The sequence below is a fragment of the Oryctolagus cuniculus genome, chromosome 8 (genome assembly GCF_964237555.1).
Source record: "Oryctolagus cuniculus chromosome 8, mOryCun1.1, whole genome shotgun sequence".
NCBI classification, from domain to species: Eukaryota; Metazoa; Chordata; class Mammalia; order Lagomorpha; family Leporidae; genus Oryctolagus; species Oryctolagus cuniculus.
The window spans coordinates 104,042,401-104,114,489 of NC_091439.1; positions in this window are offsets into that span (position 1 = coordinate 104,042,401).

The window sequence follows — 72,089 nt, forward strand, 5'->3', positions numbered from 1 at the left end:
AGTAAGGATTTCAACAGTTTGCTCCCACACAGAAACATAAAGTGAAAAATAATAGATGATTTTTTTTAAATGATGATGAAATCAGATCAGACCTATTGTCATGTTTAATCCCAGTGAGAGTCAAGTTGGGAATTGATAATTTTTTTTTTTACAGATCAGTTTAGTGTACATTAAGTAAAGATTTCAATCGTTTGCACCCCCATAGAAACACAAAGTGAAATATACTGTTTGAGTACTCGTTATAGCATTAAGCCTCAATGTACAGCACATTAAGGACAGAGATCCTACATGAGGAGTAAGTGCACAGTGACTCCTGTTGTTGACTTTACAAATTGACACTCCTGTTTATGGCATCAGTAATCTCTCTATGCACCAGTCATGAGTTTCCAAGGCTATGGAAGCCCCTTGAGTTCTCCGACTCTTATCTTGTTTAGACAAGGTCATAGTCAAAGTGGAGGTTCTCTCCTCCCTTCAGAGAAAGGCACCTCCCTCTTTGAAGACCTGTTCTTTCCACTGGGATCTCACTCACAGAGATCTTTTTGCCAGAGTGTCTTGGCTTTCCATGCCTGAAATACTCTCATGGGCTTTTCAGCCAGATCCGAGTGCCTTTAGGGCTGATTCTGAGGCCGGAGTGCTATTTAGGACATCCGCCATTCTATGAGTCTGCTGAGTATCTCACTTCCCATGTTGGATCACTCTCCCCTTTATTTATTCTATCGGTTAGTGTTAGCAGGTACTAGACTTGTTTATGTGCTCCCTTTGACTCTTAGTCCTTTCATTATGATCAATTGTGAACTGAAATTGATCACTTGGAATAGTGAGATGGCATTGGCACATGCCACCTTGATGGGATTGAACTGGAATCCCCTGGTATGTTTCCAACTCTACCAATTGGGTCAGTGCATTACATTTGAGGGCAAAAACCTTTGAGTTACAGAAAAGTTTGTAATTTTGTAAGTATCCAAGAAGTTTAACAAAGGGTCATGAAATATTAATGCAATGAGAAAGAAGACCTGTGGACTCAGGATTACACACCCAGTGAAATCTCTTTCAGGAATGAAACAGAAATAGACATTCTCAGATATAAGCAAGCTAAGAAAATTTGTCACCAGTGGACCTACCTGCAAAGAGTGGCTTAAAGATTTCACCTAAATAGGAAAGAAATGATAAAACCAGGATTTTGGAAAATCAGCAAAGAAGAAAGAACAAGAGAGTGCATATATGAGTGAATATGATATTCATTCATTTTCTCTTTGAGAACTCTAAATTATATTTGATACATTAATATGTAGGTAAATGAAATAGTTAAGGCAATTTAAATGAGGAGAGTGGTGGCACATAAAGGAAAATAAGGTTTCTATATTTGCTTTGAGAATATTTTGAAACTAGTAGAGTGCACTATATGTATTTAGTCACAGCCTACACAGTTTTATACAACGAACAACTGTGTATGTGGAGGTAATCCAGTAAGATTACAATAGAGCTAAAAAATTCCTGTCTTCTAGTGGCATCATAGCCATTATTACATTGTAGAGCAACTATTCAGGCTGGGTTTGTGGTGATGCTGTTTAAAATATACCTATGAAATAGCCAGTCATGCAGGAGTACGGCACTTACAGTTATTCACTGTGGGGAGCAACTCGGACTAGACTAAGTTACTCGAAGTAAGACTTATTCTATGCATCTGCTCTCCCACAATATGGCGCTGAGAAGGGAGTAAACAGCTTCTACACAGCTGCCTCTCGCCAATTTGATTGACTGAGCTGCAGGAGCTGATCTTGCTCCTGATTGGAGGAGAGCAGCGTACTTGGCGTGTGGGTAGTAGAGTTGGGATTGGTGGAAGAGGACTATAAAGGAGGAGAGAGACAACATGCACCAGGAACATCTATCTGAAGGTGGAAGGGTCGGTAGCCAACCCGGGAAGAACCAGCAGCAAACCCGGGGAGGACCGAGCAGACAAAAGAACAGTGCAGGGTCTTGTGTCGTTCCTCCGTGAAGAGGGGGAGCGACAATTCACATTACATACTACTTGATGATAACTATAAACAACTATGCTACTGGTTTATGAATTTACCATACAAAACTTTTTATCACTGTTTAGAGTATCCTGCTTATAAAAACAAAAATTAGTGTAAAATAGTATGCTGTATTACATCAGTGGAAGCCTCATATGTCTCATTTACTGTATCTGGAGATAGAAGCATTTTGTCTTGTGATTGATTTAACCTCATGTTGTTTTCTTTATATCATTCTCTAAGCATAGAAAATCTAATTCTAGTCTTTCTAGTAAGATGTCAGATCTAATGATTGAGCTGGAATTGAAATTAAAAGTGATTAACAACTATTAATGTAATAAATAAGGGATGGCTGTTGCTTACCAGTCAGATATGTACATTCCACCACAACTGTGGTCTTGAAGAAAAAAAACAAAGTGAGAGAAACTGTAAAAGATCTACTTCCTTGAAGGGATTCAGAATTACAACAATTCAGAAAAGACACATATTGGATATGGAGGAGATGTTCATGATTGACTTGCAGACCAGACCTAAAACACATCCTCTCAGCGCCATGTCAATAATAACCAAAGAAATTTGTGGTGTTGAAATAAAAGGCTGAAGTACTAGAATTTAATGCTAGGTCTGGATGGTTTCAATGATTCAAAATTTGCTATAGTTTACAAATTGAAAGTTAGCAGTGAGTATGTGAGTGATAATGAGAAGGCAGATGGAGGGCATTAAGAAAGTCTATGTAAACTGTGTAGGTAGCAAAATTACTTGTTAGAGCAAATGTAGGAAGAGCAACCTGGCAGAGCAAACCCTTTCAGTTGATAGATTGGTTATACCATATGGCCGAGATGTGTAGCAGGTCATACCTGTGTTTTCAAAAACACAAGCTATAATGTTCAGACAACAGTAAACTCACCTACTGTCACATTTCTCAGAATATATACTTTTTTTTTTTTTTTGGACAGACAGAGAGGACAGTGAGAGAGAGAGACAGAGAGAAAGGTCTTCCTTTGCTGTTGGATCACCCTCCAATGGCCGCCACGGCCGGCGCGCTGCGGCCTGCACACCGTGCTGATCCAATGGCAGGAGCCAGGTGTTTATCCTGGTTTCCCATGGGGTGCAGGGCCCAAGCACTTGGACCATCCTCCACTGCACTCCCTGGCCACAGCAGAGAGTTGGCCTGGAAGAAGGGCAACCTGGACAGAATCTGGCGCCCCGACCGGGACTAGAACCCTGTGTGCTGGCGCTGCAAGGCAGAGGATTAGCCTAGTGAGCCACGGCACTGGCCCCAGAATATATACTTATTATTGAGTCATGCGTAGCTCTAAAATATTATACCAAAGACATGAAAAAGAGATACATTCAAAAACATAGAATGTATATTAAAATAGAATTCTAAATATGTTGAATTAATCCACAGGAAAGCAGAGAATATATACATACAAATGCAAAAGAATAAAAGCAAATGGAAAACAAAAAAAAAATATGATGGCAAGCTGAAAATTGAACATATTGATGATTATGTACAAGATTAAACAGACATTGTTTAGGAGAGTGAATGAAATCATAATCCAACCTGTGCTACCTAGATAAAACTCACTTCAAATATAATGGTGCAGAAAGATTGAAAAAGAAAGTATTATAAGAGGTATAATGTACAATCTCAAAACAAATCATATTTACACATATATAACAGATAAAATAATATCTGATCAAAGAAAATTATGCAGACAGTAAGGGGCCACACATAAATGATAAAAATATCAAGAAATATGTACCAATCCTAAAAGTATATGCATAAAACAAAATAATTACAAAACACATGAAACAAACTTAAAAAATTTAAAGGACATCCCAGTAAAGATACAATCATATTTGGAGATGACAACACTTTCTTTTCATTAATAAATAGAACAACTTGACAGAATATTATCTAGTAAATAGAATAGTTCTACCTCATCATCACCCAGTGGGATTTACATAGTGTTTATGGAACACTCCTCCCAACAAGAGTGAATGCATATTGAACCACTTGCAGACAAAATATCAATTTGACCATATTTTAACAGTAATGAAGAAATTAAACATTTAAAATAATTAAAATCATTCAGAATATGTTCTTTGACCAAAAACTACTGAATCTGTAAGTGACAGGAAGATAACAGGAAAGTCATAAATAATTCATAGATCATTATAACTCTTATGGGAAATGTAATAGTAAATTATATAAAAGTGAAATTATAATGTAGCAAATAATGTAGGACACAGATAAACTATGCCAAGGAGGAAATTTACAACACTAAATGTTTTCTTCATCAAAGAGGAAAACTCTCAAATCAATCTAATTTCTCACCTTTAAAAACCAGAAAAATAATATGTAAGGAGATAACAAAACAGAAAATGAAATTGCCAGCAGAAAAATAATAAAGTACGCCAAAAATTTGTCCTTTGAAAAGATCAGTCATATCAATAAGCCTTTAGCACAACTGACAAGGGAAAAAGATAAACACATGCAATTACTAATCTCAAGAATAAAACAAGGGATGTGTCTGAAGATCGGAAATACCAAACAATAATGAAATAAGAATAAATATGAATACACTTTCTGTACACAAATTTGTCAAGAAAAGATGGACAATTTGAAAAACAAACTTGCCATAGCTGAAATAGTGAACATTAAATAGAAATTTGAATAGTACTATAACTATGAAAAGTTAAAATTAAAAAATTTGCCAGTAAAGATCTCAAGGCCAAGATAAAAAAATTCATCACAATCTCTTCCAGACTATGAAAGAGGAGACTGACCCTCCAATTAATTCCTTGAAGCTGCATCTACCACATATCAAAAACTAGACAATGATAAGTAGTAACTTTCTCTGCCATTTCCCAAAGATATTTTCTAATATATGCTTTGAACTTCCTGTGATCTTTTGCTGTGAGGTTTCCTTCCTTTACCTTCTTTCATATTGATGACCGTGTTTCTGTGTTTCTGTGTGTAACAGGTCTTTAAGCATCTTTTGCAGGGCTGCACGAGTGGCAACAAATTATTTCAATTTCTGTTTGCTATGAAAGGTCTTTATTTCGCCTTCATTCACAAATGAGAGCTTTGCAGGATATAATATTCTGGGCTGGCATTTTTTTCTCTCTTAGTACCTGGGCTATGTCTCGCCATTCCCTTCTAGCTTGTTGGTTTCTGATGAGAAGTCTGCTGTGAGTCTAATTGGAGATCCTCTAAGAGTAATCTGACGTTTCTCTCTTGCACATTTTAGAATCTTTATGTTTCACTGTGGTGAGTTTGATTACAACGTGCTCTGGTGAGGATCTGTTTTGGTCATGTTTACTGGGGGTTCTATGAGCTTTCTGTATTAAGATGTCTCTGTCCTTCTCCAAACCTGGGAAGTTCTCTGCAAGTATCTCACTAAAAAGGCCTTCTAATCCTTTCTCTCTCTCCATGCCTTCAGGAACTCCTAGAACCCGAATGTTGGTTTTTTAAATAGTATCCTGTAGATTCCCAACAACATTTTTTAGATTTCTAATTTCCTCTTCTTTTCTTTGGTTTGACTGTATACTTTCCTGTGCTCTGTCTTCTAAGTCTGATATTCTCTCTTCTGTTTCACTGACTCTGTTTTTAAGGCTCTCTAATGTGTTTGTCATTTGATCTATTGAGTTCTTCATTTCATTTTGATTTCTCTTCACTATCACACTTTCCTGTTCTACTTGTTTCTTTATTTCATTTTGATCCCTCCTTAAGATTTCATTTTCTCGAAGGAGATTTTCTATCCAGTTCAGTAAGGACTTCCGCAGCTCAACCATTTGTTTTTGAAAACTTCTAATTGTTCTTATCATAAATTTTTTGTAATTGGTATCTTGCATTTCTTCCATCTCATCATCTTCATAATCTTGGCTTGGGGTGTCTTGTTCATTTGGGGGTGTCACAATGTCTTCCTTGTTCTTGTTTCCTTGGTTTCTGCGTTTGTTGCTTGGCATTGTGGAGATATTCTTTGGATTCTTCTTCCCTCACTGTGGTGTTTTTTCTTGTTATACTATGACTGTATTAAGTGGACTGTCTGATTTTGATGGAGCCTTAGAGGCTTGAGATGGGTGTGGCCAGAGAGCTCTGTTTGTTTCCTCAGGGTTAAGGGTGTGCCAAAGGTGACACTCCCAGGTTAGGCATGGTAAATCTCTCTCTCTTTCTTTCTTTTTTTGATTCTAAAGGGAAGTAATTCCGCACAGTTGAGCAGAATAGGAGGTAGTTAGCAGGCGAATGATATACCCACAGGAGCCAGAGATCAGAAGCTCTTTCCCAGGGACCCCACAGGTAATCTGTACTGCCCTCAGTGTGGGCTCAAATTCTCCTGCAGTCTCCCACTGGGTTGCCAAGGTTACCGAATTGTAGCGTCTCTGGAGAGTACTCTTCTGTGAGTTCTCTCCCCCACCTTCTCTTTTTTCAGAGTCTCAGTTCATTAGCACCACACATTCACTAGGTCCTAATCTCCTGTTATTTCACCCCCCACCCAGAGCCAGGTTTTTCTGCTTGGCTGTGGGCAGGCGGCAAACCTGAGGTTGCCCCGCTTATGATGTATGTCCAAAATGGTGCCTGCTCTTTGTCTTGCTCGCCTTTGAGAGGTGAGCGGAGAGAGAGAAACTTGTGTCCATATCGGTCACTTTTTTTTTTCCTCTCTCTTCTATTTAGCCTGGTGATCTTTTCCCCATGGGGTTTCAAGCCTCGTTCCCTCTGGTCTCCTCTTTCTGCTTTCCTGCTGGTGTCTTCGGCTATTGAGGTTCGGCTCACCTCGCATTTCAGTGCTAGTGAGTTGATTCTGCCGCTGGTGTCTGGAACCGTGGGCTCCCATGCTCTCCACGCAGGTCCACAGTGAATCACTAGTTCCAGACGAGTTTCCTCTGCTGTTTCTTCCCCGACTCTTCCTTGAACCTGCAGTATCTCCACTTTTATTAAACTGTCTCTTCCTGGACTATCACTGTGCTCCCTTCAATTCTGCCATCTTGCTGCTCCAGCACTCTGGCCTCAGAATCAGCCCTTAAGGCTTTCGTATCTAGCTGAAGAGCCAATGAGAGTATTTTAGGCATGGAAAGCCAAGACACTCTGAGAAAAAAAAAGAAGAAGAACCTAAATGAAAGATCTCTGTGAGTGAGATCCCAGTGGAAAGAACAGGGCCATCAAAGAAGGAGGTACCTTTCTCTGAAGGGAGGACAGAACTTCCACTTTGACTATGACCCTGTTGGAATAAGATCGAAGTTGGCGAACTCAAAAGGCTTCCATAACCTTGCCAACTCAAGACTAGAGCCTAGGGAGATTACTGACACCATAAACAAGAATGTCAAATTGTTAAGTCAACAACAGGAGTCACTGTGTACTTACTCCTCATGTGGGATCTGTCCTTAATGTGTTGTCTAATGTGAAGTAATGCTATATCTATAACTGAAACAGTATTTTACACTTTGTGTTTCTGTGTGGGTGCAAACTGATGAAATCTTTACTTAATATATACTAAATTGATCTTCTGTATATAAAGATAATTGAAAATGAATCTTGATGTGAATGGAATGGGAGAGGGAGCGGGAGATGGAAGGGGTGCGAGTGGGAGGGAAGTTATGGAGGGGCAAGCCATTGTAATCCATAAACTGTACTTTGGAAATTTGTATTTACTAAATAAAAGTAAAAAAAAAAAAAAACTAGACAATGGCATTTCCAAAAATGATTACATATCTCTCATAAATATAGTTGGAAAAATTCTCCACAAACTATTAACAACAATAATTTAGTAATATTTAAAATAATTACATATGATATCTGACAATGTGTAGTTTATTCAATGGATACAACACTAAGTATTTGAAAAATGCACATTAGTTGATGAATAAAAGAATAAAAATATGATCCAACTAATTAATTAAGAAAAAGTGTCTGAAAAAATCAGTATTCATTCTTGATGAAAACTCTCCAAAATGAGGAATGGCAGGGGAAGGTGGAAGAGATTCCTCAACATAGTGAAGAATATTTATAAAAAAATAGAGTTAGCACACATTTAATTGTGTGCACGTCCACACAAAATGCTATACATGATTCTTCATAGAAAATTCATTTGTAATGTCTCAAAGCTAGAAAACAAGGAAAAAATGTTCTCTAATAGATCAATGCTTAAATGGCTTTTGGGAAATCCATTAACATGGAATACTACTCAGTAACATGAAAACATTTCATACAAATGACATCTTTGATGGATGTTCTAGGCATTATGGTCAATTAAAAACCCAATCTCAAAACATCAGATCCTGTATAATTCTAAGTATATACCACGCTTGAAAAAACAGAATTACCGAGATGGGAGGCAGGTTAGTTTGCCAAATACCAGGGCAGTGCAGTGGTGTATGTTGGTGTAAGAGTGGTATGCGTTGCGTTTTTGTGGTGATAGAATAACATACAACTTAAACGTCTTCTTTTGGGGTATCCTCATGATTGGAAGGGACCCAACTAGTTTGCCCATAACCTACTGCCAACCAGGGTGTACATTAGCAGGCAGCTGTAATCAGGAGTGAGCTGAGACTCAAATCCAGGCACTCCAGTATGAGATGCAGGCGTCCAAGTTATACCCTAACTGCTACACTAAATCCCTGTCCCTAACTGTTGTACATTTTGAATTCTGAACCAGGGTTCATTTTTTCTGGCTTTCTCTTATCAAATTTTCTTACAATTATTACCTGTGAAAACACTGAATAGCAACAAAACATAACAAGAAAATCTGGCAGGCTCCTTTAGTGAACTTACACCAAAAACAACTATTGAAATAGTTACAGAAATGAATGAGTGAGTAGAGGCTGAAGGAAGCAACTGTTTATGCTCTCACAAAAGACTTTTGACACCAGATAGGTGATTTTTTTTTTTCACACCAAGCAATTGCCCAACTCTGAAAATACCAACTGGGTGTTTAATCCAATACTAACCAGTCTATCTGGAGTCAACACCAGATCCCTCAAGATAAGGGCTCAGAAACATTAAATCTTTTTACTGTAATGTAAATGTAAAATACATTATCTATAAAACTAAAAACAAACAAAAAACACAGAAAGGTAGAAGGAAGAAGGGTGGAAGGGAAGAAGGGAATATCATTATGTTCTTAGGCTTGTAGCTACACAATATATTGAATCGGCTAAAATGTAATTAAAATTTAAATAAAAATGAAAAAATAAAAAGAGCTCAGTCACACAGGACTGCCCCATTTCAGACGCCAAGTGCAAGTCCTCTGGAAATGCTCCCTGAGGAGCTAAGTATCAGGATTTCCAAGACCGCCTTTTGGGTCCAGTGTGCAGAGCTCAGACCCTCGACTCAGATTTTAAGGACTAACAGAGGATAGCACATAGGAAGAGCATTGTGGAAGGCACGGTTTTGAGTGTTGGAGCACACAGCTTCCGTGTCTTCTGAAACACCACTCTCCACGCACCTCCATCTGTTCAGCAGCCCAGACAGCCGTCGAATGTCATTATTCAAGAGTTTTTCTAGGATCTCCACCCTGCCCCTCCTCCTGCCTCTTTATTGTATGGGGTTTACAGTTCTTCCTCTCAAAACTCTTCGATCACTTGGTCTTTTTTGATGAATATGCCATTCGGAGTCAACCCAAGAGGATTCACCTAAAGTCCAAATGGTTTCAATTAGCCAATGTACATCTATATACCTCAAACATTTTAAATTATATCATCCTTTCCAAGGTATTTAAATATAGTCATCCACAACATAATTCATATATAATTTATCTGAATTAATAGCACGCAAACTGTAGGTGCAAAGCTAGAGCAAATTTCAATTGACAAAATATAACTCAGAAGAATAAGAAACAATACTAGCTATGAAAAAATTAACCAATTAACCATGATTTAAATGACTAACCAAAGCTAAAATGGTTTCCTATTACCAGACTATAAAAGTAAATTCTTATGTGTTAAATCCTGTGTAACAATTTTTTTTCTTTTTTCTTTTATATTTATCTATTTCTTTGAAAGACAGAATTACAGAAATTACAGAGAGAGAAGGAGAGATGGGGGGAAGAGAAAGAGGAGAAAAGAGAGAGAGAGAAGGGGGAAGAGAGAGAGAGAGAGAAAGAGAGAGAGAGAGAGATTTCATCCACTAATTCACTCCCCACATGGCTGCAATTGCTAGGGCTGGGTCAGGCTGAGACTGGGAGCCGGGAACTTCATCCTGTGTCTCCCACATGGGTCAAGGGGCTCAATCATTTGGGCCATCTTCTGTAGTTTTCCCCGGTGCATTGACATGGAGCTGGATTGAATGTGCAGCAGTTGGGACTTGAATATGGGATGTTGGCTTAGACCACTGCATCAGAACCTTGACACCACAGCAGAATTTCTGAGATAGCCAGGTCCTTTGTTTATTGTGGATATTATTTAAAATTAACACAATTCCATATGGCAATTTGCTTTCTAATGTCCTAGAAATAGATACAGGTATTAGGGTCAGATTCAGCAGTGGATCAATGAAAACAACGGTAGTTAAAACATACACATCTCAACTTCCTTTCCCAGTTTCTGAAGTTTTTGCATCTCTGGGTTTATCAGGTGACTCGGAAATTTAGATCATATTTTAAATGGCTGAAATAAGAAAGACATGGAGAAGAAAAGGGAATAAAAAGATAATTACTTCTTGGTTGCAAAAAGCAAGGTAGAAGCTGCTGAGCTGCATTTGCACCATTGGCTTTGTACTTGTCCATAACGCATTCAGCAATCTTATCTATCTTGTTATCTATACTGTCTCTGATAATATAACAAATCAGTCGAAAACAGAGCAACCACCATTTTGTTTGTTCATAGTTCTTGAGTGAGCTGCTTTGGAATTCTTCTGGTCTAGAGTAACAAGTTTCATCATTGTGTCAGGCTAGTGATCTGACTGAAGCTGAATGGTTCAGGTCAAATTGTCGTAGTTGGTGGGCCTAGGGTGACATAGTTGGCATGCTTATTTTTCCTTTGTGTTAGTCCTCATACTTCATTGGGCTAGCTCAGGTTCCCCACGTGCTAATGGAAAGTTTCCCAACTGAGAGGGAATCAGCTGTGTTGTTCAAGTGAATTCCAAGCCTCTGTGAATATCCTGTTTGGTAATGTTCAACTCCTTGAAGCAAGTCTTAGGAGTGAATAAAGATGCAAAGTTGGAGAGATCGATTTCACATATTAATAACAAAGTCATATGAGTGAGGAATGTAAGAAACATATGGCCACTTTTTCCTTAAATGACCTATTGATACCTTGTCACATACAATAGAATGTTTTCCTTCTCTACAACTACTTATAAAATTATTGTATAAAGCAGCGATATTTTGTTTCTGTATTAATCAACTAGGGAAAGTATATAGCCTTATTGTACAGGGATTTGTTTGTATTTGTAGGCATTCTACTAGAATTTCCCTGTGTTTTGTTTGTAATTTGCTAGAGAAAGCATGAGATAAAAAAAAATAAAAAAAAAAGATGATACCAAAAGAAAAAAAAAAAGATAGAGAAATCTAGCCTTTGGGTCAATTGAAAATAAGATTCTTAATAGTATATATTGGCCGGCGCCACGGCTCAGTAGGCTAATCCTCCGCCTGCGGCGCCCACACACCGGGTTCTAGTCCCAGTCCAGGCGATGGATTCTGTCCTGGTCACTCCTCTTCTGTTCTAGCTCTCTACTGTGGCCAGGGAGTGCAGTGGAGGATGGCCCAAGTCCTTGGGTCCTGCACCCGCATGAGAGACCAGGAGAAGTACCTGGCCCCTGGCTTCGGATCATCGTGGTGGTGCACCTACCGCAGTGGCCATTTAGGGGCTGAACCAACAGAAAAAGGAAGACCTTTCTCTCTGTCTCTCTCTCTCTCTCACTGTCCACTCTGCCTGTCAAAAAAAAAAAAAAAAAAAAAAAGCATATGTTGACTACATTAAATGAAATGCTTAAGAGTATATATTGACTGCATTAAATAAAAAAAAGTCTATAATGTAGTTTCCAAAGGAAGAAAAGGGAGAGAAAATTAATTTAACTGCTATTCTGTTTAAAATCTTATCACATAAAACTGATAATGGAAGCTGATAGAAACAAACCGGATTTTTGGCAGAAAATGCACTGGCAGCAATAAAAAAAAAAACCTAAGCAAACTGTGAATTATTTATATAGAAAAAATGATTTTGGTATGCAAGAGGAAAAACAAACTATACAACATAGTATGGAGATACCAATTCAATAAATATGCTGAGTATTTTCACATGGAGGACAGGGCAATTGGATTTACTACCACTATGATCAAATGTGAGGACCCCAGATGATTGTTACATTCTGAATCATGATTTGCTTTGTAGCTCTGTACATGCTGTTCTTTCACATTACGGTTACGAGATGGTTATTATTATTTACTGCATAAGACAGAAAATGTACATAGTGGACCAGTCCCAACAAATAACTGATTGTTGTCCCAGAGAGCTTGCAATTAAGCGGCATGACCAGGTATAATGTAGAAGAAACAAAGCATGAATATGAACAGTCTCTTGTAGCTTAAACACTTTACAATGTCTGGAAACTTTATTGAATATTAGACAAAGAGACAGGATATTGTAAAAAAAAAGGGTAGCACTTATTATTAATCATTTATAGGTGTTTTGTATATCATTGTATCTATGAAATACAGTGTTACACAAAATATTTATAATGATTTAGCATATTGACCAAAAAGGGTACATGTCTACAAATGTCAAAATAAAGCATAGGAAACAAAAATAAGGTGAGCACTAAAAATAATTCATGGATCTTATGAATAGTTACAATAGGAAATAATCTGCTGATAAGTTTAAATGATGAAAAACTTATCCTATATTTCAGCTTTGGTAGATAATTCACTGTATCTTATGTTTTATATAGAGTTGACACCTCATATTTTATAGCAAAATTTTGAAGAGTATTTAAAATTTCTTTTTTGGCCTATCAATTCTTTGTAAAGTCAGGTGTCTTAATGTAAGAGATTATTAGAACGACTTACTTAAAGAAGAGTATAAAGTTTATCTTAAATTGTATTGCAGTGCTATTAAGAGATTTTAAAATGGGTAAAACTAACCAAATTTCTTTCTAGAAAGGTCAATCTGGTAACATGAGGTGAAAATGAGTAGAATGGGAAAACATAGTCATAATCCAGTTAATAAAAATGAGAACTTGGAGAATGGCAAAAGAAATAACAAAAATAAAATGATTTCAAGGGAGTTGGAAATATCCCTCTATATGTCTCTCATAGGTTTCAGTAATTGATGAAGCAATCAGGATTTGAAAAGGAAAAAAATATGGCATAATAAAAAGTTAGCTGTGTCAATTGCAATTACGCCTTACTAATACAGGGGGCATATATAGAGGCCTACCTGTTAAAATTGTGTTGAGGTGCCCATTAGACATCTGAGTTCAAATATTAAATACTGAATGGGTCTCAATGGAGAATTTTAGATTAAGTCCATAAGGGTTGCAAACATCATACTGTCAGCCCACTGATATTTGTTACAATGGGTACGGCATGCTTTAGGTTCTGAGATAGCTGATGAAAGGACAGCTGTCAGCAACTCACCTCTACTAAAAAATTAGTAGTCTAATGAGGAATGAGTGCAAGAGTTTGAGTTACAATGGGAAATTTACCCATATGATGTTAGATGAATCCACTAGTAAGGTGAAAATGAACATTCTTAGTATCTGTTTTGCAACTATTGATAATTTGGGGTACTTGGAATTTATAAAAATCAAAATATTATTATAACTTAATTAAATAGTTGTGCTTTTTGCAGTGTAAAAACATTATATATGTAGTATGGAAGGTAGAAAAACAAAATAAAGCAGATTACTCACAATTATTTATAGCTCACCTAAAATATCATGTCTTGTGCTGTGTGCTGAATTAAATTATTGTTCTCCCTGCTCTAGCCAAAGAGAAATGTGCTTGCTTCCTAATAAGCTAGAGTTTTGCACATGTGGTATCCACTTGATTTTCTTCTCCGCGTCCACTTTGTTCCCCCGTTGGGCCCCTTTTTCTGGGATGCCTCCTTTGACCCACACCTCCGCATAGATCAGGTTTTGTGCTCTGTGGCATTTCACCTACATCTTGGTAAGTTTCCCAGGATGATGCATTTGCCTGCGTACTAGCACAGAGTACTTTGGTTGATGCTAACTTGGCTAAATTCATATTAGTCAGTTTATGTGCTGAAGATCAATCTGTAGTTTTAGTCAAAGGATTTGATTTTTAACAAAGATAACTTTCTCAGGAATAAAGCTTGTTTGCAAGTCTTCATTACTCATACATTTCCCTAGTCTTTTATGTACTATTTCCGGCTTTTTCTTTTAACTACTAACCCTCCAAATTATCATTCAATCTTTCTGCTTTATAATCTTTGTGACTATTGAATGTGGACATAATTCATGAGATTAGTTCAAGAAAATTAAATGATCAGTGATAGTGATGGGAATTCAAAGCTGGGAAGCTTTGTAGGTCAGAAGTCATTTGAGACATGCATTTCAGTCCATGATCGAAGAGCTACTTCTAGTACTTGGCCTCTGTAGAGGCTGTACTTTCAGTGACAATGGCTCTCCGATTTGAACTCACAGTTACATGTCAGTAGCATAAAAATACAGAATAGCATCCTCAATAAATGATAACCTTCATTATTATTCTTCATTGTATGCACAATAAATATCAGGGAACACTTGGTATTTGGCACATTTAAAGTAGAGCTGTGAAGGGCTGGTGTTGTGGTGTAGCAGATAAAACCGCTGCCTGTAATGCCGGCATCCCACACAGGCACCAGTTTATGTCCCTGATGCTCCACTTTCTATCTGGTTCCCTGCTAATGTGCCTTGGAAGGCAGCAGAAAATGGCCCAAGTCCTTGCACCCCTGCACCCACATGAATCTCTTGGCTCCTGGCTTTAGCCTGGCACAGCCCCGATGACTGTGGCCTTTGGGAGAGTGAACCAGTGGATGGAAGATCATCCTCTGCCCCATTACTCTGCCTGTCAAATAAGTAAAATAAATCTTAAAAATAAATAAAGTAGGGCTGTGAACTGAGTTGAGGGTTCATCTTTTAATTTCAGATGGCCTAGGGATAAAAGATTCTTTGATCAAAAATAAAAAAAAAAACATAGTAGCATGGGAAGCAGTATTCAAAAAGCCACTATAATCCAAAAGTTGTACTTTTGAAATTTATATTTATTAAATAATAAATAAAAGTTAAAAAAATAAAAAAAATAATTAATTAAAAACCTCATCATCCCAACCCATGGTCAAAGTCCTCCTAGAGTGAGCAATTGTGTTATCACCAAATAGCTGGCCTGGCCTTTGAAGGGTGACTTTTCTTTATAGATTACACAAAGAGCTCATTAGATTGTATGTGATTGTGTTTATCTCTACATTTCTTTTGACCATTTCCATCCACTTAGTTGGAAAACTGTAACAGTCAACATAGGCTTTTAAAAGTCTTAGAGTTCTTGAAGTATGTCTGGATCAGCAGCAAATATGCCTGAATCATGGCACCATGGATCATGCCAGAGCAATGGCATTTTCTGTTACGAGCTTTGTGAACACAAGTTGGAGAGCCCTGGTCGGTGCCCTAGCAATGCATAGAGACCTAAGGACTATGCCATGCCAATAGCCTGGATGTATTTCTTTTAGTTCTAAGAATAATCCAGAACATGTGGAATATCTCTTCTTATTTCAAACAATGGACTTTGGGTATAATCACAGCTCTTTTGTAAAAAAATAAAACACGGATTTAAAACACAAATATTTCATTTTTACATGTGTGTTCAGAGGAAGACAAACCCAAGGTTGTTTTTTTTTTTTTCCCAGTTTTAGGAGCTTACCTAGAGAGATGGTGCCTAGAAGAGGGAGCTGGTGCTTTACTCTGTATCATGGGGGATAGAACAGTTCCTGGGGCTTCTAAAATGCAATTATCAGGTCCTTCCTTTTTCTTTCTCTAACAACACATTAATATCACCATGAATTCATCAAACCAACAAATGATTCTTGAACCTCTAGAATATGCCCAGCACCATCCTAAACGATGAGGGGATAGTAGTGAATAAGTCAGACAAAATTTCTTTATTTATAGAGTTTACAGAAGTGTATTATTTCAAAATTAACATTCACTGATATGGTTTATTGCTGTTTAAGGCATATGAACTTCATTCAACTGTGGTTACTTAAAGTACAAGTACATCAAAAACTGTCACATTTCCTCCATGATCTGCATGTCAAACATATGATTAAAAATCATCAAACGTTAGGGTATTATCTCTTTGAGTACTTTAGGATAGTTGGTGCACAGAATCTAGTAGACTAGCTGGGCTTAGACAATACATGCAATTCTCTTTGTTGATTTGGTCAGATAAAGGGCAACAGTAGGTTAGAAGCAGATAGAAGTTGTCGATGAGGTAAAGCTTCTACTGAGGATCAAGTGTTAGAAGAGCATTAGAAGGTTTTTTTTTTTTTTTTCAAGACTTCTTTATTTATTCAAAAGGCAGAATTACAGAGAGGCAGAAGGAGAGAAAGTCTTCTACACAGTAGTTCACTCCCCAGATGGCCACAACAGCCAGAGCTGGGCAGATCTTAGCCAGGAGCCGGGAGCTTCTTCCAGGTCTCCCCACCTGGGTGCAGAGGCTGAAGGACTTGGAGCATCTGCTACTCTTTTCCCAAGCCATAGCAGAGAGCTGGATCGGGAGTGGATCCTCCAGGACTCGAGCTGGTGCCCATATGGGATGCTAGTACCACAAGCGGCAGCTTTACCCATTCTACCACAGCGCTAGCCCCTGGAAAGAAATCTTCAGGACACCTACTGACACAGTATCTCACAGGCATTGGTGACAGAATAATGGGGACTTTGGCAAGGAGGGTCCCGTCTCTAATTAGAACTTTAATAGTCCAGTGACTGTAATGTAACTAAAAAATAATTGAGAGTACTTGATTCAACATTTCGGATATGTTATGCCTTCTTAAATTTCCTTCAATAATTTTCCAGGCTTTGATTATTTTTCTTGTTGGTAACTTGTGAGGGAGAGAAAAGAGTCCTACAGTCAGTTGTAACAGCCCTTTAGTCTTGTGAAATTTCCACCCCCTCCCAACTCCAAGATTGTCTCCTTTGACCATTTGAAGAGGTATAGTATATTTTTGATCTCTGGTTTTTCATAAGAAATGCAGTCCCAGTGACTCCTTTGTTCTGAATGGTTGACTGAACTACAAAAACAATGTCGGTATTTCAAACTCACTGTACTCCCTTCCCTTCCCTCCCTTCCCCTACCCTCCCCTTCCCTCCCCTCCCCTCCCCTCCCCTTCCCTTCCCTCTCCTCTTCTCCCCTCCCCTCCCCTTCCCTCCCCTCCCCTCCCCTCCCCTTCCCTTCCCTTCCCTTCCCTTCCCTTCCCTTCCCTTCCCTTCCCTTCCCTCTCCTTCCCTCCCCTCCCCTCCCCTTCCCTCCCCTTCCCTCCCCTTCCCTTTCCCTCCCCTCCCCTCCCCTTCCATTCACTCCCCTCCCCTCCCTTCCCTCCCCTCCCCTCCCCTTCCATTCACTCCCCTCCCCTTCCCTTCAATCCCCTCCCCTCCCATTCCCTCCCCTCCTGTTCCCTCCCCTCCCCTCCCCTTCCCTTCCCTTCCCTCCCCTCCCCTTTCCCTTCCCTTCCCTTCCCTCCCCTTCCCTTTTCCTTCCCTCCCCTCCCCTTCCCTCCCCTTCCCTTTTCCTTCCCTCCCCTCCCCTTCCCTCCCCTTCCCCTCCCCTTCCCTCCCCTTCCCCTCCCCTTCCCTCCCCTTCCCTCCTCTTCCCTTCCCTTCCCTCCCCTCCCCTCCCCTTCCCTCTCCTCCCCTCCCCTTCCCTTCCCTTCCCTCTCCTCCCCTTCCCTCCCCTTCCCTTCTCTTCTCTCCCCTTCCCCTTCCCTTCCCCGTTTCTTCTCTCCTCTCCTTTCTTCTCTTCTCTCCCTCCCTCCCTTCCTTCCTTCCTTCCTTCCTCCCTCCCTCCCTTCCTTTCTCCCTCCCTCCCTCCCTCCCTTCCTCCCTCCCTCACTACCTTCCTTCCTTCCTTCCTTCCTTCCTATTTTCCTTCTTTCATTTTTTTGGTGCTGTTATTTGCTTTTTAATACCTTGAGTCCAAGTATAGGGTGCACTGGTTATACACTACTGCTGTAATTCAGCCATTAGAATATGGGCAATGACGGACAAAACAGTGTAATTCTGTGTAGAACTGGGATTAATATTTGTATATAAAACAATAAAAGGCAGTCTTAGATAGGATGTGTTGAATAAGGAATTTACAACATCCAAAGATGACTGGGCACTTGGATGATGGTGGTCACATTCACTGAGATGGGAAGGGACATAAATGCCTCATGGGAGGTGGGCATTTTGGATGAAATTTTGGATATGCTGGATTGGAGATGTGTATAAAACTCAAAGGACAGTTGTTCCAATGCAGACTGATAACTGTAGAGCAGAGTCCCTGAGAACGTAGATGATGGGGAATCGAGAGCACAACTGCTATGGTTCTCTCTGAAGAAAGAGGAATGAGAGAAAGGGAAAAGTGTGGGTCCTGTTTTCTTTGTTGTTGTCTCAGCACAGGAAGTAGTTTTTACTGATGTTCCTGATCTGCTCAGCTAAGTGGGAAGCACAACCATGTGCTGAGACTGGGGCATCAATAATACAGGAGCTTTGACTGGCATGAATGTAGGTGCACCTCGGGGGGAAAGTCATTAGGAGAGACAGCAGAAAGACGTCTTCTGTTTTCTGTTGTATTAATGACCCAGGTGATACTACATTTGTAGTGGGTTTGGTTCAGCCATTTGGATAGCTGCTTGCCTTTTTAGTACCCAGAGATTGTTGATTATTCTTTAACTCATACTTTCCACTCATTTTAATATAGTATTATGCTAAGAATTGAATTGTATATTGGTAAGGCAAGCACATTTATAGTGCTTACACTCTTTTTTTTTCATTTTTTTTAATTTATTTATTTAATGAATATAAGTTTCCAAAGTACGAATAATGGATTACAATGGCTTCCCCCCCATACCGTCCCTCCCACCCACAACCCTCCACTTTCTCACTCCCTCTCCCCTTCCATTCACATCAAGATTCATTTTCGATTATCTTAATATACAGAAGATCAGCTTAGTATACATTAAGTAAGGATTTCAACAGTTTGCTCCCACACAGAAACATAAAGTGAAAAATAATAGATGATTTTTTTTAATGATGATGAAATCAGATCAGACCTATTGTCATGTTTAATCCCAGTGAGAGTCAAGTTGGGAGTTGATAGTTTCTTTTCTTTTCTTTTCTTTCTTTTTTTTTTTTTTTTTACAGAGGATCAGTTTAGTATGCATTAAGTAAAGATTTCAACAGTTTGCACCCCCATAGAAACACAAAGTGAAATATACTGTTTGAGTACTCGTTATAGCATTAAATTTCAATGCACAGCACATTAAGGACAGAGATCCTACATGAGGAGTAAGTGCACAGTGACTCCTGTTGTTGACTTTACCAATTGACACTCCTGTCTATGGCATCAGTAATCTCCCTATGCTCCAGTCATGAGTTTCCAAGGCTATGGAAGCCCTCTGAGTTCTCCGATTCTTACCTTGTTTAGACAAGGTCATAGTCAAAGTGGAGGTTCTCTCCTCCCTTCAGAGAAAGGTACCTCCTTCTTTGAAGACCTGTTCTTTCCACTGAGATCTCACTCACAGAGATCTTTTGCCAGAGTGTCTTGGCTTTCCATGCCTGAAATACTCTCATGGGCTTTTCAGCCAGATCCGAATGCCTTTAGGGCTTATTCTGAGGCCAGAGTGCTATTTAGGACATCTGCCATTCTATGAGTCTGCTGAGTATCTCACTTCCCATGTTGGATCACTCTCCCCTTTATTTATTCTATCGGTTAGTGTTAGCAGGTACTAGACTTGCTTATGTGCTCCCTTTGACTCTTAGTCCTTTCATTATGATCAATTGTGAACTGAAATTGATCACTTGGACTAGTGAGATGGCATTGGTACATGCCACCTTGATGGGATTAAATTGGAGTCCCCTGGTATGTTTCTAACTCTACCATTTGGGGCAAGTCAGCTTGAGCATGTCCCAAATTATACATCTCTTCCCTCTCTTATTCCCACTCTTATGTTTAACAGGGATCACATTTCAGTTAAATTTCAACACTTAAGAATAACTGTGTATTAATTACAGAATTAAACCAGTCATATTAAGTAGAACAGACAAAAAAACTGCTAAGAGGGATAATGTATTAAGTTGTTCATTAACAGTCAGGGCTATGCTGATCAAGTCACCGTTTCTCATAGTGTCCATTCCACTTCAGGAGGTTTCCTTTTTGGTGTTCAGTCAGTTGTCACCAATCAGGGAGAACATATGGTATTTGTCCCTTTGGGACTGGCTTATTTCACTCAGCATGATGTGTTCCAGATTTCCTCCATTTTGTTGCAAATGACTGGATTTCGTTGTTTCTTACTGCGGTATAGTATTCTAAAGAGTACCTATCCCATAATTTCTTTATCCAGTCTACCGTTGATGGGCATTTAGGTTGGTTCCAGGTCTTGGCTATTGTGAATTGTGCTGCAATAAACATTAGGCTGCAGACTGCTTTTTTGTTTGCCAATTTAAATTCCTTGGGGTAAATTCCAAGGAGTGGGATGGATGGGTCGAACTAAAACTAATTCCTGGAGCAAGGACAGTCTATTCAATAAATGGTGCTGGGAAAATTGGATTTCCACATGCAGAATCATGAAGCAAGACCCCTACCTTACACCTTACACAAAAATCCACTCAACATGGATTAAAGACCTAAATCTACGACCTGACACCATCAAGTTACTAGAGAACATTGGAGAAACCCTTCAAGATATTGGCACAGGCAAAGAGTTTCTGGAAAAGACCCGGGAGGCACAGGCAGTCAAAGCCAAAATTAACTATTGGGATTGCATCAAATTGAGAAGTTTCTGTACTGCAAAAGAAACAGTCAGGAGAGTGAAGAGACAACCGACAGAATGGGAAAAAATATTTGCAAACTATGCAACAGATAAAGGGTTAATAACCAGAATCTACAAGGAGATCAAGAAACTCCACAAAAACAAAACCAACAACCCAATTAGGAGATGGGCCAAGGACCTCAATAGACATTTTTCAAAAGAGGAAATCCAAATGGCCAACAGGCACATGAAAAAATGTTCAAGGTCATTAGCAATCAGGGAAATGCAAATCAAAACCACATTGAGGTTCCACCTCACCCCGGTTAGAATGGCTCACATTCAGAAATCCACCAACAACAGATGCTGGCGAGGATGTGGGGAAAAAGGGACACTAACCCACTGTTGGTGGGAATGCAAGCTGGTCAAGCCACTATGGAAGTCAGTCTGGAGATCCCTCAGGAACCTGAAGATAACCCTACCGTTCGACCCAGCTATAGTGCTTACACTCTTATATAACCCTCATGTCATTCTTGGGGTGCAGGTACTATTGTTCTGTCTCATTTTACAGATGAGGAGTTGAAGTCCTGAACCATTAGTGACTTGCCCAAGCTTACAGACACAGCTGAGATCATAACAAGTTTGGGTGGCCTCTGAGCTATTTTTTTTTTTTTTTGACAGGCAGAGTGGACAGTGAGAGGGAGAGACAGAGAGAAAGGTCTTCCTTTTGCCGTTGGTTCACCCTCCAATGGCTGCCACGGCCAGCGCACTGCGCTGATCTGAAGGCAGGAGCCAGGTGCTTCTCCTGCTCTCCCATGGGGTACAGGGCTCAAGCACTTGGGCCATCCTCCACTGCACTCCCGGGCCACAGCAGAGAGCTGGCCTGGGAAAGGGGCAACCAGGAAAGAATCCAGCACCCTGACCGGGACTAGAACCCGGTGTGCCGGGGCCGCAAGGCGGAGAATTAGCCTAGTGAGCTGTGGCGCCGGCCTGAGCTATCGTTTTAATCACTTACATGCTTCTCAGTGTAGACTTATAAGTAGCTATAGAATCTATTTATAAACATCAAATATTTTATTGTGCTTATTATGTAAGCCAAATTAAGAGGATATAAAACATGAGAATATAAAATCAAAACAACAGTGAGGTAACAAGTGAGCCTCTTAATAGAATGAATGCATTACAGCTCAGTACAGGAAACAATTATAGACAGCATAGCCTCTACAGACTGAAAGAAACATCTTCCAGGACACTCTGTGTAGAAGTTGTTTTGCTCTCACCTGAAGTCAAGATAATGTCTAAATTCTTTTTCATTCCTGCACAGAGGACATTCCCAGGCAATCATATACAACCATGGTAATTAAAAGGAGCACTGCAGGATCAATAGTAACATAAATAAAATGTTAGAGTTACATCAATACACATGATGAAGATTCTATTTTAAGGACTGGATTTTCTGGAGGTTGAGATGTTCCTGAAATTAGCATGTCAGTTCTATTACAAGGATATGATATATCCAAGTTAAGCAAAATGGCAAGAGACTAAATTGACAGTAGCCTAATGGTTCACACCTGTAAGTTTTACCAGCACCTAATAACTGAGGATTTTATATCAAGCACATTTTGTGGTTTCCATATTTGCCAGTATATGAAAATTTAAATTTATTGCTTAGAGAAGTGGGCTATAATGACTTAATTTTGCCCACTTACCAAATACAACAAGTCACTTAAACTAAATATTTTAAATAAGAAGCAAGTTGAGAAAACTAACATTTATAGCAAGTTTCTAGTGGCTAGAGGTGGAAGTCATGAGTCTCCAAAACATTAGTATAATGCCACACATTAATTCATATTATAAATTGTATTAATATTGTATTATATTTTAAAGTCATATTAACCTTGAATTAAGTGAATTTTTATCTTCACTGTAGAGCTTCTTGTATCTTAGTCTTTCATTTTCGTACTACTAAAGTTGCAAGACTATACCAGCCTTACTTTCACCACCATATGTAAGCATTAATGCAAAGAACATCACGCTTTTTTTTTTTTTTTTTGACAGGCAGAGTGGACAGTGAGAGAGAGACACACAGAGAGAGATCTTCCATTTGCCGTTGGTTCACCCTCCAGTGGCCGCCATGGCTGGTGCGCTGCGGCCGGCGCACTGCACTGATCCAAAGGCAGGAGCCAGGTGTTTATCCTGGTTTCCCATGGGGTGCAGGGCCCAAGCACTTGGGCCATCCTCCACTGCACTCCCTGGCCATAGCAGAGAGCTGACCTGGAAGAGGGGCAACTCGGACAGAATCCAGCACCCTGACTGGGACTAGAACCCCGTGTGCCGGCTCCGCTAGGCGGAGGATTAGCCTATTGAGCCGTGGCGCCGGCCAGAACATGCTTTTCAAAATGGCTTGTGACATCCCAAATTCATTTATATTGTATTTGAAGCTAATTCAGTAATGTGGTGTCACTTTGTTGATCTTATAACATGAACAATGTGCTTGAAATAACCTTATGGTGCTTACTTACGGATGAGGATTGAATACATTCCTAGAGTGTCCCTACTTCTATTTTCTCATCAGACTTTACCATAGCATCTATCAATTCAGTTTGATAAACATCTTTAGGGGCATATACACTATGTGCCTGACAAGAAAGTGGGTGATACAAAGCTATGTGAGACAAACCAGAGTCTTCAATTAATTCATTGTGCTAAGGATAGATGGAGATGGAGAGACAATCTACAGTAATAAATATATTCATTAGACACATATTTATTGGATATCTAGTAAGTGCCCAATTCATACACATAATATAGTCTCACAGCAATTTAATATTTATTTAGACAACTGAACCATAATCTTTATAAACACATGTATTCTTATGTGAAAGGTTGACTTTTACTTTCCTATTTGCTTTGAAAACTCACATCGGCAGTAGGAAGGGCTTCAACTGAAGAGATGTTAGTCTGCAAAAATGCAACTGCATTCTCCATCTCTAGATTTCCCATTTCCTAGTTACTGACCAAGATCACATGAACATCCATTATCTTTAAATGACGCATTTTCATAGCAAGGGCTGCTCTTGGGTGACTTGAATACAAACAATAAGTAAATCTAGAAACACATAGCACAGCTACTCTTTGAATATTTGTAGCACAAGTTTCATCTACAACAGAAATGGAAACACTTGACTGCTGTAGGTACCAGTTATGATTTCAAAATCAATATGATAGTGACATGGCAACTGCATAGTTTTTGAGAAGCATCCCTCACCTCCCAGGGGGTTACTTAGCACTTCTCCCGTGTTTGCAGTTGGATATGATAGTGCTGAAGGCCACTGTGGCAAGGGTAAGCATATGGCCTTGTGATAGGCAGCATCATCAAGTTTCAGACAAGTATCCAAAATATGAAGCTTATGAACATTCTTCTCTCTGTCTCCTTATGTCAGCAGCTCACTGATGATGTCTTTTTAGAGAAGCTGATTAACAGGAGCCTGAGGGAAATAATTCATCACACAAAATGAGCACAAAGCGTTCAACAGATTTCACAACAGATCTGGAGACAAGCCGTCAGAGCCCCAGCCCCAACATCTAGGAACTCTGTCCTGGCATTGGTAGCTGTCACTAAGAGAAGAATGTACATGAAGGATAGACAGTGATTTTCATGTTTAAGGATTCAGGTTCCTCCACTATTTGCTTCATAAACAAGTTCATTACATGAATAGATCAAAAGCCAAAGTTTCCAAATCAAATAAGAAGAAAATGAACTTGTTTTGAATTCCAGAAATATTTAAACTTAAGAAAGTAAGAAAATTTAAAGAATAATGACATATAAACAAAGTAGTTCTATAATTGAAATAATGGCTTATAAAAAGGAAGAGGAAGGTGAAAAAGCAAAATTTGGGAACGACAAGTGGTTTGATATTGCTGAGTGATGAAGTATGAGAAGCAGGAAAGTGAGCAAGTGTCTTAGGCAGCATTACAAAATCTGCCTGAATTATGTGTATAATCACTGTCTTCTACTTTCCTAACTTCAGATGTTTGCCACTGCATGCTAACTCAAACCTGAGAATTTCTGCATGAAAATAAATACACAGAATAAGTGAAATTAAAAAATAAAGAAAAATATATCTGAATCCATTTCCACATATTCATTCTTAAATTTCGTATTCACTCTTCTCCACGATACTTGACACTTTCTCACTTTGCTCCGTTTTAAAGTTTATTTATTCAAGAGCAAAGAGACCCAGAGGGAAACAGAGATTCATTGACTCACTCCCTAACTGCTTACAATAGCCAGTCTGGGTCCAGCCAGAAGCCAGGATTTGAGAACTGAATACAATTCTCCCACTGGGTGGCAGGGACTTCAGTATATGAGCCATTACGTGTTGCTTGTCAGTGTGTGCTCTGACCAGGAAGCTGGAACCAGGAGTGGAGCTGGGACTCGAATCCCAGAACTTTGCCTGATCGTGTTTTTCTCTATGTCTGGGAAGCTTTGCATATTTGTCATAATCCCACATTTATGGAAAATCACAGTTCAAAATGTATATTTTCAAGATACATTCAAAAATTTCACAAGTGTGTATGGTATATTTCCGGAAATCTCTGATTTACAGCAACTCAGGTCCTTTTTTTTTTTTTTTTTTTGAAACTTCTTGTAACATTGAGATTTTAATTTGTGTATGTCTTTGCTTCTCCATTACTTTATACACTCTTTTCACAAATGTGTCTTAATCATACTTTCACTGATTGCTAGCCACATTGGAAGGGCATAGGCTATAATTACCAAAAGTGACTCTCCACACAGCACCCTATGTAATGACCATGGAAAAGTGCTGGGTTACCTCTGCGGCTTTCCTCTCCAATCACAAGCACAGAGCAGGCACAGACTTGGCTCTTTTTACCACGTGCCTTTTGAGGTTAACATTGGTTTTAGGATTACAGACAACCAGAAGAGAGAATGCGCATGGGTGTAAGGGTGATTTCATGGGTGGAGCTGGGGAGTGACAGCCCACTCATATTTGTATACCTTAAGTGCAGCTTAGTGGCATGGCCACCCTTAACAGAAAAGCAAGGATTTGTAGTCTAGATTATTTGGCTGTTCAGCTACCAATTTCTGCCATGTTGGATTGCTATCCCATCTTATATGTACCAATATCAGGCAAAGTTTACAGGGCACTTATTATATTACAGTTTTTATTTACAAATGCCGTTGAAAGGCAGGTACTCTCTTATCAAACTGATTTTTTTTTACTTGAAAAGATTGAAACATAGGTGGTTTAAGCAATTTTATGAATAATTCACAACTAGTATGCATGTGGTAAAGCAAAGGTGTGATCCCAGCATCCATGTTCCGAATTACTGTGTGACACTGCCTTTCGGATAAGTGAGCATTCAGTGTAGTTATTTCTAGCAGCTCATTAGCACTAGGAGTTAAGGCTGAAAGAGGAACATTTCCATTTCCATATATACAGAATTAGCAATGGGTTTATTTGAGCTACTTTCAGGAAAAATTCCAGGGATCCATCTACCTGCAAAATGTGTATAAGACACCTTTATAAAGACATTGTTGAATAATTTATGGAATCATATTGAAAGTCTCAACAACAACATGTTATATGCAAATATTAGGCAATGGACAGCTTTTCTTTATATTTCATTATTTTGTATAATTCTTAATCAATCAATGAAAGTCTACAATAAATATAATAGCAGCAATTTACCTATAGTTCATTTAAAACACTGCTTGGAGGTAAGTGGTGTGCCAGACAGCCTGGAGACGTTGTATTGATAGCTGAGTCTCTGAGTAAATCAATGGATTCTTGCCTTGAACCCAGTTCAAAAAACATTTTTACCAATCCATTGAAGAACCCTGGCAGTAAAATTGCAATAGAAAGGCCTTCAGTGAGTGGGGTCATCCATTCTAGTACTCAGTTTTCACTTTTGAAAACAAGATGTAACCAATATGTCTTAGCAGGTCTTCACTTTTTAATTCTTCATTCTAATTGATGCTGTAGTCTGTTTGATCGCCTCTACCAAGAAAAGCATTTATTGATTTCATTCTGGCCACCCAACTGCAAACTTGGAGTCTCTTGTCTCAATCAAGCAAATCTGGAGCATTTGCAAAGCAATAGTTCTGAATAATGTTAGAGGATGTTTGTTAGATGGAAGAATATTCACCGCTTCATAAGCGTAACCTATTATGGGATTTGATGGATGTTAATGTTACCGGCATTACCTGAAAGATTTTAAGTTCTTAACAAATATGCCTTACTATTTTCATTTTAGTACTACTCATTTCTCCATCCTTCATTGAAGTGGGTCTATTATCTTTTGGGATTGACCTCAGCCCCAGTCTAGACAAAGGATCACATTGGTTCAAAGATGGTGTAGAGAGATTTATGGACATTTGGCCTGTGGCTAACCACACATGGGGCAAACTCTTTCTTGCTGGACTGAAGTTGGAAGGATGTGATGCCAGAACTACTGAAGCTTCTAACTTTAACTGAACTGTGTATTTATTGACTCAACAAATATTTATCCAATATTTGTCATTTGTCTTAGCATAGGACTTCAAATAGAAAACTTACATATAATTACTGGACAATTGGGTGAAAAATCAACCTGAGAATGGAGCAAACATATTTGAAGTGGAACTGATGAGTGTGGTTGTGCTGACATTGTGACCCAGGATTAAGCCTGCATGAAGAAGTGTTTGCTAAAATAAATAATTCTCTTTCCTTCATAAGCCACTATGAATTAGATCTTCCATCACTTACATTCAAAGAAATGCAAGTTAACATTCAGATTTATACTCATTTTCTACTACAAAAAATGAGTATTTAGTACGAGGTACATGATGTGTCTTGTCACTGTAAGTTCTTCCGTCTCTAGTCTTCTTGCTACTAATGCCTAACATATTTATTCTGTTTTGGTCACTCTAATAATTCTTTTAAAAATATCAAAATTGTATCATTCTCCCCATTTTTATGGTATGAAAAATTTAGTATGAGATACCAGAAAGCATAAATTCCATTTGTATTCTTAGTGCTTCGGAACTGAGATATAAACCATGATGGAAAGACCTGATATGTATACACTTAGTTTTAATTACCAACACATTTACATTATATTGATTAAAGGTTTGATTTATTGTTTACCATGATATGATATTTTATTTTCATTATTACTTATAATAGGTATTTCACATGTCATCTTCATTTGTCTTCTTTGCACACTAATCATATTATTTAAATAAAAGTGTCACATCCTAAAGAAATACTTTTAGATTTAAAATTAAGTGATGTTTTATTAATTCTGCTTATACTATCTCTTCACTTTTCATAAACACTATTTGATTTTCTCCAAAAATCTTAATTTTTTTTCTGGAACATGGATTTTGTCTCTATTCAATCCTATCTTCTGTAATATCTGTTCTATTTGTGTATGTATGTATGCATGTATTCAGTTTTCTAATTTTTATTAATTTTCAACATTTTTCGTTACTATTGGTTAATGTGGAGTTCAGGAAAACTATGATCCCTTAGGCATTTCACCTAATATGGAATTTTTTGCAGGAAATCAGTTGCTTAGAGCATGAATGGAAGAGCAGGAGAAGACAGAAGCTTTGGCTCAGGTTCTGTGCCTGTATCACTCATTTCAAGAATACAATTCTGGGACCAGTGTTGTGGCAAGGAGGATTGTGATGCCAGCATCCCACATGGGTGCCAGTTTGAATACCAGCTGCTCTGCTTCCGGTCCAGCTTCCTGCCGATGCATGCACCTAGGAAAGCAGCATAGGATGGCCCAAGTTGTTGGGACCCAACACGCTTGTTGGAGACCCAGTTGCTGTACTGGGCTCCTGGCTTTGGCCGGACCCAGCTACTGTCATTGTGGTCATTTGGGGAATGAGCCAACAGCTGAAGATCTCTCTCTCTCTCTCTCCCTCCCTCTCTCTCTCTCTAATTTTACCTTTCAAAAAAAAAAAAACTTAAAAAAAAGAAAACTTTTGTGTCTGCCAGATATCAAGAGAGCAAGAGACCAACATCGTGTTCTCTAAAACTGTGCATGACTTAAAAAAAATTTTTGTTTGAAAGAGGGAGAGGGAGATGCACAAAGAGATAAATTTCATCTGCTGGTTCACGTCCCAGTTTCCCACAACAGCCAGTGTTGAATCCAGGAAGTCAGTCTTAGTCTCTCTTATGGGTGGCAAACCCCTCAGTATTTGATTCATTACCACTTTTTCCAAGCGTGCAAATTAGCAGGAAGCTGGAATTGGACACAGAGTAGCGACCCAAACTCAGGCACTTTGATATGGGATGAAGTGATCCCAACTGGTGTGTCAACTTCTGTTTCAAATATTAAACCCTGCACGAATTTTGGTCTTTGTACATGAAGCATGACCTTCACTAGTGGCTCCACCCCTGTGTGGCTCTGACATTACCTGCTGTTAGAAGAAGCCCCTGTGAGAGGGATTCCACTTAATTTCTGTCTTCCCAGTCTGGCAGGAATACAGCTAATAAAATCTGTTTTGCTTCCAAACTTTTTAGCTTCAAATTATTCTGAGAAGTGTAGTTTTGAGATTGTGAGTCTCTGCAGAATTTGAAAGTAAATCTATATTTTGTCTATAGTATTGTATCTTATCAAATGTTACTGCTGAGGTATAAGTCTATTGTATTTGAATATTATAACAACTCTTAATTCAAATTTGTTGTGACACTAGCTAATAAAATTATAAATATTTTATAATTACAAAATGCATGGTATTCATACAAGAAACCAGAAAAATTAGATTAAATTTTAATTTAATTGATTGATTTATAGTTTGGGTGAGGAAAGCATTACAAAATTATATCATCGGGATCTGCGCTGTGGTGTAGTGGGTAAAGCCACTGCCTGCAGCACTAGCATCCTATATGGGCACCAGTTCTAGTCCCGCTGCTCCTCTTCCAATCCAGCTCTCTGCTATGGCCTGGGATAGCAGTAGAAGGTAGTTCAAGTCCTTGGGCCCCTGCAATCATGTGGGAGATCCAGTATAAGCTCCTGGCTCCTGGCTTTGGATCAGTGCAGCTCCAGCCATTTCGGCCATCTGGGGAGTGAACCATCGGATGGAAGACCTCTTTGTCTCTACTTCTCTCTGTAACTGTCTTTCAAATAAATAAAATAAATCTTTAGAAAATCATTAATAATGTCTTATTATAGTAAAAATTTGAGGCATGATGGAATCCTTATTTGATAATTTCATTCTCTTAATCTTCATTTTATTTTCTTCTTGACCTAACTCAAATTCTTGATTGTAATAATACATAATGGGATTTGGGGGTTTTTAAACTTGTTATATTCTTTTTTCTGTGTATGTCTTTTATAAAATTTTTTATTTTAAATTTTAATTATATTTTTAACACAGTCAATGTGCTTTCTTAGATACAATTCTAAGAACATGATGATATTCCCTTCTTTTCTTCCTCCTCATCCTCTCTCCCTCTTACCTTTCTTTCTTTCCCCCCTTTTTTTTGTTGGTTTTTGAGATAATATATTTTAAATTTACATCACAGTAAACAGGCTTAGTACTTCGCCAAATAAGAAGTTTAACAAGTGAAAAGTGAAAAGACCCCAGTTTAATGGGGATATAGACAACACTATAAATAACAATTAAATGGAAAAATGACCATTTCATCCACATACAGTAAATGTCAAAGTAATCGTAGATCATTGAAACTATAATAGTATAACATTCTTAACCATTAGTTCGACACAGGTATAAAACAAAGTTTTACAAAATATATTTGCAGCAATACTTATACACACAGATGTTCTTTCTTCTTTTTGTTTTTTGTTTTTTTTTGAATTTTAGTTCCCACATATAAGGGAGAACATGTGATATTTTTCTTTCTGGGTCCAACTTATTTCACTCAACATGTCATCCCCCAGTTGCATCCATTTTGGTGCAAATGGTAGAATTTCTCTTTTTTATAGCTGAGTAATACTCCACTTTGTATATATAAACTACATTTTCTTTATTCATCTGATAATGGGCACCTTGGTTGATTTCAAATTTTGGTTTTTGTGAACAGTGCTGCTATGAACGTGGTGGGGTAGGTATCTCTTTGATAGAATATGTTCATGTAGTTTTGGTATATAACCAGTAGAGGGATTGCTGGATCCTATGACAAGTCTATACCTAGATTTTTAAGAAATACCCACACTGGGTTCCACAGTGGCTGTACTAATTCACATTCTGACAAACTGGGATAAGTGATCCCCTTTTCCACATCCTTGTCAGCATTTGTTACTCTCTAAGTTTTGGATTTTAGCCATTCTAACGGGGGTGAGGTGGTATCTCAGTGTGGTTTTGATTTTCATTTCCATGATGGCTAGTGATATTGAGCATTTTTTCATATATTTATTGGCCATTTGTATTTCTTTTTTTGAGAATGTCTATTAAAGTGCTTCGCTCCTTCAAACTGGATTGGTTGTGGTTTTGTTATTAAATTTTTGAAATTGCTGACATATACGGGATATTAATCATTTGCCAGATAGGTGGTTTGTAAATATTTTTCCCAGAATGTTGGATGTATCTTCGCTCTATTGATCATTTACTTTGCTGTGCAAAAGCTTCTGAGTTTGACTTAGTTGCATGTGTTTAGTTTTGCTTTTATTGCCTATGCTTTGGGGTCTAGTCTAAGAAGTTGTCTCCTACACCAATGCCTTGAAGTTCTTCCTCTGTGTTTTCTTCCAGCAACGTCATAGTCTCAGGTCATAAATTTAGGTCTTTGATCCATCTTGAGTTGATCTTTTTACAGGATGAGAGGTATGGATCTAATTTCATTCCTCTACATATATAAATCCAGTTTTCCCAGCATCATTTGTTGAAGATGCTATCCTTACTCCACTGTATGAGCTGAGTACTTTTGTTAGCTGTATCTATGTGGATTAATTTCTGGGCTCTCTATTCTCTTCCATTGATCTATTTATCAGTTTTTTTTTTTCAGTACCATGCTTTTTTTCAAATTGCTATAGCTTTGTAACATGCTTTGATGTCTCCAGTTTGATTTTTCTTGTTTGGGGTTGCTTTGGCTAGCTGGCTTATCTTAGATGAAGTTTGAAAGACATTAATCATGCATTTGATAATATTTTCCAAGCATCTGGATATCTTGTCCTCAAAACCAAATTATATTTTATTGTAAAATACTGCAAATGTGACCATGTTCCATAAATTCTTGCTTCAGAAAATGATATCAATGAGCTTATAGAATACTTTAAAATATTTTAAAATTAATATTTTGTTAATTTAAAAATGAATTTCAATTTTAACATGTTTTTGAGAATTGTTTTCCAAGATAATGTTAAGTGCTAGACACAAATTGAAATAGATTACTTCTGCTATTACTTTCATGCTTCTATAATTTAAAGACACATCGAATGTGGAAAAGAAGCATTGCATATCGACTTTTGTCACTGACCATTGTGTAATCGGTTACATGATGGGAGAAGACAGAAATTTGGAATTTGCATTTACCAGTATTTTCACATGTTCTATTATGCACTGCCTTCCGTTCACACTGTTGTCAACAACAACAAAAACATAATGATGGCTTAGCTATCAACTTAAAATCATTCCTTTTATAAAAATGTATTTCTCCTTTCTCAATGTGTCAGTTTAATTTTTTAATATTTATGTGAGTAATAATAGTAATATTTTGAGAGTGTACAGCGTTCTCCACCATTTCAGTGTACGTCTGTTTAACATCCTTGTATGCAGTAATATTTGATGAGCTTTCATGATTTAGTATTTCTAATTTTACTATCAGATGGAGAAGTTTGCCAGGACAACACTTCTAGTTTATTAATTCTGTGCTTCACAAGTCTTTTTCTTTATTATATGTGATGTCTGGGTATTTTTATGGATATTTGTGTGTGTGAATCCACAATTATAATCGCTCACCCCAGGCATTGCCTCTCTTTGTCATCATGCCTGTTCCCTTGTTCTTAACCAGCAGTTCTCTTACGTGTTTTTTTAACCCTTCTCTGAGTACTGCATGCAGCAATACCACCAAAAAAAAAAAAAAAAAACAGGATGCATAGAGTTCAAGAGTAAGTTAAACTGAAAGTTTGCAAATCAAATCTCTACCCAAATACGTTCCTCACAATCTCTTTGTTTTATCCTTCTTCCCTGAGTCTGAACCCCTGAAGCTGAGGCAGACTGTTCTACACCTGTTGATTTGTGACTCTGAATGTTAGAAGTTTCTGTAGAGATGGTAGCTAAAGTTCATTCAGGAGTATTATGTTTGTAATAGAGAGAAAACTGAACTGGGAATTGGGAAATTGGATTTCTAGCCTCCTCTGATGTGTTGCACTGAAAGGCACTGTGTTTTCTTTTCTACTTCATGTACTGAAAAGGCAGTGAGAGCTGGAGGGAGAATACTGTTGAGATTAATACTGTGATTGAAGATGACAATTATATACAAGTTGAAGACAAAGGGGTTTTCTAAAGAGGAAGAAAATTGTAGAGTCAGGCTTCATGATGGGAAATATAAATGGAACCCTGGAGGTTTCTTATGTGGATAGAAAACAATTAAATAATGTGCTTACCACAAACGTTTTCCATCTCCAGCATAATCAATTGATTTCAGCAAAGGCCAACTATTTAAAGGACAAAAGCTTTAAGGTAGCTCTCCATGGTAAAACTGTAGCTTGAAACATCCCTCTGCCACTATATGCAGCTTAACATGACCAAAGAAATTTATATTAATAAATTAATTGAAAATTAATTAATTAAAAATAAATTAATTGAAAATTCACTAACTGAAGTTCTGTTCTTCAGAAAACAGGAAAAGCAAATATTGCTGGTCTCATATAATTAATAAAATAGACAAAAGTATAAATATATCACTTATATTATTTATTATGTAATATATATAATCTATAAATATTTATTCTTGTATTTTCAAATACTGCATGTTACTGCTGCCAAAATCCTGAGACTCATTGAAAATCCAGTAGAGAAGTGGGTGTTTGGTGCCATGGTTAAGGTGCCCTTTGTGATGCCTAAAATCTTTAATGAAGTGCCTGGGTTGCAATCTCAGCTTTGCAATCTATTCCAAATTCCTGCTTATGCATACTCTGGGAGGCAGCAGACAGCTCAGGTTCATTTTTCTCTGCCACTCTTGTGAGAGACCCAGGTAGAGTTCCTAATTCTTGGATTGGCCTAGCCCAGCTCTGGCAGTTGGGAGTGTTTGTGAAGGAAACCAAAAGATCAGAGAGTTCCTTCTGTGTCTCTCTACCTCCCTCTCTGTCATTCAAATAAATAAGAAATAAAAAGGAAAATAGTATAAAATAAAGGCAAAAGACTTGAGTAATAACCTACAGGTAATGTTACACAAAAGACCAACCAGCACGTTGAAACAAACTCATCTTCTTTTCTCATCATAGGCAAGTAACAGCACCCATACTACTCCATTTTGTGCAGCTATACAAAACCTAGGGCTGGGTAATTTGTAAGGAACTTATATCTCTATTTCTCCCTGTTCTGGAAGCAGGGCGTTGCAAGATCGTGGTGCTACCATATTGATTGTGTGGTGAGACCTGCTCTCTGCAAGCTCTGGAGACGAGGGATGTCTGATTTTCATACTGCTCAGAGGAGAAGGCAAAGATCAAATGCTGTGTGACGGCTCTTTCCCGAAGACCTCATCCCATTCAAGAGGGGAGGCGTCCTCGTGACCTAACTGCTTCTGAAAGGTCTCAGCTTTTAATACCATCGCACTGACCATGAAGTTCAACATCTGGATTTTGGAGGAAGCACATTCAAACTATACCTGTCAGATTACCATAAATGAAAATTTTAGGGGAAAAAGACTCATATGTGCCTGGAGAGAATTGGACCCATTTTTCAGAATGAAAATTACTCTGACCACATTGGAAACTATCACAAGCGAACACATCTATTCCTTAAGCATCAAGAATTCTGCTGTCAGGCACACACGTGAGACAAATTCATAGGTGTGTTCACACTGGCCCCATCAACAATATTTTAACTGACAAAAACTTGAAAACTACAAAATACCCATAAGCAGTAGGACACAAAATTGTAAATCATAATATCACACAATGGAATGGATCTTAAAACACAAAATTAAGTCGAAGAAATGAAACACAGCAAACTACATAATTCATGATTTCACTTGTGTAATAAACAAAACCAGACAAAGCCATTCATATTGTTACAAGTCAGAGTGGCAGCATCTTTAGGAAAAGTGGGGGTTGTGGCCAGAGGGGTACATGAGCAGGACATCCGGAGGCTTGGTAGCATGAAGGCCTTTTACTTTTGAATTGCCTATCAAGGCCTTCACAGTTTGTGGAAGTCCCTTGAGTTGTAAAATTCTGAAATATTTACTTTTATTTATGTACATAATATTTAAATTTAAAAATAAGGCCATTTCCTGCCTATACCTACTGAGTTCTGCCCTGTCAGTGAACTGATTTTTGGAAATGAGGCTAATTCAAGAGACAGCATGAGCTTACTGCAGACTTCTAAGTCCGTGTTGTTTCATGAAAATGAGTAAATGTGCTTTAAACATGACAGGACTATAGATCTCTTAGAAACTTTCATATTTAGATCATTATAGTAGCAAAAAAGTAGAAACTGTAATCCACTGTCCTTTAAACAGAGTTATTAGAAGATAAATAATATAAATATGCACAAATATCATTGGATTCTTTGGAAGAAAGATTTTTCATGAAAGGGGTTTAAAATACATGTACTTGACTGTAATCTGGTTACCTTTCTGGATGGTTGTGTAGTCCTTGGCAAATTACTACATAAACCCAGTCTTAGTTTCCCACAAGTTCTGAATTATAATGGCTGGATCATGGTGGACACATAATAATCAATCGATCAGACTTAAGAGGATGATAGTGTACTGATGTGCTTCTGCATTCTGGAGAGTAGTTAAATGCCTGGAGAAGAGTAGCCCCTAAAACCTGATGTTTGGGAAATAAGTGAAAGACATTGATATACTAGTGCTCAACAAGCTATTCTGTTACATATTTATAACCTGCCATATGTTAGAAATTATATATGCGTATACTATTCAGTCTTACTAAATACTTTTTGAAGAATTTGAATCATCTCCAGATGATTGACAGAGACCACCTAGTTTCTCAGAATGAGTCTTCTGAGTCAACACTAATGATGTATAGCTTTAAATACACAGTAGTAAAATAGACAGTTATTGTAAATATATAGCAAGAAATATCTTTTGGATATTCAATTACAAATAATCTTAATTCATATTTATCCAAGTCACTATCTCCTTAGTGGTACTAACATCATAAATCGAGAGTCTTAATGGTTAAATATTCCCTCTGTTGATTTCAAAATTACCTTCCAAGCAAATTATACCCTTCTGAGCCCAAGAGAATATTTTTTTGAACTCATGGTTTTTGTATTTCTTATAAAAGTGGTTCCCAGTCTGTCAGTGATTATCAAAGAAAATACAAAGACTACTTAAAAAACCATTATCCGGGGGCTGACACTGTGGCATAGCTGGTAAAGCCTCTGCCTGCAATGCCAGCACCCCATATGGACACCAGTTCAAGTCCTGGCTGCTCCACTTCCAATCCGGTTCTGTGGAATGACCTAGGAAAGCAGTAGAAGATGGCCCAAGCAATTGGGAGAAAATCTGTAAGGGAGATCCTAACAAGCTCCTGGCTCCAGGCTCCGAATCAGCACAAGTCTGGCACTTGCAGCCATTTGGGGAGTGAACCTGTGGATGAAAGATCTCTCTCTCTCTGCCTCTGCCCCTCTGTAACTTTGCCTTTCAAGTAATAAATAAATCTTAAAAAAAAATCTGAACATAATATTGTTTTGATTGAATCAGCAAATTTGCAGAGATTTTTGTTGCAACGTAACTGTACAGATCTATACTATCTGCATTATAAAATTTGCCTTTTTCAAACCTTGTCAAAGGTAATTCATAGGCTCTAGAGTATCTTTAGGAGAAAAAAAAACTTGACACTTCTCAAGTACGTACTTTGTGTAAAAAATCAAACTGATATCATTTAGATGTTAAGCATGTGTTTATTTATTGACAGCCTATGATATGATGGTGTATTTCTGGTGCTGATCATATGGCAAATGGTATAATAAAAAAATGTTCCTACCCTCAAAGAACTTCTGTTCTGCTTCAGGAAAGCATCTACCAACGCAAAAACAGTGAATTGTCATCAACCACTTTTTCAGAAATATACATATTTAATGAACAGATTTAGTGCTCCAGATCCCAATTACTGGCTATTACAGTTAATAACAGCATGCTCTCATACTAGCTAAGGTTATTAAGAACCATGCCTTCAGTGAGCAGTCTAGTCAGTTAATAGGTTCCCATTGTTTCTAGTCAAATGAACTCTTTATGTAATTTCATTATTCTTGGAGCAGAGCTTTAATTAAAACTCTGATTTGCAAACCTTCCATACAATGTTGATTCTGTAGTGGGTGGAAATGCTTCCCAAAATCCATTTGCTAAAGTAAAATTGAAAATTACTGCAATGATACTTTGGAATTCAGCATAAAAAGGAGGGCAGATATTTAAAGTTTTTAATGACAATAATGACAAGTGCTATAACTCCAGGCATCATTATTTGAATTTGTACCCAAAAGCTATTGTGTATTTGTTTACCATAAATTTCCAATTCTGGCTATTGTTTGTTGTGGTATAACTTCTCATAAGAGAGAAATGTAAATAAAGTGCATAATGGTGGTGGTGGTACAGGAACCATAAGTACGCAGACAAAACTTCAGAGGGAAAAGGAGGTTTACACAAGGTACAGGTACTTGAAAATGTTTTTACTGTGAAGTAATAGTTAAATCACAATGGGAGTAATTATTTGATTTCTAAATTAAATAGATCAGGATTGAGTAAAGCAGAACAACACATGCATCTTACAGCCCTCTAACAGTATGAGCTGCTGGTTCACTCCCTAAATGGCCACAGTGGCCAGAGCTGGGCCAATCCAAAGCCAGGAGCCAGGAGCCAGGAGCCAGGAGCTTCTCCTGCGTCTCCCACGTGGGTGGAAGGGCCTAAACACTTGGGCGTCTTCCACTACCTTTCCAGGCCATTAGCAGAGTGCTTGTTAGAGTATTAGAAAGTCAATGCATTACAGTTCCATTTGCTGCCAAATACAATTGTTTTTCTCTCAAAATTCTAAACATGTTCAAACTCAGCTCTCTGAGAGCAGAAGCATCCCTGCTATTTATTTCATATGTAATTCGAACAGTGTATTCATTACTATCCTAAGAGAATGTTCAATCTAATGAATGTTTTTGGAAATCATCCCTAAATGTACTTGGACAGGTCTTTCTGATTGCAGCATAACATGGGTTGATATCACTGATAATGATTGACCTTTAGTCTGCTGGCTTCCAGAGTGTGTGTCTGAAACAGAACTGTAGTCTTGGTTCTGAATGCTGAAAGGCCCAGATGAAGGTGCCAGCAAATTTAGCTTCTAATGAGGCCTCTCTGCATGGCTTATGGATTCCCACCACTACTAGCGTGTACGATTTCAAAATTTTTTCTCACCCAAGTAAACTTACCTTTCAATTCACTTTTCCAAGAACTTTGGGAAGTACTGCTTATGCTATTTAATCTGTGCATACTTGGGGGAGGGAGAGTTCTCTTGTAGCTTCTCTTCTCATATGGATTCCAGACCTGTGGCATAAGTGTCCACCCTTCTGTCTTCATTTCCATTACCTCGTAAAGACCTTTCCAAATACAGTGTATTGTGGGGATCAAGGCTCCAACACGTGAGTTAGGAAAGACACAGCTAACTTCATGTCAGATGGCTTCAATAAAATTTCCCTTTTAAAAATTACTTTATTCTAAAACAGTTTCAGATTTACAGAAAGTTGTGAAGAACATTTGGGCATCCACTATGCTTCAAACTCAATGAGGCTGATTATTAAGATCTCAAGTTCATAAGGTACCTTTGTGATGGTTAATGAATCAATGCTGATACATTATTATTGATTAATCTCCGTGCTTTGCTTAGATTTGTTTAGGTTTTATGTGTTTTCTTCTTTCTTTTCCTTCTTCTCTCCTTCCCCTCCTTCCATTCTCTTTCTCTTTCTGTGTAGTCCCAGCACTCCATTCAGGATACCACTTTTACTTAGTTTTCACATCTTAGACCCCTCTTGCCATGAAGGCTTTCTGGGCTGTCCTTGTTTTGATGATTGTTATACTTTTAAGGAGTTTTGCTTAGGTGTTCGAAAGACTCAATGGGAATTTACCTAACGTTTATGGGATGCCAGGGCTGGGATTGTCCATTCTGGAGAAGTTGAGCACAGAAATGAAGTTCTGTTTTAATCACATCATGTCTATCTAGGGCATGTGCTACCAACATGGCACCGCTGTTGGTGTTACCTTTAATGCCCTGGCTTGGGTGGTGCATGTCTGACTTCTCCACTTGAACTAACTCCTATCTCCCAATATCCATTCTGTGTTCTGAGAGGAAGTCAAGGAGTGGGCAGAGCATCTACAGAAATTATTTGTAATTCTCCGCACTGGTCATTCGATTATTCTTTGTTTATTTAATAATTTACTTATATCAAAATAGACTCAAGAACGCTTATTGGATTATAGTCTAATACCACTGTATCTTCTCACATAAATTGCACAAATTGTTATGGAATTAGCCTTTGGGAGCTCTTTGATTGGATTCCTGTGCCCCTTCAAAATTTTTGTATTATTTAGGTTTCTCATTTTAATTTGTTATTTTTCAACATTTTTTTACTCCCTAACACTACAATAAGCTTCCGGGTCACCTTGTATGTTTCGCAGTGCAGTCCTAGAATCAGAGCTCTGATTCCTCTTATTTGGATACTGATATTAAGAACTAAAATATGGGTGTGTGCTTTTTGCTCCTGAGATGTTATTTCCAGGGCTTTTCAACTGATAGAGCGGGGAGATATGTGAATAGATATTTACTATATGTCTGTCTGTCTGTCTATCATCTGTCTTTCTATCTTCATCACCTTTCTATGTATTTCAATGTATGTCAATCTAACTTTCACACTGATGTCTTCTTCAACTCTAATAAATCACCACGTAGATTTTTCTAGCCTCATCCCATTGCTGTTCTGTAACTTACCACTTCAGTAGGAAATCATGCTCCCACCATCTACTTTACATATACTTAGTTATTCATATAAGCAAACACACACAGAGGTATTATAACTGGTGATACATAGCTCCGTGAGAAGTACTTTATTAACTAAAGGAGTCTTGTGAACAGTTCCATTGCTGTATTGATTGTACCCATTTTTTGTGACTTAACCTAGTAGTTTTTCCCCTTACCCCCTAATGTGCCTTGTCTCATGCATGTAGTTAGATTTTGTTATAACCTGCATCACATCCTGGAATTCTCCAACCTCCTAAATGATTGTGGGGATTTTTGTATGCATTCATGTTCACTCTTTGTTTGTTTTTTTTGTTTTTTGGTTTTTTTTTTTTTTTTTTTTTACAGGCAGAGTGGACAGTGAGAGAGAGAGACAGAGAGAAAGGTCTTCCTTTGCCGTTGGTTCACCCTCCAATGGCCGCCGCGGCCAGCGCGCTGTGGCCGGCGCACCGCGCTGATCCGATGGCAGGAGCCAGGAGCCAGGTGCTTTTCCTGGTCTCTCATGGGGTGCAGGGCCCAAGCACCTGGGCCATCCTGCACTGCACTCCCTGGCCACAGCAGAGAGCTGGCCTGGAAGAGGGGCAACCGGGACAGAATCCGGCACCCCAACCGGGACTAGAACCCGGTGTGCCGGCGCCGCTAGGCGGAGGATTAGCCTAGTGAGCCGCGGCGCCGGCCACTCTTTGTTCTTAAACTTCAATGGCTGACTATGGAAGTCAGTCTGGAGATTCCTCAGAAACCTGAATATAACCCTACCGTTCGACCCAGCCATCCCACTCCTTGGAATTTACCCAAAGGAGTTTAAATTGGCAAACAAAAAAGCGGTCTGCACCCTAATGTTTATCGCAGCACAATTCACAATAGCCAAGACCTGGAACCAACCTAAATGCCCATCAATGGTAGACTGGATAAAGAAATTATGGGATATGTATTCTTTAGAATACTATACTGCAGTAAGAAACAACGAAATCCAGTCATTTGCAACAAAATGGAGGAATCTGGAACACATCATGCTGAGTCAAGTAAGCCAGTCCCGAAGGGACAAATACCATATGTTCTCCCTGATTGGTGACAACTGACTGAACACCAAAAAGGAAACCTCCTGAAGTGAAATGGACACTATGAGAAACGGTGACTTGATCAGCATAGCCCTGACTGTTAATGAACAACTTAATACATTATCCCTCTTAGTATTTTTTTTGTCTGTTCTACTTAATATGACTGGTTTAATTCTGTAATTATCACACAGTTATTCTTAAGTGTTGAAAATTAACTGAAATGTAATCCCTGTTAAACATAAGAGTGGGAATAAGAGAGGGAAGAGATGTATAATTTGGGACATGCTCAAGCTGACCTGCCCCAAATGGTAGAGTTAGAAACATACCAGGGGATTCCAATTCAATCCCATCAAGGTGGCATGTACCAATGCCATCTCACTATTCCAAGTGATCAATTTCAGTTCACAATTGATCATAATGAAAGGACTAAGAGTCAAAGGGAGCACATAAACAAGTCTAGTACCTGCTAACACTAACCGATAGAATAAATAAAGGGGAGAGTGATCCAGCATGGGAAGCGAGATACTCAGCAGACTCATAGAATGGCAGATGTCCTAAATAGCACTCTGGCCTCAGAATCAGCCCTAAAGGCATTCGGATCTGGCTGAAAAGCCCATGAGAGTATTTCAGGCATGGAAAGCCAAGACACTCTGGAAAAAAGATCTCTGTGAGTGAGATCCCAGTGGAAAGAACAGGTCTTCAAAGAAGGAGGTACCTTTCTCTGAAGGGAGGAGAGAACCTCCACTTTGACTATGACCTTGTCTAAACAAGGTAAGAGTCAGAGAACTCAGAGGGCTTCCATAGCCTTGGAAACTCATGACTGGAGCATAGGGAGATTACTGATGCCATAGACAGGAGTGTCAATTTGTAAAGTCAACAACAGGAGTCACTGTGCACTTACTCCTCATGTAGGATCTCTGTCCTTAATGTTCTCTACTTGAGATTTAATGCTATAACGAGTACATAAACAGTATATTTCACTTTGTGTTTCTATGGGGGTGCAAACTGTTGAAATCTTTACTTAATGCATACGAAACTGATCTTCTGTAAAAAAAAAAAAAAAGAAATTATCAACTCCCAACTTGACTCTCACTGGGATTAAACATGACAATAGGTCTGATGATTTCATCATCATTTAAAAAAAATCATCTATTATTTTTCACTTTATGTTTCTGTGTGGGAGCAAACTGTTGAAATCCTTACTTAATGTATACTAAGCTGATCTTCTGTATATTAAGATAATCGAAAATGAATCTTGATGTGAATGGAAGGGGAGAGGGAGTGGGAAAGGGGAGGGTTGTGGGTAGGAGGGACGGTATGGGGGGGAAGCCATTGTAATCCATAAGTCGTACTTTGGAAATTTATATTCATTAAATAAAAGTTAAAAAAAAAACTTCAATGGCTGGACAAATACACAGTGTCATGTATTCATCAGTAGAGTACCAAATAGAATATTTCCTATTAGAAAAAGAAATACTTTGTGCTTTATCTACTCAGTGACAACCACTGATTTATTTACTCTTTTACTTTGTATTTTGTAGAATTCATCGAATATTTAACTTTTCAGACCAGCACCTTCCACTTTGAAACATGGGTTTATGATTCAACCATGTCAAACAGCCTGGGAGCGCCTTTATTTTTGTTGATAAATAATACTTTACTGTACAAATACATGATCTGCATTTTTTGTATTTGTATTTGTGTTTTCTCTCTTTCTTTTTTGGTCAGCCTGGCTAGAAGTTGATATTTACAAAGAATCACCATTAGTTTCATTGATTCTCTCATTTTCAATTTCATTGATTTCCACTCTCATTTTCATTCCTTCTTTTCCAGCTTATTTTAAGCTAAATGGCTCTGCATTCTCTAGATTCCAACATGGGATCTTAGGCTACTAGTTTCAATTTTCCTTATTAGAAGTGGAGCCGCCAGGATTCTGTTGGTCTGGTGAATGGTGTTGGAAGAGGAAATGTTCTATAATCTTCTGATAAAATGTCAGACCTTTTTTGGCCCTATGTCTCTGGGCTGTGACTCAAAATTACTTCTGTGATGTGAAGTCTTTGTTGGACCTCAGATGAGATAGGAAGGCTAACAGCCACTGAATGAGAAAAGTTCCCTTTCCTATGATGGATAAAGCTTTGATATAGTCATTGTTCTAGAAAACAAGTCTTTGCTATGGAGAATGCCCAATGCATGTCATAGTTATGCTGTTCTTTCTCCCACCTGAGCCATTATGGAACTTGGGTTGTCACTGTGAAATGCTTCTTATTTAGAACTTGGCAGTAGAACCCATGAAAGAATAGGAAAGACTTTCGCTTCCAGGAATTTCTGTCTCATTCTTGTCTATTTAACCTCCAGCAGTTCATCAGAATACCATGTAAGTGCTCCTGTTAGTTTGTGACTCTAGCAATCCATGTTATAGTTAAGCTGATCTCCTCTGTGACTCTACTCTTCTCTCTAGCTTTTGGGGTGACAGTTTGTTCTAAGACCTCAGTCATGTGAAGAGTCAAAAAGTAATTGATTTTAGTTAGTTCAGCATTTCTTTGTTATAAGACGTGGATTGATAACTTTCATCTCTTTACATGGCAAAGTTAAAACTGGCAGTCTCATATTTGTGTTCTAAAGATTTATGGGTCCAGATGTTTACCCAGACTCTTAGTATAAACATCTGTGGTTATTTAGACAATTCAATAAAATGCTAATAATTCCCCTTACGTATTCATGGCAAATGACCATCTGTGATTGCTGTAGTCAATTAAATTGCATATGGTCACTATGTGTGGCAACTTCTGAGTTCATGTAGAAGATAAATTTGTGTTCTTGATTCTCTGAGAATTTATGTGGTCTAACAGCCATGATAAACATCCAAGTCAAAATTTCACGATGTCTAGATTATAGATGTGGAAGGCAGAATCCTAAATTAACTGTTCCCAATATGTTGGTATACATGACCTGTGTAATGTCCCCACCCTTTGAGAAGACTTGTGATATGATGAGAGGTCCCTCTTATGATTATGTTGAGTCATATGACAGAAGGGATTTTAAAGATGTAATCAAGCTTCCCAATCAGCCACTTTGATTTAATCAAAAGACAGCTTATCCTGGTTCTGTCTATGTTAATCATGTGAGGAATGAAAAGAGGTCAGAGAGACTCAAAGCAAGAGAAATGCCTCCTGCTGACCTTGAAAAGTAAAATCCTCATTTTTGACCTTCCTATTGAGGGGGCAGTATGGCAAGAAAGTCAATGGTAGCCTCTAAAGACTGCGAGTAGGCTTTGGCTAACATCTGGAAGAAAACATGGGATTTCAGTCCTATGATTACAAGGAACGAAACTCTTTCAACAACCTGCAATGGCTTAAGAGAGTCTCAAATCTCAGATGAAAACACAATCCTGGACATTATCTTAAAGATAATGAGTAAAATCCCAGCTATCTCATGTCTGACTGGGGACTGCTAAGTGGTTAATGTATGCTGTCCCATATTTCTATGTATGTGCTAATTTGTTACATAGAAAGAGAATGCAAATGATGAAAAAGGTCCATTGTAGAAATGTTTCGATATCTTCTTAACAATAGCCGTAATGCAGCATACACTCAGAATTTAGAATAAATAGAATTAAGCTTCCTATTCATTACTGCAATTAATTTATTTAAAAATAACATATTTACTTGATTCCTCTACAAAAATAGAGGAAGACATGCTTAGATATGTTATTCCCTTAACCTGAGTGTTATTGTCATGTGGTCACTCCAGTCAAGCAATATTTGGGCATACAAAAGCACCACAAAGCCAGACATTGTGGGTTATCAGTCTGACACTAGCTGGTGATTAGTACGTGTTGTTGCATATAAAATCTTCACTTGTTTCAGAACATTTATTTGATTTTGATTCTGATTTTATGAAAAGTAAATATGACTGATTCATGTGTACTTCATTGCCGTATAAAAGTGCTGCTTAATATAGAAAACATATAAATAAATAAAAAAATATAAAGTTGATAAATGACAAAGAACATCAAAGAGAAAGTGAGAATAAAAGCTAAATGCTGAACGTTGTGGTTTTAATAAGACTTTGGATGGATGTTACCCGAAGACCCCCGTGCTGAGGGCTTGAGCCCCAGAGTCTTATGTTAATAGATCAAGAATAGAACTTAATTCAATTCCGATGTCTGAAGTTGGGGTCTGGGAAAGGGATGACATAGAATTAGGTTGTAGGGTACAGTCCAAATGATTATATCATGGTTGACTTACAAGACAGACCACATGCAGAGTACAGGCTCTGCTTCTGACTCACCTTAGGGTCTTCCCCCCATCTCATGTCCACCACCCACGGCCCTCATCAGACGCCAGATGAATGGGCCATCTGAGTTTGAATTGTGAATCTCCAAAACTGAATAAAAACAAATCATTTTTTTTGTAAATTAGCTTCTCAACAGTATTTAAATTTTAGTGACAATAAATATCTCACTCACCATATGAATAATGAATGGCATCAATTGTATGTGATAATGTAATAGTTTGAGATGCAAAGAATTATAGAGAGAATACAGTTAAACGTGAGCTCTGCTTTCTGATGCTCCCCCCCCCCCTTCTGCTCAACTTGCCTATTTGGTCTGTTCTCCTGTGACTTTCATCTGAGAACAGTTGAGTTTTAATTTTCACAGTCAAAAGAAGTCATTATCTTATATGTTAAGCTACAATAGCCAAAATTGGCTTATGTCTTCAAAAACTGAATTAAATTTCTCGAAATTTGCATCTTTGTATCACTATTTAGTGTTAATGAGACAGTGATTATTTATATTTACACGGAATACAATAAAATATTAGTATATTATGACTAATTGAAAAATCTATTGGAATGTCATACTACACTGTAATAAATAAAATACCCATCTACTGGGGATTCTTGCTTATTAAAATAATTAAAAACTGTTTTACTTCTATTTGGCCCTCATTGCATTAAGAAAAAAATAGGTTAGTCATAAATATTAAAAATGATTTTGGATTATATTTTACTAATCATTTATTTATTAAGTAGCATTTACTTTAGCATGGATGTTAACTTACAGAAAAGAATTGTTTTGATAACTGTACATTCAATTGTATTTTTATTCTTTCTATTTGAAAAGAGGAAATCAGAAACAAAAATAAATATATCTGACCATATACATGGCCATGATATTCTTACTATGGTAAATAGAAATGAAGTATATCCCCAATCACACCCACACCAAAAGTCTTTAGGGAATGGCATTGTGGCACATTAGGTTAAGCTGGTATGTGTGATGCCTGCATCACATAATGAAGTGTTGGAGTGCTCATTGGAAGACTGGCTGTTCCACTTCTTTTTTAAAATTGTATTTAAATTATGCAAGTTTGGCTTGAGTACCTGAGTCTCTGTCACCTACATGAGACTCAGATGGAGTTCCTGCATCATCTCTTTGACCTGGCCCAATACTGCTGTTGTGGGGATTTGCAGAGTAAACCAGAAAATGGAAGATCGCTCTCTGTCTTTCCCTCTGTCACTGTCACTTTGCCTTTCAAATAAATAGATAAATAACTTTTTAGAAGAAACCTTTAGCAGTGCACTAGCATTTTTCAAATTTTGTTTTTATTTTTGGTTTTCCAAAGTTATTATATTTTTCCTCATGGTTATTTCCCCCTTGTAAATTAAAATTCCCCAAAAGGCATCCCTTGGGATTACATCTATCAGCTGAAATACTTTTATGTTTCTGGCTTCAAGATCAAGGTCATTGATGGTAACCTCTCCATTTGCTGCAAGTTGCTTTTCTGCCAACGCCATTGGAAGTGCCTTCTCATTGTTTCCTGACCACCTCGCTGCTTCACATGCAGACTCTACTCATTTGGCTCTTTTCTCCTCTGGACCTCCAGTAACTCCTTTTCCAACTCCTGTTAATTCTCTGTCTCCAACATCTACAGTGTCTGGCCTTCTTTGGATGCTGGGGAATCCTCCAGGTTTCACATGGTTACCTCCCATCTTGATATGCTCATCTCTTCTTCCTTGATTAACCAATGGGTACCAATATGTTGTATGAAAAAAAAAATGTTTTTTTCTCATGCTCTTTTATGTTGCCTCCTTGATCTCCTATCTTGTCAATGGGTGTGGCAGTTATAATCCTTTCTATACTGAAAATACCAGTATAGTTCCTGTTGCCATACATGACTACCACATTCCTATCTAACCCTATCATAAGTGATATTTTCTAAACACATGAAAAGCCATGAACTTAATATAGAATACAAATGAGAAAATAGTGTCCATGCAGCTAACAAAGAAAAGGGACTTCTGACTCTTCCCTTCATCAGAAATTACTCAGTTCAGTTTAAAACACTCCCGTGTGTGTGTGTATGTGTGTGTACGTGTGTGTGTGTGTGTGAGAGAGAGAGAGAGAGAGAAACAGCCAACTAGAAAAAAAATGCTGATGTCCTTTATAGATATTTTTAAAATAAGGGAGAGACATTTGTGGTGTCTGTAAATAAACATTTGTATAAATTAAGGATACTTTCTCCCTGAATCTGTGTTAATAAGTTTCTGTCTAAACATATAATACACCCACTGTTACTTATACTGCTATTCCATGTCACAGCCCTTTTGTTTCTTACACACAGCTAGGTTTGCAGTTAAATTATGTAGTTAGGTGGGTATTCTGGCACCGGGGGTTAAGCCCCAACATCCCAGAGCAGAGTTCCTGCTTCCAGTCCAGTTACTCAGCTTCTGGAATAGCTTCCTGCTAATGCATATCCTAGAAGGCAGGAGATGATGGCTGGATGGAGTTCTTGTCTCCTGAATATTTAATTTGACCTGGCCCAACCCTAACTTTTGCAAACTTTTGGGAGTGTGAATAAGAAGATGAAATATTCTCCCCACCCCTGTACCTTTTTGTATTTCAAATACATAAATAAAGTTATAAATAAATAAATGAATAATGGATTAATTTTGCAACCACAGAATTAGTAATTATTTATATTTGCTGTAAGGTAAGATAAAAGAAAATAAGTTTATAGAGGAATCCATTACTGAAAATCTATTTACAATCTGCTGTACAGATTATCCTAAAAATGAACTCAGTGTCCAAGTATCAGTTTTGGATACCAAGTCCTATCATCTTAAAGAATCTTCTTTGCCAAAGTGATGACAATAACTTCTTTGGGATGACAGGATCCAGTTAGAATTATCAGCTTCTCCTCAAAAGCTTTCAATGTACAATTTAATAATTGTTTCTATAAATCAGAATAAAAGGAAGCAGTATTTGATGGAAACTCAGACAGCAATCTGTTTTATACATCATTAGTTTATTTGTGCAAATATCTTTTTCACTTATTTAATATTTAAACTCTATTCAGATTTATTTAAAGTTGATAGAAACAAACATACTTATATTGTTTTGCTGCACTGTTATATTAAATGAGGACACCTGTGTTACTTATTGATACAGACACATTGCTTTGCTATTATTTTTAAATTGGCTATTTTCTAGTTTTTAATGTGATATCATTATGCCTCATGTATTGCCTCTTAAAATGTTTAGTATTTATTTACTTGAGAGACAGAATAGACAAACACACACACACATCCTCCAGGAGCCGGAACTCAATCTCGACTTCCCACACGTGTGGTAGGAAACATTTATTTGAGCCATCACCTGCATCCTCCCAGGTTATGCATTGGTAGGAAGCTGGAATTAAGGCTGGGCACTTTGATATGAGACACAGGGGTCTCAACAAGGGTCTTAACTGCAAGGCTAAACACCTGTCCCTTGTATTACCTATTGGCATAAACTAAGACAAAGACAATACAGGGATTTTATATACCTACACATTAATGAAATGAAATTAACTCTAAAGAACTTCTCTTATATAAGTGTTATTGCTAAAATTGTCTAGAAGATCCATTGGAATAGCTGCACATTTATGATTGCTTGTAGGTGATCAAAAGAATAAAATAACTGACAGAGTGATGGACTGCTGTCCTAAGTGAATAGTACAATGAAATAATAGTAATGACATAGTAGTATTATTATCCTATAGTAGTAGTAAAAGTTGTACTAGCTACCCGTTTCTGGAATATGTTATCAATGCTTTTGAGCACTTACAAAGTCTCAGATATTGTTCTGATCACTTCCTAAGCATTAACTCATTTATTTCTCACAATGCTATTCAGTAGTTGTTAGTTTTTCATTCTTTTTTTATTATTATTTGACAGGTAGAGTTATAGACAGTGAGAGAGACAGAGAGAAAGGTCTTCCTTCCGTTGGTTCATCCCACAAATGGCCGCTACAGCCAGAGTGCTGTGCTGATCCAAAGCCAGGAGCCAGGTGCTTCTTCCTGGTCTCCCATGCAGATGCAGGGGCCCAAGCACTTGGAACATCCTCCACTGCCCTCCGGGGCCCCAGCAGAGAGCTGGACTCAAAGAGGAGCAACTGGGACTAGAACCCGGTGCCCATATGGGATGCTGGTGCCGCAGGGAGGATTAACCAAGTGAGCCATGACACCGGCCCTATTTTCCTATTCTTAATTGATGAAGAGGTTGACATAAAAAGAAATCAAGTAAGGTGTGCAAGGAGTACTTGATACCATGAAGTCTAGGGTGCTCAGACTGTCTTTATGAAACAGAAATACTAGCAGGACCTGACCTTGGTGTTCCTTGTTCTGTGCAAGGATTTCCAGCATGAACTAGACTTTCTGAATTTGTCAAACAAAAATTCATTTGATTGGGTGGGCATGTATTGCTGTGGTTAGGTTTCCACTTGGGACACCTGCCACTTGGGTGTGCCTGTGTTTAAATCCCAGCTCCATTTTCTATTTTCATTTTCTGCTAATGAAAAACATGGGAGGCAGCAAAAGAAGGCTCAAATACCGGGGTCCCTGCCAGCTACATGAAAAATCTGGATTGAACTCTGCAATATTTTGGGCATTTGGGGACTGAACCAATAATGGAAATTTTCTTTTCTTTTTTTAAAAGATGTATTTATTTATTTGAAAGTCAGAAGTTACAGAAAGAGAAAGAAAAACAGAGAGAGAGAGAGAGAGAGAGAGAAGGAGAGACGAGACAGAGAGAGAGAGATATCTTTCATCCCCTTGTTCATTTCCCAGATGAACTCAACAGACAGTGCTAGGCCAGGATGAAGCCAGGATCCAGAAGCTTCCCACACAGTTCAGGGGCCCAAACACTTGGACCATCTTCTGCTGAATTTCCCAGGCCATTGGTAGGGAGCTATATTGGAAGTAGAGCATCTGGGACATGAACTGGTGCCCGTACAGGATGCCGGCATTGCAGGTGGTGGCTTTACCAGCTATGCCACAATGCTGGCTCTGGAAGATTTCTCTCTTTCTTTTTCTCCTTCTCCTTCTCCTTCTCTTCTCCTTCTCCTTCTCCTCCTCCTCCTCCTCCTCCTCTTTCTCTTTCTCTTTCTCTTTCTTTTTCTCTTTCTCTTTCTCTTTCTTTCTCCTTCTCTTTCTCTTTCTCCTTCTCTTTCTCCTTCTCTTTCTCTTTCTCTTTCTCTTTCTCTTTCTCTTTCTCTTTCTCTTTCACTTTCACTTTCACTTTTGGCTTTTCAAATAAATTAGAGGGAAAAAATAAAAATAAAAAAAAATCAAATGAACAACATAAAGAATGAGATGGATAAGACACACCTATCTCCGGTTATATGGCCATCCTGAACCCCTTTATTTTGAAGGTGTACTACATTTCAAGTGTTCAGATGATCTATATAATTGTTGAGAACTAGGGTAATTATGCAGTAAATAGCATCATATAAATAACACAAATGATAGATAGCATTATGTTATAATAATGAATAAAACAATAAAATCATAATAACTGATGTGTTTAGTGTTTCTAGTTTACCAAATATTTATCATAGTCTTTATTTGTCTTGACTCTTATAGTAATATTATAAGATGTTATTACTGTTCTATTGTCAAATAAGTAGAGCTCAGCTTTTCAGGGGCTGGGTCACATAGGCAGCACTTGGAGGAATTGGGTCATTTGATTTTTTTAAAAAAATATTTATTTATTTGAAAGTCTGAGCTACATGGAGAGAGAAGGAGAGGGGGAGAGAGAGAGAGAGAGAGAGAGAGTGAGAGAGGGAGAGAGAAAGAGAGAGAGAGAGGTCTTCCATCCACTGGTTCACTCCCCAGTTGGACGCAATGGCCGGAGCTGCGCCAATCTGAAGCCAGGCGCCAGGAGCTTCTTCTGTGTCTCCCATGTGGGTGCAGGGGCCCAAGGACTCAGACCATCTTCCACTGCTTTCCCAGACCATAGAAGATAGCTGGATGGGAAGTGGAGCAGCCAGGACTAGAACTGGCGCCCATATGGGATGCGGGACTGTAGATGACAGCTTTACCCGCTGTGCTGCAGCACCGGCCCTGGGGTCTTCTGATTTCAAACTCTTAGTAACAAATGCCCTATGATTTACTGGCTTCAACAGCACGATTCATTCTTCAGGTCAGCAGTTTTGGCTGGATTCATCTAAGGGGCTGCTTTGCTGATCACAGCCAGACTACGGAAGTATCTATGGTCAACCACTGGCCAATGAGGGATCATAGCTCTGAGGGTTGGCTGGCTGTCAGCTGAGATGAACGAGAAGATTGGGCTGCAGTCTCTGTCACCAATAAAATGGCTCCAAAACCAATAAAAGCAGTAGAGAGTTCCAAAATCACCGAAAGGAGGAAAGAATCCATGCTTAATCACTTTTCTAGCCTTTGGTTGGTCAAAGAAAGTGACACAGCCATCTAAGATCAGTGAGTTAGGACCACACATGGACATTGTTACAGAGTTGTTGCAGCATTTTACTGTGGTTATATAAAAGAGAAAGACCTTCCATTCTGACAGGTTCTATTGGTGTTGTTTCTGAGTGCATATTAAGAAAAATGAAAAGAAATCTTTCAAAGGTTATGGACAGTATATCACGTGAAGTAATAGTCTCTGAGGTCTCAAGATTTTCCAGAGATGGCTGCTTCCATGAATTCTTTAAAAAATCTATTTTTGCCATCACAAATGAAAATACTCATTTCCTGTCCTACCCAAACCCTGAACTTTACATGTTAGCGGTTCTTGGTGGTTAGTTCTTTTTGTGTCAACTTGACTGATCCAGAGAATGTCCACACATTAGGGCAAACATCACTGTGGTTGGTCTATCCGTGAGGGTGTTCTGGTGAGAACAGCATTTGAATCAGCAGACCAAACAGAGCACACGTTGCTCTGACTGACCTCATTCAACAGAATACCTGGATACAACAAAAGGCTAACAAGGAACACAGGAAACTCTTCCTGTCTCGCAGCTGTGCCGGAATGTTGGTCTATTACTTGCCTTCAAACTAGCATGATCTCTTCTTGGGTTTCAAGCTTTTTTTAACTTCAGATTGGAAGTAAAACATCAACTAATACCTTTGTCTTGGACGGGAGCTACATTGTCAGTTCTTCTGGGTTTTTAGCTTGCTGTTGCACATGTAATTTACTTAGTTCTAAAAACACTTCTAGTTCCTCACCTAAAAATAGAATAATTAAAATGATTGTTGTGAAAAATGATATAACACTTCCATATCTATTTTTTAAACACTAAATTGTCTAAATAAATTTTCTTCTAGACACTGCTCACCAAATTAGAGTCATCAAAGTTATCATGATTATCCCAACGTGAGTAAACCCAACACAATTTTTAACCACAAGACTATCCTTCCTCCTATCTGTGCAGTATCCACCAACTTCCAGTGCTGATAGAACTGATATTCCAGTGAAACACATTTTATAAACTACATTTTTTTAAAAAGTGGAAAGACTAGGGGGGCAGTAATTTAAAATTTTGGTTTGCATTGTGAAAATTTGACCAGTCAGACTTTTAAAAAATATTTTACTTTTTCTTTGTGTCATGCATTTGAAGTCAAAATGAAATGACAGCATGTCCTTGTTCTAGACACAGAAGATTCTCATCAACATGAGTTTTCAATGGGAATTCTCTAACTGCATCTATTTTGAGGGGGGAGAAGATGATTACTGAATATCTAGGGGGTAGCTTTGCATATACAAGAAGGTAATACTATATATTAAATAATAGTAATAACAATATAATGTAGTTCACATTACACATTTATTTTCAGAAAACTTTTATTACCTGTTGCCTCATTTTAAAGAACAGTTGACAGATCAAAGAAGCAGAACAGTTGATGCGACCACAATGTCCGTGTACTGATGGACAGAGCAGCAATAAAGCAAACAGAAAGAGGGTTTTTCATTTTATGCAAAGGTCACGGACACATCGGGCTCACAACCAGGCACACACACTGACAGAACAGATTACTCCACAATATAAAGGTAAAACCATCAGTTTTGGACTTTTAAACATCACTTCCATTAACTGGAGAATATTAAGTAAGCCCTACTTTGACAAATCCTGGGAAACGGAATCCTGAGCATTAGCACCATGGAGCAGTGGCTTAAGCTGCTGCACGCGAGGCTGGCGTCCCATATCAGAATGTTTGATTGTGTCCTGGCTGTTCCAACTCTGATCCAGCTTCCAGCTATTGCATCTGGGGAGGAAGGGACTCCTGCCATTCGTGTGGAAAGTCAGGATAGCTTCGTTTTGGCTTGGCCTGGCCCCAGCCATTATGGCTTTTGGGGGGGTGAGTTAGTGGATGGTAAACTCTCTCTCTCTCTCTCTCTCTCTCTCTCTCAACTCTCCTCTCTGCCCTCACCTCTCTTTGTCCTTCTGCCTTTAAAAATATATTTATATGTTTGAAAGTTGAAGTTACAGAGAAGGAGAAGCAGCAGAATGAAAGAGAGGGAGAGGGAGGTAGAGGAGAGAGGAGACAGAGAGGGAGAGAGTGAGTGAGAGAGAAAGAGAGAGAGAGAGAGAATCTTCCATCCACTGATTCACTGCCCAGATGACCGCAAGGATCAGGGCTGGCCCAGGCTGAAGCCAGGGGCCAGGAGCTTCAAGCATTTATGCCTCTGCATCCATCCTCTGTTACTTTACCAGGCACATTACCAGGGTATGGATGGGAAGTAGACTAGCAGCCTGGACTACAACAGGCTCCCATATGTATGCTAGCAATGTAGGGGGCAACTTTACCAGCTACGCTACAACACCAATGCTGTCACTCTGTCTTTTAAATAAATGAATCAATAAAATATTTTAAAATGAATACTGGGAATTTTTAGGAATGTATGAGTGAATTTTATTTTTTCAGGAGTACATTTGTATACTCTTGATGCTCCCTGCCACCCCAAAAGCATTTTTTTTTTATCAGAAATGAACTGCTTCCAGTGTACATAAAAATTTGATGACTCTAATTACACCTTCATTACCACTTCTCCCATTAGCTTTTAATTAATACAGACTTATTTTATTTTGTTCTTTTTCCTCTCCCTGTTACCTGTAAGCTCAAGGTTGGGGAAGCTAGAAATCTCTGAACATTCTATTAATGATCACAAAACCATGCTAGTATTTCCTAACTGAAAAGATAAAACCTATTGCTTCTTAAATAATATGGTTTTAAAAATAAAAAAGATAATCAGAAATATGACAGCACTTTGTTATCATACTTGCCAGTGAGTGGGAAAGGCAGCCAGGCAAGTGCAAATGATATTTATTTTGCTCTCCACAGTTACTTTGCCCCATATAACAGACTCTACCTAATCCAGATAATTATTTCTACCTCTGATTTTCTTTTTCTCAATGGCTCCAGGCAAAAAGTTAGCTAACTGATAAATTCCTAGGAACACAAATCTCAGCTGCAACAGTAAATTAACTTAAATGCCATATTGCAAAGGATGGATTGAGCACTTTATGAAAATCAAAGAAATGAAGATGGTCGTTAGAGTTACCTGCTGATTTCCCAGACACATTTCATAATTCGACCTGTTACTCCCTTTTCCCCCACCAGATTTCAGTTCAAATATTTTGTTTTTGTTTTATCACCCCTCCTTTTTTTTCAATTTCAGAGGGAGATGGAGAGAGGGAAAGAGTGAGAGAAATAGAGAAATAGTCCCATCCGCTGGTCCACTCTTCCAATGGCCTGGGCTAGGTTTATCTGGCTCTCCCATATGTGTATAAGGAACCCAAATACTTGAGCCATCACCTGCTGACACCCAGGATGCAGACAAGAAGCTGGAATCTTGAGTGGAGCTCAGATTTGAATCTGGGAACTCTGACCTGAGATGTGGCTGTCTGGACCACTAGACCAAGCAACTACCCTCATAGTCAAATATTAATGCTTTGCAAGTCTTTCCTGACCAGTCCACTGAAGGTTATCTTTTTCTTTTTATCTTCCACAATAGTATGTTCTATTCTGTATTTTGCCTTTTTCACATGAGTTGTCCATCTGAAGATGTAAGATTTAAGATCTACCTCTGCATTTCTTCTTCTTCTTCACTTAGACAGGTTTTTAATATTCCCCAAACTCCCTTGGTTGTTCATCCATGAGGTATGATGTGTGTATTTTCCTATAGGGATGATTATATACTAATTACTATAATGTCTGGTGCATCATATGAATGATTTTTATCATAGTCATTCTTTAACTACATTTGAGCTCCAAAGAGATGAGGACAAGTTCTTTGTGGCATTCATTTTTCCACTCCCACATTGCCATCACTGTATTGCTCATGGTAGGTGCACATAGAATGCTTACAGATTAATGGCTATCTGACACCAGTAAAGAGGGAATACAAAGAAAGATAATGGGTAAGATAACTTTATATTGACAATAGTAATGCTTAAATTCATATCCTGGAGTCAACAAAATTCATACCTTAGCTTTTATATGAAATCAATAGAGTAAAGATTAATTTAGACCAAGATTCTTTCAGTTTATGCTCAAATAAACATTGATTCTGCTAATATGAATAAGATAACATTTTCAAAGGACTGAGAGCAAAGGAAGAAATATCTGTAATGTTATGGATGTGTGAAAAGAGAGGAATATGAGGCTACAAATGGAAGTATTCCAGAAATGAAACTAAAAGATAAATATTCTGGTTTAAAAACTTTTTTTGAAATGCATTCTTAGTTTCTTCAGAGTATGCATTTTCCATGAGCACTTTGAAGACCCATCCTATATAATGTAACAGCTATATACTGCTTGAATGTGTTCTCCAAAAATGTGTGTGTTGGGAAATTATTCCCCACATTCTTATGTTAATGACATTAGGGATGGGGGCCATGATGATGTTAACAGCTTTATAAGAAGAAGACAGACCATATCTAGTATGCTTGCTCAAACTGGCCACGTGATTCCTTCTGCCACAAGAAAACCCTCATCAGATCCCAAGCAGAAGGCACTGCTGTGTTTTTGTACTGCCCAGCCCTCCAAAGTGTGAGCCAAACAGACTTCTCGTCTTTATAAGTTACTTAGGATCAGGGATTTTATTAGAGCAAGCAATCCTCTGCAATTATCTAAGCATTGTGGTCAATTCTGGGATTACAGTGATTACAAGTCATCCTAAAGCATCTCAAGATCAAGATTGCAGATAAAGAAGCCATACTGATGCGAAACTGGTACGCCCTACATACAAGTTTATTCATGATGTTCAGAAGACACAGAGGAAGGGCACACCTGCAAGCTAGGAGAAGGGGCCTGGGAAGCAATGAGGGAGCTAGAATATAATTTTGCTGAATCCTGAAGAGAAATAGGTGTGAGGCTGCTGTGATTGTCTAGCAGAAGTTGTTAAAGAAGCTGAAAGTTAATTAGGAAAAGGCATGGACCAGAAAAGTAATATGGAAAAGCCCTGTGATAGCTCACCTTGAGTTAATCCAAATTCGGAAGTTCTGAAATTAGTAATTAGCTTCTTTCCTAAACCCAACATATGTCCTTAACCAGAGCAGTCATTTTCTTCTGTGGGAAGACAAGGCCAGCCAGGGAGACAGCAGACCACGGCACAACGAGCAGAGGGTCCTCATATCATTATTACTTCCCTGGCCTGACTCCTCCAGAGATCGTCTCCGAGGAAAAGGAGAACCAGTGACTGACTCTTCCCCAAGAAGTTCTGGCTGGTTAACATGACCCAGAATCATCTCCATTTATTAAATAAACTGCAGGGAGTACCAGCCACCAGGTGGCACCAAATTGCAGCCAGGCCTTGGATGGATTTGGGCAGCACAGGCTACAAAACACTTAGGGTCATCCTGCATCTCCCACTAACCTCTCAACAGAATGACTCAGTGTTTTACAGTGATGGCATCTTTTACTCCTCCTCTCACATTATAGCAGGGCCTTTATTGCATTTCCAAAGAAGAGAAGAAAACTAAAGCCTGGTTGAAGGAAAAGAAATGCAATGCAATCTGCATGGGCTGGCTCATCACTGTGTGAAGTGGTTCAGTTGTTGGGGAGAGACTATCAGGTTCCTCCAAGGAGAGAGCTGCGTCAAGTCTTCAGCAGCTTAATCTGGAAGAGAAGCAAAGAGGAAAGAAAGGCCACCTCAGGGAAGGTGGAACCGACTTGCTGGTTTATTTCTTAAGCAATGCATGGACAGTGGTGAAGCAGGGACACCATTCACTGCAAAAACAGGAGCTTCTGATGTTCTAGTTTTTTTTTTTTTTAATTTTGTATTGATGCCCATTTTTAGTAATAGAGTGGTTCTTTTCGGAATTATTTCTACCGGATGCTTTTTCAGAGAGTGACATTTGAATCATCCCTGACTTCTGATAATGGATAGGTATTTCCAAAGTGAGTGGCCGAGGCCACAAATTTTAATTCAGAATCTTTGAAGGCCTAATTTTCATGTGACATTTCCAGATTTCTGGTATAGCATTTTCTGCTGTAGTTTCAATTAAGCATTTTTTTAAACATTTTTTTTAAACTTTTATTTAATGAATATAAATTTCCAAAGTACAGCTTATGGATTACAATGGCTTCCCCCCATAATGTCCCTCCCACCCGCAACCCTCCCCTTTCCCACTCCCTCTCCCCTTCCATTCACATCAAGATTCATTTTCGATTCTCTTTATATACAGAAGATCAGTTTAGCATACATTAAGTAAAGATTTCAACAGTTTGCTCCCACACAGAAACATAAAGTGAAAAATACTGTTTGAGTACTAGTGATAGCATTAAATCTCAATGTACAGCACACTAAGGACAAAGATCCTACATGAGGAGTAAGCGCACAGTGATTCCTGTTGTTGACTTAACAAATTGACACTCTTGTTTATGGCCTCAGTAATCACCCTAGGCACTTGTCATGAGCTGCCAAGGCTATGGAAGCCCCCTGAGTTTACTGACTCTGATAATTTTTAGACAAGGCCATGGTCAAAGTGGAAGTTCTCTCCTCCCTTCAGAGAAAGGTACCTCCTTCTTTGATGACCCGTTCCTTCCACTGGGATCTCACTCGCAGAGATCTTTCATTTAGGTTTTTTTTTTTTTTTTTTTTCCCATGCCTGAAATACTCTCATGGGCTTTTCAGCTGGATCCGATGCCTTAGGGCTGATTCTGAGGCCAGAGTGCTGGTTAGGACATCTGCCATTCTATGGGTCTGCTGTGTATCTCACTTCCCATGTTGGATTGTTCTCTCCCTTTTTGATTCTATCAGCTAGTATTTGCAGACACTATTCTTGTTTCTGTGATCCCTTTGGTTCTTAGTCCTATCATTATGATCAATTGTGAACAGAAATTGATCACTGGGACTAGTGAGATGGCATTGGTACATGCCACCTCGATGGGATTGAATTCGAATCCCCTAGTATGTTTCTAACTCTACCGTTTGAGGTAAGTCAGCTTGAGCATGTCCCGAATTGCACATCTCTTCCCTCTCTTATTTCCACTCTTACATTTAACAGGGATCACTTTTCAGTTAAGTTTCAGCACTTAAGAAGAATTGTGTATTGATTACAGTATTCAACCAAAAGTATTAAGTAGAACAAACAAAAAAAATACTAAGAGGCATAACATATCAAGTTGCTCATCAACAGTCAGGGTGAGGGCTGATCAAGTCACCGTTTCTCATAGTGCTCATTTCACTTCAACAGGTTTCCTTTTTGGTGCTCATTTAGTTGTCACCTATCAAGGAGAACAAGTGGTATTTGTCCTGTTGGGATTGGCTTATTGCACTCAGCATAATGTTTTCCAAGTTCCTAACAGGGATCACTTTTCAGTTAAAATTTAAACACCTAAGAATAATTGTGTGTTAATTACAGAGTTCAACCAACGGTACTAGAACAAAAAAAAATACTAAAATGGATAAAGTATTACATTGTACATCAACCGTGAGGACAAGTCACTGTTTCTCATAGTGTCCATTTAATTTCAACAAGTTTCCCCTTTGGTGCTCAGTTAGTTGTAACAGATCAGGGAGAACATATGATATTTGTCCCTTTGGGACTGGCTTAATTCACTCAGCATGATGTTTTCCAAATTCCTCCATCTTGTTGCAAATGACCCGGTTTCATTTTTTTTTTTTTGACTGCTGTATAGTATAGATGCAAAAATCTTCAATAAAATTCAGGCCAAGAGAATGCAACAACACATCAGAAAGATCATCCACGCAGACCAAGTGGGATTTATCCCTGGTATGCAGGGATGGTTTAATGTGTGCAAAACAATCAATGTGATACACCACATTAACAGACTGCAGAAGAAAAACCATATGATTATCTCAATAGATGCCGAGAAAGCATTTGATAAAATACAACACCCTTTCATGATGAAAACTCTAAGCAAACTGGGTATGGAAGGAACATTCCTCAATACAATCAAAGCAATTTATGAAAAACCCACAGCCAACATCCTATTGAATGGGGAAAAGTTGGAAGCATTTCCACTGAGATCTGGTACCAGACAGGGATGTCCACTCTCATCACTGCTATTCAATATAGTTCTGGAAGTTCTAGCCAGAGCTATTAGGCAAAAAAAAGAAATTAAAGGAATACAAATTGGGAAGGAAGAACTCAAACTATCCCTCTTTGCAGATGTTATGATTCTTTATTTAGGGGACCCAAAGAACTCTACTAAGAGACTATTGGAACTCATAGAAGAGTTTGGCAAAGTAGCAGGATATAAAATCAATGCACAAAAATCAACAGCCTTTGTATACACAGGCAATGTCACAGCTGAGGAAGAACTTCTAAGATCAATCCCATTCACAATAGCTACAAAAACAATCAAATACCTTGGAATATATTTAACCAAGGACGTTAAAGATCTCTATGATGAAAATTACAAAACCTTAAAGAAAGAAATAGAAGAGGATACTAAAAAATGGAAAAATCTTCCATGCTCATGGTTTGGAAGAATCAATATCATCAAAATGTCCATTCTCCCAAAAGCAATTTATAGATCCAATGAATTACCAATCAAGATAACAAAGACCTTCTTCTCAGATCTGGAAAAAATGATGCTGAAATTTATATGGAGACACAGGAGACCTCAAATAGCTAAAGCAATCTTGTACAACAAAACCAAAGCTGGAGGCATCACAATACCAGATTTCAGGACATACTACAGGGCAGTTGTCATCAAAACAGCATGGTACTGGTACAGAAACAGATGGATAGACCAATGGAACAGAATTGAAACACCAGAAGTCAACCCAAACATCTACAGCAAACTCATATTTGATCAAGGATCCAAAACCAATCCCTGGAGTAAGGACAGTCTATTCAATAAATGGTGCTGGGAAAATTGGATTTCCACGTGCAGAATCATGAAGCAAGACCCCTTCCTTTCACCTTACACAAAAATTCACTCAACATGGATTAAAGACTTAACTCTACGACCTGACACCATCAAATTATTAGAGAGCATTGGAGAAACCCTGCAAGATATTGGTACTGGCAATGACTTCTTGGAAAACACCCCAGAAACACAGGCAGTCAAAGCCAAAATCAACTATTGGGATTGCATCAAATTGAGAAGTTTCTGTACTGCAAAAGAAACAGTCAGGAGAGTGAAGAGACAACCGACCAAATGGGAAAAAATATTTGCAAACTATGCAACAGTTAAAGGGTTGGTCACCAGAATCTACAAAGAAATCAAGAAACTCCACAACATCAAAACAAACAACCCACTTAAGAGATGGACCAAGGACCTCAATAGACATTTTACAAAAGAGGAAATCCAAATGGCCTACAGACACATGAAAAAATGTTCAAGATCACTAGCAATCAGGGAAATGCAAATCAAAACCACAATGAGGTTTCACCTCACCCCAGTTAGAATGGCTCACATTCAGAAATCTACCAACAATAGATGCTGGAGAGGATGTGGGGAAAAAGGGACACTAACCCACTGTTGGTGGGAATGCAAATTGGTTAAGCCACTATGGAAGTCAGTTTGGAGATTCCTCAGAAACCTGAATATAACCCTACCATTCAACCCAGCCATCCCACTCCTTGGAATTTACCCAAAGGAAATGAAATTGGCAAACAAACAAGCTGTCTGCACATTAATGTTTATTGCAGCTCAATTCACAATAGCTAAGACCTGGAACCAACCCAAATGCCCATCAACAGTAGACTGGATAAAGAAATTATGGGACATGTACTCTATTAAGCATTTTCTGTCCTCTGTCCATTGGCTGCTGTTAGGCCTCATGTGAAGGAATTGATTATGCCTGTGAAACTTGCCTCCTGGAGAAATTTTGTTTTTAGTACCCATAATTTTTTTGTCTGTAGAGTTACCTTAGGAAGATTCCTGAAATAAAGGAACTCTTAATCTGTCCAGAGTTGTTCTTCTAGGAGCCCAGCCACAAATAATGCCATCACCAGGCCTATTTCAAAATACTGCATTTACTTGGCTTTGGGCAAGGGGGACCTATCAGTCAAATCTGCCTCTAGTGCGGAGCCTCTGAGTTTGGATTCCACTTGGAATCATAGGGGAGTTCTTTAAAAATATTCTCACCCCTCAGAGTTTTAATTGCAATAGATCTGAGCTAGGACAAGAGCCTTAATTATTTTTTAAGATGCCCTAGTTGTGTGAGTACTCACAATATCGAGAAAGGTTTTCCTATTCCTTTAGGAAGGATCAAATGATTCTTCTTTATATTTGCACCTGCTCCCTAGTTTAGTGTTTTTTTTTTTATTATTTAATACAAGCAGGGCTACTGTTTGCTGAAATTGAGAGCCTAATTTGTTTTATCAGTTTTTGTACATTCTACACTAAAACTGCTTATTTGTTTTTAATATGCTTCTCTGGATTTCTATATTGAGATACTCCCTTTATAAGTAGTATAGAACTGCCAAATCAGGGCCAGCACTGTGGTGTAGTGGGGAAAGCTGTCGTCTGCAGTGCCAGCATCCCACATGGGTGCCAGTTAGAGTTCTGGCTGCTCCACTTCCAATACAGCTCTCTGCTATGGCCTTGCAAAGCAGTAGAAGATAGCTCAAGTGCTTGGGCCCCTGCACCAATGTGATAGACCTGGAAAAAGTTCTAGCTGATGGAACCAGCAGATGGAAGAACTCTTTCTCTCTCTCTTTCCCCACCCCCTCTGCCTCTCTGTAACTCTGCCTTTCAAGTAAATAAATAAATATTTAAAAAATGAAAAGATAGACTCCAATTTAATCCCATCAAGGTGGCATGTACCAATGCCATCTCACCAGTCCAAGTGATCGATTTCAGTTCACAATTGATCATAATGAAAGGACTAAGAGTCAAAGGAAGCACATAAACAAGTCTAATACCTGCTAATACTAACTGATAGAATAAATAAAGGGAAGAGTGATCCAACATGGGAAGCGAGATACTCAGCAGACTCATAGAATGGCGGATGTCCTAAACAGCGCTCTGGCCTCAGAATCAGCCCTAAAGGCATTCCGATCTGGCTGAAAAGCCCATGAGAGTACTTCAGGCATGGAAAGCCAAGACACTCTGGCAAAAAAAAAAAAAAAAAAAAAAAAAAAAAACAAACCCTAAATGAAAGATCTCTGTGAGTGAGATCCCAGTGGAAAGAACAGGTCTTCAAAGAAGGAGGTACCTTTCTCTGAAGGGAGGAGAGAACCTCCACTTTGAATATGACCTTGTCTAAACAAGATAAGATAAGGCTTCCATAGCCTTGGAAACTCATGACTGGTGCATAGGGAGATTACTGATGCCATAAACAGGAGTGTCAATTTGTAAAGTCAACAACAGGAGTCACTGTGCACTTACTCCTCATGTAGGATCTCTGTCCTTAATGCTCTCTACATTGAGACTTAATGCTATAATGAATACTCAAACAGTATATTTCGCTTTGTGTTTCTATGGGGGTGCAAACTGTTGAAATCTTTACTTAATGTATACTAACCTGATCTTCTGTAAAAAAAAAAAAAAAAAAAAGAAGAAATTATCAATTCCCAACTTGACTCTCACTGGGATGAAACATGACAATAGGTCTGATCTGATTTCATCATCATTTAAAAAATCATCTATTATTTTTCACTTTATGTTTGTGTGGGAGCAAACTGTTGAAATCTTTACTTAATGTATGCTAAACTGATCTTCTGTATATAAAGAGAATCAAAAATGAATCTTGATGTGAATGGAAGGGGAGAGGGAGTGGGAAAGGGGAGGGATGCGGGTGGGAGAGACGATATGGGGGGGGAAGCCATTGTAATCCATAAGCTGTACTTTGGAAATTTATATTCATTAAATAAAAGTTAAAAAAAATGAAAAGATATACACAATCCAAAAAATCATATCCTTTCATTTTCTTTAAGATTCATTTATTTATTTGAAAGGCAGCATCACAGAGAGGGAAAAGGAGAAAGAATAAGAGAATGAGGGAGAGAAAAAGAGATAGAGAGATCTTCCATAAACTGGTTTACTGCCCAAATGGTCACAATGGCTAGAGCTGGGCCAGACTGAATTCAGGAGCCTGGAACTCCATTTGGGTCTCCTACATGGGTTCAGGGACACAAGTGCTTGGGTCATCTTCTGCTGCCTTCCCAGTTGCAGTAGCAGAGAGCTTGGTCAGAAGTGGAGCAGCCAGGACTGGTACCTGTGCTCATTGGGATGTCATTGTCACAGGCAGCAGCTTAATCCACTGTGCCATAATGCTGACCCAAAATATTATGCTTTCTTATGCTGAGTTGAATAATTCTAGCTAGGAGCTATTCTCCCATCAGAGAAACATCTACTTTAAACTTGGAGTCCATCTGTTATAGTTTCCTTGAGTTCTTTTTAATATGGCTAACTTCAGAGCTACCACACTTGGTTTTTAGGTAGTCAACCCCATGAAGGAGGTACAAACCCTGCACCCATTCAAGAAACTGCACCCTTACCTGGTACTATATCTAATCTAAGCACAGAACAACTTAGGTTTTTAATTTGCACAGTTTTGTCTCTGGTGTTGTAATGGCCTTGTTCAAAGTTTTCTCTACCTTGCATCCTATATTGAATTCTAACTTAATGTACATTTCAGTCATGTGTGCTCAGGGTACAGGTACAGATACAGGGTACACCTTCATCCCACTTGATAACAAAGAAATCACCTTAAAATTGACCCATCAATTATTTTAGGGTTTTACAGTGCTTTTTTGGTTTTCTCTAAGATATCCATTTTTTTTCTCTAGCCATGGTATACCTGTTCCAAGTCTTGGTTTAGCTGGCTTTTCATTTCAGGAGAGGGCATTTGTTAGTGTTTCTCTGTGTACTAAATCTTGCGTGGGAAGTCATTTAGATCTGCTTTATGAGGGCTTGTTATGTCATGGCCTACTCCGGTGAGCTGTGTACAGAATCTTCAGCTCTCAATTTCTTTCCCTGAATATATAGAGGAGTTTAACTCCATCTTCTGTCATTGATATAAAAATATGATCACAATGTTATTTGATCTGTTTGGTCTCATGGATTTATGTTTTTCCCTTACATCAACTAGTTGTTCATCTGAGGTTCTGTGGTAATGATACCAGCATAAAACCAAAAATTAATTGTTGTCAAATATCAAGGAAAAATCAGAGCAAAATTTAAGAAATGCCTCTGTATTTTTAAATTAGGATTTTGTTTTTAAACATTTTATTTACTTATTTGAGAGCTATAATTACAGACAGAGAGAGGGAGAGACAGAATAAAAAAAGGTCTTCCATTTACTGGTTTACTCCCTAAATGGCTGCAACAGCCATAGCTGGGCCAATTTGAAGCCAGGAGCCAGCAGCTTCCTCTGGGCCTCCCACATGGGTACAGGGGCCCAAGCACCTGGGCCATTTTCTACTGCCTCCCCAGACCATAGCAGAGAGCGGTATTAGAAGGGGAGCAGCCAGGACATGAATTGGAGCCCACATGGGATGCCAGAAATGCAGGCAGAGGCTTAGCCTAGTACACCACAGTGCCAGCCTCTAAAATCAGTTTTAAAAATACATAGACTTTGATGCTAAACTTTGTAGAATAGAGAAAAATAAATTATACTGGGAATTAGGACCCAGCTTCCACATCTGTAATTCCCAGATTTCTGAGACTTGGAAGAAAAAATACTCTGATGTATATCATAGGTTTTCCAATAGTAATCTATTGATTAACTAGACTCTCCTTAGTTATAAAGCATTAGAATTATAAATAAAAAAAGAAATATATATATATGTAGTATATACATATATATATACATATATGTAGTAATACAAATGGTATAATATTTACTGTTCATGCATGCTGAATTAAGAAATGTATGTACTATGATTTTATTAATAATTGATTATCCATTTTCATACAGAAGTAGGTATATTTATTTTATGCCATTATCTTTAATATATTTTATATCTTCATGTCTGCAATGAAAAAATATCTTAAAGCATGGACCAAATGGAAGTGGATTGTGGATTATGAAAATGAGACTTTGAGTCATGGCAGCCCCATATTTGTCCATTGAAAGGTACTAAATTATGGAGTAGGGGCAAAGATAAGCCAAAGAATGTCCCAGTGAAGAGCCCTGAACCTCTTTTGTGGCCAAATGTGTACACAGTGCCCTTCCTTCCTTCCTTCCTTCCTTCCTTCCTTCCTTCCTTCCTTCCTTCCATTTATCTATTCCTATAAATATGTACAGATCTCACTCTAGGATGGAGCCAGGTAAAGACGTAGACGCCTGAGGTATTCAAATGACTGAGCAATTTTTCCTAGCAAGAATAATCACGGTCTATTACCAAGCATATTATATATATTCTTAAAATTGTCACAGACAAAATTTCAACAACTTTAATTAAAGATCAGATTGGCCTTTCATGAATTAGGAAGCATCTCAGCTAAAGATTTCAGATGTACTGAAAAACAGAAGTTGACTTTATAGTCAGATAAGGATTGAAGAAAAAGAAAGGCAACCAAAAGCATATCATTTGGGAGAAGGGTCCTTCAAGTTCTGGAAAGTGTTAAAGCAAGGGGGGCATTTTGATGACACTGATTAAAGCTTGTCTGATGGAGATTTGGCTATTCTCTTGCTCTATCCCCACTTCTCTCCTCATTTGGTGGTAGGTCAGATTAACAATTTAATTTCTATTTGGTAACACAAAGTTCTGGGTGAGTGACTCCATTTTGGTTTAGTCCATTGGGCCTGATATGTTTTTCACTCTAAATCAATGTCCTTCTGTGAATTTTACAGCCATTTGACAAACTATTACATGGGTTATGTTCTTAACATGAATCTTCCAAAGTAAATACTTTTTTTTTTCCTCTGAGAATGGAAACTCTGGGAGTAATAGCCATGAGTAATAGGCAAACTAAATTAGGCACCTATATAATTGAAGTATTGTAAGTTAAATTTTGATATCCATATATGTCATCCTATAAATCAGAGATCTCAGGCTGTACTCTGTTCTGGTTGTATTCAGGAATACTTTGTATATATAGGTTACATAAAAAGAAAGAGCTTCTCAAATTTTCCCAAGCTGTGTGCCCAGATTTAAGGCAGGGCATCTCTGTGAGTTCAATCAAGGATTCCTTAATTGAGATCCACAAACAACAATTCTGAATAACATAGCAGGGGATACTAACGATTTATATAGCTGCTTTATTATATACTGAGGAAGTTCCTCCTTAAATTCTATCCTTATTTTCCTCCTTATGGGATGCTTACAATTTCTTAAGAGCAACACTATGAACAAGAGATAGAAATACAAGGAGGTGACAGTGGGGATGGACAGTAAGATATAAGTAGGTCATGTATGTGCTTGGATTACTAAATGAATAACTGAAGGACCTCATGTGTCAGGCACTGCTGTAAGTGGTAGGGCAAAAAGGTGCCCAAGGCAGACACAACACTTACATTGCAACGAGGGGAGACAGCACCAAATAATAAAGAGTATTCTATCAGATGAAATGAATGCTTTATAGAAAGATTTAAATATATTCAAATGACCAGGAGTCTTTGGAAGTTTCTATGAAGCAGATGATGAGAGACGGATTCTGTGAAAAGAGACAATTAATTTCAGCTCAAGTCAGAATCGTAGAATGAAGCACATTTAGGTGAAGGGAATAAGGCTGTCAGGTCACACTTGGTTGGTAACAGGAAGAGAGCAGAGGATTTTGGGAATGGTGAGGGTAAGGGTAGGACTGCCAGGGGATATGGTTACAGGAACAGAGTTAAACATAAGGCTGTCAGGTCACACTTGGTTGGTAACAGGAAGAGAGCAGAGGATTTTGGGAATGGTGAGGGTAAGGGTAGGACTGCCAGGGGATATGGTTACAGGAACAGAGTTAAACGCTACAAAGCCTCTAGAAGTTAGATTCCTTTATAAGTGGAATTACGTAATGGATAATATTGGTCCCCTGCTCCTCTGGGATCTTTAGGACCCTTTGTGTGCAGATCCCAGCTTCAATGTTTTTCCTCCATGATTCAGTGTGTTTTTCAGTCATTGAGGGAACCTGACTTCTCCCCATTGCAGAGGAGTGTCTGAAAATTTACGTCCACAATACCTTAATCAATAAGAGTAGTTAATAAATGTGGCCTGTAACTGGGAAAACATGTGAGTTTAAGTCCCTCCTTCTCTCCTCCCCAACCCCGCCCCAGAATTCTTCTGTGCAATGGAGCAGGATCCAGCTTGCATGGGACTTCTGTGATCACACCCTCACTTGGGTCACTCCCTTCCTTGGTCTTGCTTTGCTAGTAGACTCCCCCCACCCTCAGCAGCACTGTATCAGTCTCCCTGGGAACAATTTCAGGACAGGGACATCCCTTGCATACCAAACCTCATCTCATATTTGCATCTGAGACACTCTATCTCTGACATTTGGGAAACTTTGGGAGACTCTAAAGAGAGGCACAAATCCTGAATAGTGCTTTAACAATGTCACCATGGCTTCTGTGTGAAGGATGGAGACGGACCTGGGTGAGAGCCAGGAATAAGGGCCCGAGGTGAGCATAATCTGTACTGGGAAGTAAGCAAAGTGTGTGTGCATGAGAGATTCTCACAAATGATGCAATGAGGAGTAAAAACCAAAAAATTATTTCTTTGTGTCAGTCTAGAACTCAGGAGATAAACTGTGCTTCAACAGTGTTTAACTTCTAGGTTGACAGAGTTATACAACTTACACTTTAAACGTAAATTTACACGTCATGGGAGAACTTGTACAGAGAAGTTGGCCATTAAAGATGTCTGCTGGATACTGATTTTCACACCAGGCAGCCACATTCTCTGCTAATATGTAGTCTCTTCTTGGCAATTTTATGGTATGCTCTAGGGTATGTATCTCTGGAATAATGTCTTTCCTCTTCCCCTGTCATTTTGGGGGAAGAGATTATTAAATAATTTGGGTGTTCCAATAGGTTTGTTGCTGTGAAGCTGAGGTGATTCAATTTCTTCTAAAGAAATATGTAACTAGTTGTAGGGGCAAGTCTGATAATTCTCTATTATTTTCTGAGGATAAGAAAATTAAAAGTGCTCCGGATAGTTTAAGTGTAATTTTCCATCTACCATAAATTCACTTTAGAATGCTTTCCTCCAACAAGGTCAGGGCATTAGTGCTCATTAAGAACCATACGCATGCACGGTTGTAGAATTCATCAGAAAACCAATCAGCTGCTTGAACTCAAGAAAGTCTGTAAAAAAGCATTGCATTGAATTTTTCCCCCTTCCTCAGCAATGCACTGACAACTTCTCCATCAGATGTGGCTGTTTTAAGATGTAGATTTTATTGTTTTTCAGGTATAATAAAATCAACAGATTTGGAGATTACTCAGTATCCAAGAGGAAGGACAGGCCAGGCCAAGCAAGGCCCTGCTGATGGGGAGTCATCTTTGGAATGCAAGGACTCCTGGAAAACCCACTAAAAGAGGTTGAGTATAGTCTTTAGATTGTTTTGCCTATGAACAATGCATGTATATGAGAACCCAGGACTTGGCCCAGAATTTGACCTGCTTTGGTGCAGGCAGTTTTCCCAAGTTTCAAAGGCTCAAAGATGTCAAAGTACCAGAAAACAGGAAATATAAAATTATTGAAAAATGCAATCATAAAATATGAAACAAACTATTTCAATGATAGAAGGCAAGAAAGAAGAAATGGAGAGGGATTATAAGGGAGTGGATGAAGACAGAGGAAAAGAAAAGAAGGATGAGAGAAGGAAAGAAGGAAACCAAAAAAAAAAAAAATGACTGAAAGAAACAAAGGAAAGTGTTTCCCTTAGGCAAACTCCTAATTTGGATGATCTTAATGATATTCTAATAATAATTTTATAGGTTTTTCAAAACTGCTTTTATTTTTATGTGGATGGGCTCATTTAGCAGTGAAGTAAAGTGTAGCTAAGTAGATTTGAGACAAGTGAATGGCTACATATTTCATAAGAATAATTCTATATTGAAGACATATTGAATGCATTTCGACTTCAGCTTTTACATAATTTATTTTTATAAGTTGTGGATGCTTGAATGAGCCCTTCCTTAAATGAATAATGGGGATTTCTGGTAGCCAAGAATTGAGAACTTAACGGGTTTTTAGGAGATGAGTTGGAAATCTTTTTTTCTGGTAAAATAGTGAGAAACAAACAAACAAACAAATATTTTTTGTTGGCTTTTTTTCCCCATTGTTATTAGGTGAAGAATGTGTGCATTGGTTTGAATGAACCTCATTAAAAATTTGTTTATATGAGGGCCACAGAAACAGAGAGACTTCAAGAGCTTTGATATGTTGGTTTGAAGTAGGCAGGCATACAGGTTTGTGAGCTGGGAGCCCACGCCTTTGCCATGCCCCTGTGTGACCTCACGCCCTATCTGATACCTTCACAATGCCACTGTGTGACCTCATGCCCCTACTTGGCCACACCTGGGTGCCCACTAGCCAGTCAGGTTAATTAACCACTCCCCTTTGGGAGTGGATTAAAAACCTGGGACAAGTTATGTCCTGTCTTCTCTTTTGTTTCTTGGCCTCTTGCCAGGAGGGGGCTGACTGTAGCCCGGCACCCCCAGGGTGTGAGGCCTTTGGACCACCTGCCCTAGACTTCCTGGCCTAGATGCTCCTCCATGTGGCTGGTTCCTAGAGCTCGGTATGAACCCAGATTTACCCCTCTCTCTCTCTTAGATAAAGCTCTCTCTCTCCTATGATTTTTCTCACTGAATAGAAGCTTAAAATGTACCATGCTGCCTCGTTTATCTGTGCCAGTATTTAGAACTCTTCTCTACATATTAGGCAGGAAGCCACTCATTAATATTGGGGACTTATTAATAGGCATATGGTGATATCCTATGGCACCCCAAATTCTGGTAGCATATGTGGCACCCCAGATGGCGCTTCTGGGGAACTTTAAAGGGCTACATTTTCATATAGATTTTAGGGGGACCATCTCCGATATCAGGTTCACTTTTCAAATGTGCACAGTGGCTGAGACTGGGCCAGCTCTGAAGCTGGGAACCAGATACACAATCCAGGTGACCCACATGTCCACCACTGCTGCTTCTGTGGGTCTGCATTGGCAGGAAACTGGAGTTGGGGGCTGCAGCCAGGAATGGAACCCAGGTATTCCAATGTGGGATATGGATGTCTTAAGTGCTAGGTTAAGACATATCTTGTCTCTAAAGCATCATTTCATTATTGTGAAGACTTCTCAGAAGTCACACTTTGCTTTTACAGTCACCTTTGGCTTTTATTCCTGTTGCAACATCTGCCACCATATGTAGAAGTTTCAACATTTGGTTTCCCTTCATTTATCCCCAAACTGTAATCTCTAAACCTGTCCCATGTGATTCAGAGAATAAATACACAAAGGGTCAGAAGGGCGGGTGCTTCTAAAACTTCATGGGAAAAGGAATGGAAAGAGAAGTTATCTTGGTGCAAAAACTTGTGAAAGTCATATATAGGGGGGAACCTTAAAATGTTTTATGGATAATGTGTATTATAATGAATTATTATTGAATTTCAATTTTTTTTGTACCAAAAGTCTTTTCATTTTTTTCCAAAAACTTTTTGAAGTATACTCTGACACTAGAACTTGGATCTGTAAAGTCTGCAACACTCAGCTTAGAATGCTCAGGGTTTGGCCAGTGATGGGCAGTTTACACGTTTGGGTGCCTCAGGATCTACCAAAGGACACTAAGTTTGCCCCCAAAACCATCACACAGGATGTCTTGCTTCCAGATAGCTCACCTCTGACTTCCCTGTGCCAACAGTTCCAAAACAGAGTGCAGCATAGGGCATTCCTGCTTCACTACCTGGCTATGAATCACTGCCAAACGCCAATGATGCTAACTCATCCCCTAAGGTGGAAAACTCTGAATAAGCAGCCTCTGTTAGTTCTCATCTCAGTGGTCTTCATTCCATTCCCACGTGTCTTTTCTGAGAATGATGTCTTTTCCTCTTGCTATTCATAATTCAAATGAAAAGGAGAGTTAAGCTTTCTGCTGGAACAGGTATTTTTGGAAAATGGATGATATTTACCAGGTAAAGACTAATATTTCCCATGTGCTCAAATTTTTTAAAAGGGCAAATTAATGCTTTGTTACTCACACTTGTTTCCCTTCACTTAAATTAAAAAAAAATTCATTGTGGTAAAATACATATAACAAAATATATCAT